At 47.1% G+C, this 65,125-nt stretch overlaps 1 protein-coding gene across 1 annotated transcript; it reads left to right on the forward strand.

Annotated features, from left to right (window-relative positions):
* Positions 1–20,852: 20,852 nt before the first annotated feature.
* On the forward strand, positions 20,853–50,840 carry LOC125758898 (protein Wnt-16-like). The gene is made up of 3 exons (XM_049416670.1): positions 20,853–20,932; positions 28,400–28,614; positions 50,608–50,840. The coding sequence occupies exons 1-3, from the start codon at positions 20,853–20,855 to the stop codon at positions 50,838–50,840; spliced, it is 528 nt and encodes a 175-aa protein (XP_049272627.1).
* The last annotated feature ends 14,285 nt before the right edge of the window (positions 50,841–65,125 follow it).

Genomic DNA, 65,125 nt, shown 5'->3' on the forward strand with positions numbered 1-65,125 from the left:
CACTCTCTTCCAAAAGTTCAAAAGATAAACCGTGGTTTAACAGGCAAATCAGTTCTTTATTACGAAAAATCAGAAGAATCTATCGGCTCAGCAAGACTCAGAAATCGGATAGTCGCTACATACAGTGAGTTGAGTTAAAACGTAGCTTTAGAGAGCTCGCTGGATCAGCCAAACAAACGTACTTCGCTAACTTAGGCCAGAGGCTGGTAGATGATCCGAAGGAATTTTCGAAACGGTAAGAATGACACTTCTGTTCCACCATTGCACTGGTCCGGCTGAATTATTAATGATGATCCAAGTAAGGTCGAAATTTTTGTTAATTACTTTTAATCGGTATTTCAGTCTAATCTTTCAGATACTAGTGCAGTAGAACAGTTGATTTTTCTGTCCAAGTCGACAAAATGTCTGAGGTTGCGTTTAGTGCGACGGGAGTCGAGAGATTATTGCAAGGCTTGAAACACACGAAAGCGAGTGGTCCGGACGATATCCCGGCATCGTTTCTTATTAACTGCTCGGGCACTGTGTGTTTATATTTATGTCGTTTATTTCAACATTCCTTAAATGACAGCATTGTTACTGGGGACTGGAAGCTGGCCCGCGTGGTACCAATTCATAAAACTGGACAGAGGGACAGAGTTGAGAATTACAGGCCAGTGTGTTTAACTACCATTGTATGGGGAATATGTGATTTATAGCAGCATATTGTCTCACCTTGTTGCCAATAACCTTCTTCAACTAGTCAGCATGGGTTCCGGCAGGGTTTTTCTTGTACGACGCAATTGGTAGAATTTACTCATGACTCATGTATAAATTATGTAGCAATTTATTTAGGTGCAGAAGATTGCAGCAGGTTTCTTTGTTGTATAAGCTATGTATAAACCACCTTTACAGTTTTCCTTTATGGCGTGATCTTTACATAAAACAATGTGACAGTTTAAAAAAGTGTATGATATTGTGATGTCCTTCAGCTGCTGCCATTGTTCACAAAGGGGGCGGAGGATCCCTCAAGCCGTCATTACGGCTTTTCCCTCGGCCTCCTGTTAAACTGTACTGTGACGAAGCAAATCAATCAATCAATCAATCAATCAATCAATCAATCAATCAATCAATCAATCAATCAACCTTGTCTCAGCTATCGACAAGCAGCAAAGTGTTGACTGTATATTTCTGGATTTCAGAAAAGCTTTCGACGTTGTTACGCATAGTCTCCTGATCGCTAAACTCCGACATTACAAATTGGATGATAGGACGTTATTGCTTGGATAGCTGAGTATCTTCGCTCAAGGCAGATGCTGTGGCTCTCAACGGTTGTTCCTTTAAATATGTTTCTGTGACCTCTGGTGTACCACAGGGATCAGTCTTAGGTCCGCTTTTATTTTTGTTATTCATAAATGACATCACTTTGGGTATCACATCATCATTTAGAATGTTTGCAGATGACTGTATGGTATATAGGGTCATTAAGAGCGATTTTGACAAACAAGCACTGCAAAACGATTTAGATTTAATTGCCGCATGGTGTGAAAAATAGAAAATGTCGTTGAATGTGAAAAAAAGTGTCCACGTCAGGGGCGTAGCCAAGGGGGGGGGGTTGGGGGGGTTGAACCCCCCCCCCGAAATTTTTCAGTTTTGCTTGCGTATACATACACGCACACATACAAACGCACGCACGAACATACATAAAGTATGGTTGAACCCCCCCCCCCCCCCGAAAAAAATTTCTGGCTACGCCCCTGGTCCACGTCACCTTTACCAGGAAACTCTCGCACTGCAGAAATCATTACACGATTAATAACGCTAATCTTCAACAAGTAACGGAATATAAATATCTAGGTGTGTTTTCACTGCTGATTTCAGGTGTAATAAACACGTCACTTATGTTACGAACAAGGCTGTAGGAACATTGAGTTTTCTGAAACGTAACTTTAGTAGTTTGCCACAGAAACTTAGGGAGCAGCTGTATTTTACGCATGTCCGCAGTATACTGGAGCATGCGTGCGTCTGCTGGGACCCATATAATAAGGAACTTGTAGATAAACTTTAAAAAGTGCAGAATAGAGGAGTTCGATTTGTCCTTGGAAATTATGACAGGATGCTTAGTATGACAGAGAGCAAAAAAACATTAAATTGGCATCTTCTTGAAAACCGTCGTCGAAGCCTCAGATTAAAATTCCTTCATAGCATTTATCATTCGAGAACAGGGATCATCAGGCAATTGTATTTTCAACCACCCAACTATGTTTCTCAAAGACGAGATCACCACTTGAAAATACGTGAGATCCCTTTTAGGGGTGAGGCTTTTCAGTACTCTTTCTTTGTTCGCACTATAAGAGAGTGGAACACTCTGCCACCGGAAATTGTGTGTATTTGTTCAAATGATGATTTTTTCTATGCTTTATGACTATATTTTTGTGTGCTTGATCATATGTACTGTACCCTCCCTTATGTAATGCCTTATGGCGAAGCAGGTACTTAATAAATAAAATAAATAAAATTTCGGTTCCCAGAAGCGCTTTGCGGTCTGCGTTATTCCCCATTCGCCCTCTACGCTTAATTATTCGCGAAAAACTTGCTAATTCCATTCAAAACGCGCTAGCTTCGCGCCGCGGCCGCCAGGGGTGCTCGTTATTATTATTATTATTATGTTACATCGGAAAGGTAACAGCCAATTCGTTTAAAAGGAGCGTCCAGTTGATTTCCCCGGTGAGTAAAACTGTGGCGGAAAAAGTAACCGAGGAGGAGCTATTACTTGAGAATTTCAACTGGAAGAAAGCCGAAGGAAAAATTCCAAGGCGTACTGCCGCGGGTTTTGATGGAGTTCCCGTTAGCCTCATTAACGAACTGGGATATAACACTAAAGAAGCAGTGCTGAAAGCCGTAGAAAAATGCTTACAGGACAGGCAAATAACGAACAGTTGGCGAAAAAGTAGAATGAACTTAATCTATAAAGGCAAGGGAGAAAAGGATAAGATTCGCTCGTATAGACCGCTCGCCAACCTTTACTATACAGGTTGGCGATGCAAGCAGTAAAAATGAAAATAGAAACGTGGGCAGAACATGACGATATTATGGGAAAACTTCAGAATGGATTTCGAGTCGACAGGCGGTTAGACGATAACCTGTTTGTTCTCACTCAGTGTATAGAAATATCTAATATAGAAAATAGGCCCTTGTACGTGGCTTTTCTAGACATCACTGGGGCGTACCACAACGTTAATCAGGAAATTATGTGGGATATATTGAAAGGAACATGGGCATAGGCGACGACTGTATACATCTTTTGAGGGAGATATACAGAGACAATACAGTTTGCGTAGAATGGGACGGAATATGTAGCGAAGAGAACGTTGATATTAGCAAGGGGCTGAGCCAGGGATGTCCTTTGTCCCCGCTGTTATTCATGCCGTACATGGTGAGTATGGAAAAAGCGCTAGAAGATAGCAACATTGGTTTTAATCTGTCACACAAACAGGGCGGCGTGATGACTGAGCGGAAGCTTCCAGGTTTATTTTATGCGGACGATATTGTCTTATTTGCTGACAGTCGAGAGGATATACAGCGGCCGGCGGATATATGCGGAAGGGAAGGTGAAGCTCTAGGACTAGGATTTAGTGTAACAAAATGTGGATTGATGGTATTCAATGATCCCAATGATCAGGCGGTGTCCATACAGGGCCAAGAAATACCGAGGATTAGCGAATACAAGTACCTCGGAGTATGGATAAATAAGGGTGATAGGTACATGGAGGTACAGGAAAGAGCCTCGGCAGCAAAAGGAAAGAGGAATGCTGCAATAATGAAGCACAGAGCATTGTGGGGATACAATAGGTACGAGGTGCTTCGAGTTCTGTGAAAAGGTGTAATGGTTCCGGGGCTTACTTTTGGGAAGTCAGTGGTGTGCATGAGGGCCGAGGTGCAATCGGGAATGGATATAAATCAAAGGACTGCAGGACGCCTCGCGTTGGGCGCTCACGGGAAGACGACAAATGGTGCTCTAGAGGGCGCTATGGGATTGGAAAGTTTTGAGGCGAGGGAAGCTCAGAGCAAAATAAGGTTCGAAGAAAGGCTAAGGAATATGAAGGAGAGTAGATGGGCAGGGAAGGTGTTCGGGTATTTGTATAGGAAGAGCATGAACACACCGTGGAGAAAAAGAACTAGGAGGCTCACTAGTAAATATACAGCTGGTAGTGTAAGCAATATGTCAACAAAGAGCGAAAAGTCAGAGAGGCGGAGAGGATTTACTGGACGGCATGCAGCTATGGAAAAAAAACGGCCCCGAGTAACTACCGAAAGGGCAAAAATGAAATAAGGAGGGAGGCATTTTACGATAATTCAAGGGGAAGCGCTTTACTGTTTGAAGCGAGGTCGGTTTGCCTCAGAACGCGTAGTTATAAAGCGAGATTCAGTAAAGAAGAAGAACAATGCACATGCTGTGGGGAAGGTAAGGAAATGGCGGAGCATGTTCTGATTGAATGTGGAGATATCCACCCAGGTGTACGCTTGAACACGAGCCTATGAAGCCTTGGGTTTTAGGGACAAGATTGGAAAGCTGAACACACCCGCGATTGAAATAAGTAAGAGACGGTTAGAGTATTGGTGGCAGAAAATTAGAGAGAAAGGACAAAAATAAACATTGGAAAAAAATAAGGACATTCTGCCGTAAGGGGCAGAGAAGTGGGTTGAGAATTTACGTTTTCTTCCTGTAAGATAGATTTAGTCGAAGTAGAGGCATTAGGCCAACATTAAAACAAAATAAAAGAAAAAGGAAAAAAATTTTTTTGTCGAGCCTGGTGGCACCCTTGTCACCGCCCCGTTGTAAAGGGGACGCTCATAGCATCCATCCATCCATCCATCCAGAAAAGCTCCATATGGCGTACCAAAAAAGGGGGGGGGGGTGTATTGTTCGAGGAGCTCGTTTTTTTTTTTTTTGTTAGACACAAACAGTCAAGCCAAAGAAAGCATAGGGCGCAGTATTTGTCGTTTTTAACTGTAGTGTAATAATTATGACTTAAATTGAAAGGAATTAAAGTGGACGAAAAAAACGCCAGGCCTGCGCGGAAAGCGCAGCGCAGCACAGCACAGCGAAAGCTGGAAGAGCGGCATTTCTAGAACCAGTCGTAAACTCTCGTGTGGCTACTAATACAAGTACACTTGCAACGTACCCTCTACGCCACAAATCATAATTTTTGTGAAGTTGGGAAGCACCCACCCCGACATTATTCGTTATTCTGCGGAGAAGCGAGGTACCATCTGTAAGGCATTAGGTTCACTTTGTTGAGGCGACGGTTGATGACGGTGAAGAATTATGGCTGAGCCCTTTGTAATGGCTTGGAAGCTTTAAACGACCTGCTAGCTACGTAATTCACATTGTGTGACGCCCGGTCATTATTTAACTCTCCCACTACGCTTTATAACATACATTAACCTGAGAAAGTGAGACAGAGAGAGGGAATTAACTTTATTGAGACCCTGAGGACATGGATCATGGGAGCCTTATGGGCTTCCTTGGCAACCAATAGAAGTGCACTTGGGAGGAACCCACTACGCTATGAATCATCATAATTTTTGTGAAGCAGGGAAGCGGCCACTCTGCAATTTTTCGTCATTCTGCGAAGAACCGTGGTACTCCCTAAACACCTCTAAGGCATTATGTGCACTCTGTTGATGCTGTGGCTGATGACGATGAAGAATTATGGCAGAGGCCTTTGTAATGGGTTGGAAGCATTCAACAACCCATCGTTGCCCAATTCGCATTGTGCGACGCCCGGTTACAGAATTCGCGACGCCCGGTTACGAATACGCCTGCTTGTTATTTTACTCTTCTACTACACTACATTGCATATGTTAATGTGGTTCCTTCCCGACATGAAGCCTGTATAGGGTCTTTGTGCAAAGCAGTTTCAAGCACTGGCATGGCTCTGAGGTAGAATACTGGGCTCCCAAGCAGAGGGCCCAGGTTCGAACTTCGTTCCATCCCGGATATTGTAGCGTTAGCTACATTTGCCTAGCCAGAGCAGGTTTCGCGGGGGTCATCATGAGCCGTGCTGCGCATGCTCGCGCGACTCGCCGCTGCTGCTCTGCGCATTCGAGTGGGGTGACGTCGTAGCCATGGCGCGCGCAGCTATTAGATGCGAAGTATCTTAAGGCGGAGCTCAATCCGGTGGTTACTACCCTTACTGCGCATGCGCACACCCTCTCCACAACCTCCTCTCCACTCCCCCTCACCATTCGCCCCTGTCATCTACCCTCTCCCATTTCCCCTCTCCACTCACTCTCTCCCCTCCCTTCTCCCCTCCCCCTTTATCCTCTCCACTTCCCCTCGCCACTTCCCCTTTCCACTCTTCCTCTGAAACGCGGGCTAGACATGCCGAAATTCTCTCCTGCGCAACGCCGCGATGAGCTCGAGCGCATGCGCGTCCCCTCCCCTTCTCTCTCCTCTCCTACGCTGCCCCCTCTCGCCCGCCTGTCGACCGCGTTCCCCGCTCGCCCTGTGAGAATTAACGGCCAGGCTAGATGGAAGATACGACGCGCGTAGCGTCGCTCTTCGCTTTCCACGACGCTCGCTCGGTAGCATGCCCAACGAACGCCAACGGAACGCGATCGTGCAAGTGCTCCGTCTTCGCAACTACTCATGGTCCCCTTTAGCGGGAGATGGTGTATTCGCCTTCGCTGTGCAGTCGCCGTCTGACAGTGCGCTGGTGCCGCTTGATAGCGCCTCTGACTGGCGTTTGCAGGTGGGTAACGCCATGGAGAAGGAGAGCGCAAATGCTGCTCAACGGCGCAGAAGAGCCGATAAGCTTATGTCATCGGATCCCGAAGTAGTTGCCTGGCAATTAGCGCTTCAGCGTAAGAAGAATGAACTGAGTAACGCTAAACGTGCTGCGGAAAGCTAAACGTGCTGCGGAAATCTGGAAAGCTCAGAATAATCAGCTGAACCTTTGCTAACGCTACGTATATCCTGGCATAGCCGAGCTAAGCCACTGCAAATTTTTTTTCTTATTTAGTTTTTTTTATTTCGCGCGATAGTGGTTACGTACACCGGCGGCGGCGAACAACTGCGGCGCCAAAAACGGCCCTTGTGATCTCATAACAGTTTTCGCTGTAAAAGCACCCTTTCTGTCGGTGGGATCCGAACCCTCAACAGCCGTTGTTGTGCATACTTACGATGTAGCCTTGCTTCTTTTGTGACTTAAATTTGTCGCGTGGGCCTGATCGCGTTCGAGCCTGATCCAGGTCGGCTACACGGGCACTTTCGATCGCGGTCCGCGTATTGTTATCGAGCTATCGAAGGTTGTCGTCTTTACCGTTGTTCCGCTCGATACGAATTGTTTGCACCGTGTAGCAGCCACCATACCTGATCATGATGGAAAAAAATTGATCCAAATCAGGCTAGAATTGCAGAAGGTCGCAGCGTAGATTAGTCGAGCATTCTGAGCACGTACTGTGAGGAGGGTATAGCCGCTTCGTTATCACGCTGTCCAACTGCAGTTTCTGGTAAAGTAGTTGTGCGCCGACTGTTCGTCGGCAGCAGAGAATTATCCACGATGTCGTAACAGCGCCGAGTATACCAACCACTCCCTCCAACGAACGTGCTCAATAAGTGCCTCCAGTCAAACCACAGAATGCATACTTGCACTATACATAAGCACTGTGACGTGGTTTATTGACGCGTCTTCAGCGAATATCAACAGGCGTCTAGAGTAGGGCGTCGGAGAGCAGCGGGCGTCAAGCAGCCAAAATCCGGGCAAGCGCGAGCTGGAGTCCCCTGCTACTCTTGACACTGCGGCTTGCTTGCTTGCTAGCTTGCTCGTGTGTTTCTTCGTCGTCCTCTCTTCACTACATTGGCCCCCGGGGAATAGCGGAGCCATCCTGGCGACTTAAAGGGCCCCTCACCAGGCCACATAGCAAATTTTAGTTAGACACTGGAAGTTGTTGTGTGCCGAATGAAGAGCAGTATGCCGCAAGAATTTTCCAAATCGGTTCATTACGAGCTGAGAAAAACAATAATTTGCAGCGGCGCGAAACCATGATGCGAGGAGGCGAGTTTCAAACCCTTACCACTCGCCCCGTGTAGCCCTAGCAAGCCAAATCCTTTCCCTGCCTTCTTCACTTGACACATACGCATGAACACGTCATGCACATGCATGGCCACGTGCGCATGACGTGCCCGAGCCAGCCCGAGCCAAAGCCACCTATGCCCGAGCACGCGAGCGGCGTTGCACGGCCGCTACCTTTTTTTTTATGTAGCGGCCGTGGGCGTTTTGTCGGCGTTCTCTGTGGTGTACTGCCTGTTTCTGCGGGACGGGCATGAAAGTTGAGACATTTGTACGGGCACGAGAGTGGCGGTATCAAACGCTAGACTGAAAAACGCAGGCAAAGTCACCACACACGTAGCACAAATCGCCGAAGTTACAGGGGAAATAATCGAAAGTGGGGAAGAGGAGACTGTACCCACAAAACGAAGGGCTATAGAAGTAGATCCGGACTGCAGTGAAAAGGGAACACATAGGCCAGAGAGTAAGACAAAAAGACTGCAGGAAGAGCTAGAACTTCGAATGGAAGAAGATAAGAAAGGACTTCCTTTCTTATCTTCTTCCATTCGAAGTTCTAGCTCTTCCTGCAGTCTTTTTGTCTTACTCTCTGGCCTATGTGTTCCCTTTTCACTGCAGTCCGGATCTACTTCTATAGCCCTTCGTTTTGTGGGTACAGTCTCCTCTTCCCCACTTTCGATTATTTCCCCTGTAACTTCGGCGATTTGTGCTACGTGTGTGGTGACTTTGCCTGCGTTTTTCAGTCTAGCGTTTTCTTCTTTAAGAACGTTAATCTCGTCCCTAAGTTTAGCGTTGTCTTTAGTAAGCTGCATAAGCGTTTGCTTAATCTGCGCTAACTCTTTGTTAGTCTCGGTATTGGCGTTGGAGGGAGCAGCCTCGACCTTCGCGCGTCCGCCGGAGACGGTATCTGCCCAGCTCACCTCGAACAGTCCGGGGTGTCCGCTGCCGGCCTGTCCTCCCTCTTTCCGCATCGGTGTGTTGCCAGTCCTGGAGGTCGACTTGCTCCGGGCTCTGGGTCCGGAACTGGCCCTCGGCTGGGATGAGTCACCCTGCTTGCGGGTTCTCGACCGGGAGCGAGTGTGGGAGTGGGAACGCGAGCGAGACCGATGCTCGCGTCCGTCGTTCAACGCTGCGGTGTCGTCGACGCGCTTTTCGTTCTCCGTGTGTCGTTCGCTCGAGGCGTTTTCTTGTAGCTTTCTCTCCCATTGTCGCTTCTTAACCAAGTACGGGGTCTTAAACCTGGCCTTGCATTTCCTGTCGCCAGTCGGATGGTCCCTGCCGCAGAGGAGACAGGCTCACATCGATGATCGGCGGTGGGTTCGGCGCTGCCACATCCACGACACCTTTTCACTTGCGGCTGTGGGCAGACGTCCGATCTGTGTCCTAGTCCTCCGCACGCGTAACACGTTTCATATTGCTTCTTGTACAGTACGCATCGGTACTCACAGCTCCTGTAGTACACGTAGCGCGGTACGTACGTGCCCTGGAACACAATGATCGCGTGATTGGTGCGACCCATTCTCTTGGCGTGTAATATGCCGGGGTTCCTCTCGTTTACGAGGCTCTTCTCAATGTCTTCGGGGGTATCGTAGTCCGGTATCCCTCGGATGATTCCTTTCGATGTATCTTCCGGCGCCGTCATGTACGCGGTGACTTCATATGTTCTGTCTCCCATGCGGAAGTCTTTCATCGCACAGTATTTATCTGCTCTTTCGAGCACGGGCGTACTCACTACAACGATGTTCTGCCTCTCGTTGATGCGAATGGAGTCCTTCACCACTTCTTCAGGCTTCAGCCCAGTTGCTCTCAGTATGCAGTCGCCTATCTGGGCAACGCTGTATCCAGCTGTGTTAAAGCCGTCCTTCGGTCGGATAATGACCTTGATGTCTTCTTTTGGCAAGTGTGGCTTCTTGGGTGCCGCGTTCATCCTCTGTATGTTCCTATACTCCGTTTCACACATCAGGTGCAACGCTGTGGAGGCTAGTGAGACTTCTTGCAGTAGATGCGTTCGCATTAAGAAATAGTTCGATGTTTTTAGCATCCAGAATAGAATTTTCTTTGCGTTTTTACGGTAAGTTGTAGTTGAAGATGTTTTGTGCCTTACAAATAAACAAACGCCGTCATACGTTTGTCGTTATGCCGCTGGATCGCTTCGCGTCTATTTGCTTTCGTGTTTTTGATATTTCATATATTTTATTTGCAGCCCTTCGCGACGCCTCACTCACACGCTCGTGTTCGGCTCGTGCGAGCGTTTACAACGCTGAAAGCCGACCACGAGACGCGCGGAGTTATACATTCTGCTGACCGAACTTCTTGCATAGCTTCCACAGCGTTGCACATGATGTGTGAAACGGAGTATAGACGCTCGTCTTTTAAGGTCATCCGCGTCTGCTGACTTGGCGTCCCCTTGCCTCTCTGGTTTAATGTCCGCGTCGGACGCCCGGTTCTTCTTGTTACGTGCATGTATCGTTTTCCAGCCTTGTTCTTCTTGAATTTCGTTTGCAGAGATGTCTTCTCCTTCCACTTGTTCGACCTCCATCACGTAAAGATGCGAGGCGAGTCAGGGGACGTGCACTCCCCTCGTTGAGGCTTGAGCTCCGGCCACGGTTGCGGCGGGAGTAACGGCGTCGCCTAGTCGTGCGTTGGGGTTAGCACTGCCGTCGGTGTGGCACCAACAAAAAGTAGCTTTAGCGACCAAAAATGGCTCACCTGAATAAACTGTAGGTGTTGGTGAGGTTCGTTGACCTTCCTAGATCGTTGGTGATAATTTCAATCTCCAGAAGTGCGTATTTTCGCCGCTATCATTGAAACTTGGCGGAGCTCATAAGTGCGTCCGCTGTCTTCGAACCCCTAGCGGCGATCCACCCGCGCAAACGAGACAGGGACTAAAAGAAGAGACGACAACACACAGGCTCTGTGTGTTGTCGTCTCTTCTTTTAGTCCCTGTCTCGTTTGCGCGATTCAACCCTTAAGTTCTAGAGCATATTATTTCATCACACCTATACAGTCACCTTGAGTCCAATCATTTTTTTTTCAATAACCAGCATGGTTTTCGCAGAACCTTGTCATGCGAAACTGTCATGAGTAAGGAGAGGACATATGGACGACGAAGACGACGAAGTAGGAGGAGAAGCACGCGGAACAGGCACGAGCGCGTGCAGGGTAGCACACGGCGCGATGCGCGTGACACGAGCCGTAAACGAAGGCAGCAGTTCGATGAGCTGGCATTGTTTGCGTGGCTACTGAAGAAGAAGGTCGCATTGGCAGCTACGTTCTGTCAACGGGAAGGCAGCGAGCGTTCGATTCCGGAGGCCGTGACGCTGGCACTCCGTGGCGTGGCCGTTGACCTCGACGACGCTCGGGCGAGGCTCCTCGGAGGTGCTGCAGCACCTTGCGGAAATTCCGGACGCACCAGCAGCAGTCCCCCTTCAAACTTCGGCCAGCAACAATCCCCGGGACGCCACGTCATCATGTACAGCAGGGGCCGAGCTCGTACTTAGGCCTAAGCGGCAGCGACGCCTAGCCACGTCAGCGACCGGGAAGAGGCTTACGGCAGCGTGGCCAACCGTCACGTATCGGAGCGACAATTGAAGAGGATCGTCGGATACATCGACTGCGGATCCAACCCCACGGAGGCGGGAGTTATGGAGTTTGACGGAACCAAGTAAGCGTGTTCCATCCAGACTACGATTCGACGGCGAGGCCTACGTGGCCAGACACTCTAGTAGCGACGCTAATCGTAGGTTTGAAAGTGCTGATCGAGAGTTGTGTTTGTTGACTTTCGCATATTTCCTTTGTGTTTATAAGATTTTTTCTGTTAGTTGTTTTGAGTGTTTTCTTATAGTTTTTCTTGTGTGCAATTAAATTATGTTTGCTGTGCCTACCTGCGCCTTCTCAATCTATCTACAACGCACACGCCTCCGAGATCGGTGACAAAACAATTGGCGAGCCTGCCAGGATAGAAGATTCCAGGATTCAATCCGGCCCAGTCACCGATTCTCAGGGGGAATAAGTTGGTGCGGAGATGGATTGGGAGCGCTTGACGGCGGTAGCTAAAGATCTAGGTATGACTAAAGAGGAGACTTTGAAGTTTTTTGAAAATGCCCATATAGAACAGGATAAGCAGATAGCACTGAAGGAGAGGGAACGCGAGTATGAACGAGAGAAACAGGAGCGCGAATTTGAACGCGAAAAAGAGCTTCTCGAATTAAAGTTGAGACTAGCGCAACTTAATGGTGTTCCGCAAGACGACCAGAGTGTCACATCAGCATCCTCTGGCTCGCAGTCACCCAAAACTACCCGCATATGTCCGAGGAAGTTAATGGCTCCGTTCGATGAAAGACGGGATGACTTGGATGCCTATTTACACAGATTTGAACGGATCGCCAGGGGTCAAGGTTGGGACAGAAGGGAGTGGGCAACAGCACTCAGCCTTTGTCTGGTAGGAGAAGCCTTAAGTGTTTTTGGCCGAATGCCCGCTGATGACTCCATGGATTATGATAAAGTCAAGAAAACACTGTTGCAAAGATTTAGGTTGACGGCAGAAGGCTTCCGTGAGCGGTTTCGTGGGTGCAAGCCAGAGAATGCAGAGACAGCGAAGCAGTTTGTGTGCCGCTTGTCAAATTATTTTGAAAGATGGATGGAGATTGCGAATGTAGAAAAAAACATATGAAGGCGTACGTGACTGCATGGTCGTGGAGCAATTTTTGAATTGCTGCAATAACAAGTTAAGTGTTTTCCTAAAAGAACGAAAGGTAGCCTCACTTGATGATGTAGCAGAGCATGCCGATCAGTATTTGGAGGCCCAGGGATTTAGAAACCTAGGGAAGGCAAATGGAGGCTGTGACAAAGCAACTACAGATGAGACAAAGGGTAGACCTCAGGGAGTACCGAACACGTCACAGCGACCACTCAGGTGTTTCCTGTGTAACCGCATTGGGCACCGAGCTATGAATTGTCGAACTGGAGATGGTCGTTCACAAGTAGTGGTGTGTCAGTTGTGCAACAGAAGGGGACACCGAGCGAATGAGTGTAGGTCAGGAACTACAGACAAAGTAGCCTGTATAGTAGTGATGCAGAACTATCGGTAAATTGACTATCGATAGTATCGATAGTTGTTTTGAAACTATCGATAGTGTAAACAAACTATCGATAGCACTACTATCGACAAACTATCGATAGTGCAATCAGTGGTACCATCGTTAATATTACTAGCGATATTACTGCCACGTGTGTTTATTGCTTTGTTTTGATGTATTCGGGTTTCAACCACAAAGACTGTTAACGTTTGAAGCAGATCGCGCCGTAATGTTTGAGAAGCTTCACGGTTGTTTGAGATTATTCTGTTAAGATTACGCATCGGACATGAATAGTAAGGTTTATTCGAGAGCTTACGCGAGCACCAGCGACAATGCTGGAACTGCTCCATGATTGATGTATAAAAGACGACGCGTTCCACCGATGACCAGATTACTCGACGGCCGACGACTGTTCTGGCCGCTATCAGTGCGCAGCGTGTATCGCTTGTATTTTGAGTATTGATTTTCTGGGTGCAAGTTGGCCCACATAAAGAGCTCCGTATTTCTCAGTCTCGCTGCAGCATTCTTCACCGTCACAACCACGTGACCATACTATCGATAGTGGTGTGAATAATAATGCTGTTGCTGGCCGGCCATATTGCCAAAATATTTGCGATAGCCTGCTATCAGATTCGCGTAATTTAAAAACAAGCTTTCGGGAAAGAAATATATTATTTCCGCAGTGAAAATGGCGGAATATGTCCATCAATAAATTCACATCTAAAAGCAACCAGTTACACCTTACAATTAACAAACCTAGGCCATATATACTTTTTTAAATTTTGATATCATAAAATGTAAATTTGAAGCCACGCAGTTCCACCACGTGTAACGCCTTCTTTTCCGCTACAGCTGAACAGTTTGGCTTCACGTGTGAGCAAAGCCCTCTGGCGAAGAACATGTCAACTCCCTTGCCCTTCATTCTGCTCCGCTCCTCCGACTCCACTACGTACCGCCCGCGCGGGGAAACATGTTTATTCTGCAATGAGTTCATGCTGTTGATTTTACACTATCGATAGTACCATCGAATTTTTTACTGTCGATAGCACTATCGATAGTATCTTTTACCATCGATAGTTCGATAGTGACTCAGCTATCGATAGTATCGATAGTACCATCGATAGTTCTGCATCACTACTGTATAGTGGACTCCCACGGTGGTAGCACGAAGGAAGTTGGGAGTACAGACAAAGTAGCTTGTATAGTGGACTCGCAGAGGGATAGCGTGGAAGAAGGGCAACAGGCACAGAAAGAAGAGTTAGGAAAGAACGAAATTAAGCTGTACCCGTAAGAAGAATGGTTACCGGTCGTAGATGGAGAGGTTCATGGACGAAGGGTGAACGTTTTGAGAGATACAGGCACAAATATTGTTTTGGTGAAAAGGAGCTTAGTAGACGAATCGAATCTAACAGGGGAGTACGCAACAGTCATTTTGGTGGATAGTTCGGTGAGAAGGCTTCCAGAAGCTCGGACAAAAGTTGCAAGTCCATATTACACATGTTGGGTGAGAGCAAAGTGCTTGGAGAAGCCCATGTATGACCTGATTTTGGGCAATGTGCCGGGAGTCAGGAAAGTAGATGAGCCTGATACGAACTGGGAAAACAACAGGGACGTGGTAGATGAACAGAATGCACCCAGTGGTAGAGAGCGGAACCAAAGGAGAGTGGTAAGAAGGAATCATGCCACGACAGAGTAAGAGAAGTGCAGACGCCAATAGCAGAAGTGGCATTGGCAGCAATTACGAGAGCGGTGGCAAAGAGAGAAGCAGAGGCCACAAGATTGAAGGTGGCGACCATGCAGAGTATAGCTGTAACCCCTACGGAGTTCCGAGAAGAGCAGAAAAAGGATGAATCGTTGAAGGGTTGTTTTCAGAAGGTAGGGGAACCATTCAAGAAACAGCGAAGCAGGAATGTATTTGAGTTCCAAATACATGATGGACTATTGTATAGGAGATGCCAGTTTAGTTCAGGAAGGGAAGTACTACAGCTGATGGTACCCAAAGCTTTCAGGAAAGCGATACTTACCTTGGGACATGACAGTGCCATGGCAGGGCATCAGGGAGTTAAGAACACGCTGACTAGAATTACAGAAGAATTCTTTTGGCCTGGGATTCAGTCAGAAGTTAAAAGGTACGTGAAATCTTGTGATGTGTGTCAGCGCACAGTACCAAAAGGGAGAGTAGGCAGAGCTCCGTTAGGGAAAATGCCCATGGTGGACATGCCATTTCGAAAGGTGGCGATTGATATTGTGGGACCAATATCACCAGCATCAAGTAAGGGCAACCGATATGTGCTGACATTAGTTGATATGGCAACTAGATACCCAGATGCAGTCGCATTGAAAAAGATAGACACCATACATGTAGCAGAAGCACTGCTAGAGATGTTTTCTCGGTATGGGGTGCCTAAGGAACTGGTGAGTGATAGGGGGTCGAATTTCACTTCAGAAATTATGAATGAGCTGAATAGGCTATTGTCAATCGAACATAGGCTCACTACACCATATCATCCTTTGTCTAATGGATTAGTAGAAAGATTTAATGGGACGCTCAAGACTATGGTAAAAAGGATGTGCCAAGAGAAACCTAAGGATTGGGACCGGTATTTACCTGCATTACTTTTCGCGTATCGAGAGGTGCCCCAAGCAAGCGTAGGCTTTTCACCATTCGAAATGATATATGGTAGAACAGTAAGAGGGCCATTGGTGATTTTGAGAGAATTGTGGGCTAATGAGCAAATTGAAACAGAGATGAAAACGACGTATACATATGTACTGGAATTGAGAGAAAGGTTAGAAGAAACGTGTAAGGTAGCGCACGAAAGTCTAAGAGCTGCACAACAGCGATACAAGAAGTATTATGACCGAAAAACAACTGAGCGGAAGCTGATGCCAGGGGATAAAGCTTTGATTCTACTCCCCAGTGATAACAACAAATTACTGATGCAATGGAAGGGTCCATTCATAGTAACGCGAAAGAAAAGTGAAGTCGATTATGAGCTGATGGTACACGACAGTAAGAAAGTATTCCACATAAATATGTTAAAAAAATATGAGGAGAGACACCAGCCAAAAGGATTGGAAGTGGCCTGTATGATAGTTACAGAAGAAAAAGATGACATTCAAGTGGAAACCTGTAACTACCATAAGAGCATGGCGCTAGAGAAGGTCGTTATCAATCCATCTCTGGGGATCAAAGAAGCAGCGGAGCTTCAAGCATTATTAGAGAAATATGGTGAATTGTTATCTGACATGCCAGCGAGAACTAATGTTATCGAATCTGTACCACGGCGACGCCAGTTTATGTCAAGCAATACCCTTTGCCGTTGATGCTACAAGAGTCTGTTGAAAAGGAGGTAGACGAGATGCTCCGCTTAGGGATTATAGAGAGGTCGACATCACCTTACAACGCACCGTTGGTGGTGGTAAAGAAACCAGACGGTTCTAACAGAATTTGCGTAGACTTCCGACAGTTGAACAATATACTCGTGGCGGACTCAGAACCTATACTGAGAGTAGATGTGGTTTTTGCAAAGGTCGGGGGAAAAAAGTTCTTTTCAAAGCTAGATTTGACCAAGGGGTATTGGCAAATACCAATGGAGAAAACATCTAAAGAAAAGACGGCGTTTTCCTGCACACGAGGGCTATTCCAATTCAAGTATATGCCCTTCGGACTTAAGACCGCGGCAGCCGTTTTCACAAAACTGATGAGCAGAGTGCTCCACGGGATTAGAAACGTTGAGCATTATATTGATGATATTCTTGTGGCTACAGACACGTGGCAGGAGCACTTGGAAACATTAGAAATTCTTTTTCAAAGGCTTCAGGAGGCCAGACTAACAATTAAGCCAAATAAGTGTGAATTTGGGTTCCAAGCGGTGACATTTCTTGGACACAAGTTGGGCATGGGTCACATCGCCACAAAAGAAGGAATTCTAGAGAAAATTCAAGCAGCAAAGACACCAAGGACTAAAAAAGAAGTACAATCATTCTTGGGGTTGACCGGATTTTATAGAGAATTCATACCCCGATATGCAGAGATAGCAGATCCCCTAGTTGCATTAACGAAGAAGAGAGCCAGTAATGTTGTGAAGTGGACACCAGTAGAAGAGAAAGCATTTGATGCATTAAAGGAGAGTACGGCCAAACCGCCTGTCCTATTGGCGCCAGGTCTAGAGCAGGAGTTCGTACTCCGGACAGACGCATCAGAGCGAGCGCTGGGTGCAGTCTTGTTGCAAGAAAAAGACGGCAGGTTACATCCTGTATTTTATGCAAGCAGGGGATTAAACTCTGCAGAAAGAAATTATTCGACAGTGGAAAGGGAAGGTTTGGCGTTAGTATGGGCTGTCAAAAGGTTCCACATCTATTTGTTCGGAAAGAAATTCAAAGTGCAGACGGATCATCAACCGTTAGAGTTCATAAACAAGGCGAAGCTGACAAATGGAAGAGTAATGAGATGGAGTCTAGTACTGCAAGAATACTCATTTAGTGTAGAATATATTAAAGGGAGAGAAAATGTGGGGGCCGATTTTATGAGTAGAAGTTGTTGAGCGGCCAAAATAGGTGTAGAGGGTAAAACAGGGAATAGCAAAGCTTGATAGCACTAGGAGGATGAAATTGTGCAACATACATGGTGATGTATTGATGTGTGTGGTGTATAGATAGTGCGATAGGGACGATTGACTTATATAGCAGTGTTGTGAAGTGACCAGCGAAGTGTGTGTGTGACAAGTATGTGGTGAAGTGTCAAGTGGAAAGGCCTGTGAGTTGACAAGAAGATGGGCATTACAACAAAAGAAAGAAGAGTAGAGTTTTTTTTTTGAAAAAAAAACTTTCAAAAAAAGGGGCCTATGTCATGAGTAAGGAGAGGACATATGGACGACGAAGACGACGAAGTAGGAGGAGAAGCACGCGGAACAGGCACGAGCGCGTGCAGGGTAGCACACGGCGCGATGCGCGTGACACGAGCCGTAAACGAAGGCAGCAGTTCGATGAGCTGGCATTGTTTGCGTGGCTACTGAAGAAGAAGGTCGCATTGGCAGCTACGTTCTGTCAACGGGAAGGCAGCGAGCGTTCGATTCCGGAAGCCGTGACGCTGGCACTCCGTGGCGTGGCCGTTGACCTCGACGACGCTCGGGCGAGGCTCCTCGGAGGTGCTGCAGCACCTTGCGGAGATCCCGGACGCACCAGCAGCAGTCCCCCTTCAAACTTCGGCCAGAAACAATCCCCGGGACGCCACGTCATCATGTACAGCAGGGGCCGAGCTCGTACTTAGGCCTAAGCGGCAGCGACGCCTGGCCACGTCAGCGACCAGGAAGAGGCTTACGGCAGCGTGGCCAACCGTCACGTATCGGAGCGACAATTGAAGAGGATCGTCGGGTACATCGACTGCGGATCCAACCCCACGGAGGCGGGACTTATGGAGTTTGACGGAACCAAGTAAGCGTGTTCCATCCAGACTACGATTCGACGGCGAGGCCTACGTGGCCAGACACTCCGACGCTAGTCGTAGGTTTGAAAGTGCTGAGAGTTGTGTTTGTTGACTTTCGCATATTTCGTTTGTCTTTATAAGATTTTTTCTGTTAGTTGTTTTGAGTGTTTTCTTATAGTTTTTCTTGTGTGCAATTAAATTATGTTTGCTGTGCCTACCTGCGCCTTCTCAATCTATCTACAACGCACACGCCTCCGAGATCGGTGACAAAAACACAAATACTTCAACTAACCACCGACCTACATTTTAACATGGATGAAAACCTTCAAACTGACTGCATCTTTCTGGACTACTCTAAAGCATTTGACCGCGTAGCTCATTGTCGTCTTATTGTTAAATTATCAGCACTTGGAATTGACAGTCTAACTTTATCATGGATTAGAAATTTTTTATCTTGCCGCCTTCAATTCACAGTTGCAAATAACTTTTCTTCTTCTCTGACTGACGTAATATCTGGTGTACCGCAGGGTAGCGTCCTGGGCCCATTACTATTTTTAATTTACATTAACGACATTAGCACTAACTTAACTTCCAGTGTAAGGCTCTTTGCCGATGACTGTGTTGTTTATCGGGCTATAAGAAATACTGATGACCATCACATCCTTCATAACGATCTCAACGCTATTAACTGCTGGTGCGATAAGTGGCTAATGACACTTAACTCAACTAAAAGCAAGGTAGTTTCATTCAGTCGTAAGCACGCTACAACTAACTTTCCTTACTCTATAAATAATGCAGCATTGCCTCATACTTCATCATACACTTATTTAGGAATAAATTTAAATTCTACCCTCTCTTGGAAAGAGCACATAACTACAGTTTGTGCCAAGGCATCTAAAACACTGGGATATTTGCACCGTAACTTGCGTCATTCTAACTCTAACTTAAGTAAATTAGCCTATCAAACCTTCATGCGCCCACAGCTGGAATTGGCCTCTGCGGTGTGGTCTCCTCATCACAAGTACCTCATTAACAAGATAGAGTCAGTACAAAATAGGGCAGCTCGATTTATATCATTTAACTACGACCGACGTTCCAGTGTGACTAACCTTAAGCAAGAACTAAGTCTAGAGCCATTAGAAGTCCGTCGCTCTGTTTCACTTTTATGTCTGCTTCATAAATACGTTCATATTCTGCCTCGTCACCAATTACCCATTCACACCCCAACGCGTACATCACGACGTGTACACAACAGCCTAAGCATTAGGCGTATTTTTGGAAGGACTCAAGCTTTTAATTCATCTGCACTACCACGCGAAATTGCACTGTGGAATGATCTTCCCGAAGCCATTGTTATAATCAGTGATCGTAATCGTTTTCGTGAGCAACTAAACAGACACCTTAATTCACTTGCTTGATATTTACTTGTGGGCTAGCTAGACATTTTGATATTGTGTAACGATTTTTCATTTGGACACTGCCTTACTGCTTTTGGCCTGTATTGTGCTTTTGTATACATTGCCTGTGCTTAGTTTTCTTTTGTTACTCATTGCTCTGTACCCCCCTCACTCAATGCTTCTTCGGAAGCTCTGTGATGTATTCTAAATAAATAAATAAATAATAAATAAATAAATAAATAAATAATTAAATAAATAAATAAAACAGCCTTTTTCTTTTTTCAATGTTGCACATTGTCTACCGGTCTCCCTGTTTATTGACACTTTTTGCAAGCGTCGAGTGGACGCCTTCAAAAAGGGGTGGCATCTCGAGCGTAGAGGACCACGTGGCTACCGGCCCGTTTGAAAGGGGACCATCGTGCCACGCTACGTGAAAATGCGCCGTAGGTTTGTTTAAAGCGTTCGACATACATGTTAGCTGTAAATTTTTTTATTTATATTGCACACTGTCGAGATCCGCTTTAAAAAAAATTAAAAAGTAGTGACAGTCCGTGCCTTCAATCAGCTGCCCAACACATTTGGCTCGCCGTTGATTTTGACAACTTTAGCGGGCGGAGATGATTCTATGATTTATTTCTGTTCTTGAGTGCAGCTCAAATAAGCAGGACACGAGGGAACACAAGACGTCTTTTTGTGCCCTGCTTGTTTGCTTTGCAGAAACGCTTAAAAAGAAAATCTGTCCGGCGAATAAATTACTTGCGCCCTAACAAATAAGACGCCCCTCCTCCTGGTCGAAATTGGTCGAACGACCAATGGGCGGGCTCGAAGGCGGAGCCGCGGAAAAAAGCTGGGCCCGGCTGCACCACGCGTTGTTTCGCACTGTGTCGACTCGGCCACGATGGGAGCGCACCTCCCGGCGGCGGCCACGCTGGCTCTGCTGCTGCTTCACCTGCCTCGTCCAGCGTCGTCCAACTGGATGTGAGTTCGATTCGGATGCATTTTGAGCGGGATACTCGCACCGTGATGCCACGCATTTGAGCATGAAAAGTTAAGAAGCGCCTCTGAGGACGAAGCGGATGTTTTGTTTATAACATACTACAGGCCAAAGCATACAATTCGACAAGAAGATGTAAAACATTGCAATTATGCAACAATATGAGAGGAGGAAATAATATATTGGCACATTTATATGCTATGTGGAAGGTAGCAGATAAGTAAAAGAAAGAACACGTTGAACAATTTAATTAGGCGTCATGGATACTAGAAAGGTGTTATGGGTGGCTACCCATCACTGCTGCGAGACGAGAGACGCACTATCCTACAAGGGCGTAAAATAACTAACTGTAGCTGGTGCAAATATCATTCACAGCACTTGGTGGATGCAGTGAGCTAGCGATGAGTAGCCTCGGGAGAAAAAAAAGTTTGCTACATGAACATTATGGGCCACGGGTGAAAGGATAAAGGAAAAGACAACCGCTGAACTTAAATATTCTGTCGCTTAAGTTACTATAGGCACTTTTTTACGCATCACGACAGCGATGAATTCCAGAAGCACCATACAACTCGCAAGTGCAACGACATGACAAAGCAAAAAACGAACAGGAATATTTAATATTGCATATACCCATTGATGGGCAACTGATGCAATCTTCCTTCCTCTCGCATATATCCGCCACCTAGACTCTTCCCTTGCTCCGTTTCTTCCAGCACAGGTACACCGCCGCATTCGCTGCAGGCAAGGTGGCCTTCCAGTGATAGTCGTGCTCTGTGTGCCTCGTGCCGAGGCACCGCCCTGTCCGTCCTTGTGACGCGTCTGAATGCCCCGTATACGGGCGGCGTAAGGGTGCCTGTGCCTCTATTTGCTCTGTGAATTTACTTTTTTGCAAAGTGTGGACAGCCGCAGAGAAAGCAACACCCGCTCCAACCTTTTGACCAAGTTTCCGAATGTCGCGTGAAATGGTGTAAGGCACGACGAGTACTTTTGTGGAGCGAGTATTTCAACTGTGCTTCCGCCCCTGGAGCAAGAAGGGTCCTGAATCACGAAGGCCTGGTTGAAAAAGCTCGTCTCACATCGGTCTATGCACGATATGAGCCGCATTTGATAAATGTGTTGTTCGTTTTAAACGCGAAGCATTTCTTAGCGAACCTATGGCACTTTGAGCGTTTCTATCTATCTATCTATCTATCTATCTATCTATCTATCTATCTAGCCGCCTACGTCAGGGTGCACTCATGATCGCCCCCTTGGTGTAGACCAAAATTGGCATGGGAGGGTAAGAGGATTTGACGAATATGACTGTCTGGTCACGACACGAATAACGTGAAGATCCTGTCACGTACGTCGTCAAACCCTTTCCTCCAGACACGTGTGGCACATACCCATTTACCACGGGCCGTGGTGTACGGGTATGCGCCACACGTGATTTACAGTCTGTATCTACCAGGAACGGCGAAAACAGACATCGGTACTTTAAATTCGAGAGCGTTAAGAAAAACCGACATCGGCAGCGTTGACCCGACGCATGGAAAGAATAAAAATTAGGATCCCAGCAGGAATCGAACCCAAGCATTCTGGGTGGCAATCAGGTATTGTACCACCACACACCCACGCAAGGTCTACAAACTGGTTTGGGAAAACAGCCTATGCACGCGTTTTGCATTTTAGAAGAAAGCAATAAACACTACATATGTATACTCCTACGATACAGGCGTCAATCAGATTAACATCTGTGGTTCTAGTGTTGGCTCCGCTTTTGAAGCAGTCTGATAAACATTACATTTGTATTGCTGTGATTCAGCAAGCTATATTGAAGCATTGCTCGACCCCGGAGGAATAGATTAACTGAAGTTGCATGTGATATTCACATGACTGCGCCATGAAGTGCACTAAGTTTCGATAATACCGACGTACGTACTCTAACGTGAGGGCTGACGTTACGTCACACCATAAGTTACCCTTTATACACCACTGTTATCGACGTGCCTGGTAAGCCCAAGATGTGCAGACAGCTACTACACATACGAAAAACACGTCGATCCACCTCGTAACGCTTTGCTCAAAGCCAAAATATGCAGCATAGGACTACTTGCTGACTGCTTCGCATGAAACCGGTTCCCTCAATGCGTGGTATCTGCCGAATTTTTTGTTTATTCGGGATTCTATGTGTACACCCGTTTCATTCTATAACCTTGCTACCGTTTCACTTTGACACAGGGCCGTAGCCAGAAGGAGAGGGTTAAAAGGGTCCTGCCCCTTCAGCCAAATATATTCGGGCGACATTTTTTGGGGTGATGGTAAGATATTTCCGCGCCAGCAACCACCAGTTGCCGAAATTTTTAGACTAATTTAAAACAACTAACTGAACAGAGTATCTAGTTTACTTATTTGGCGTAAACGCTTGGACTCGCGGTGCATGTCCGAATTCAATAGTCAATTTTGCGCCAAAATGACGACCCCACTAAGATGTGGAGAAAGACAGACAGCGCCCGTTTTGTCTATGTTTATTCGCATCTCAGTGCGGTCGTGATTTTGGCGCGAAATTGACTATTGAATTCGAACGCATAGAGCTGGTGGAATTTAAGCAGGTCAGAAGTAAGCGAGCGCAAATTAGCCACTACGAAACTGAGTTTGCAAATATACTCAATGGTCAAAAAGCCATTTGGAATATATATATATATATATATATATATATATATATATATATATATATATATATATATATATATATATATATATATTATCTGGGGTTTAACGTCACAAAACCACGATATGATTATGAGAGACGCCGTAGTGGAGGGCTCTGGAAATTTCGACCACCTGGGGCTCTTTAACGCGCACCTAAATCAAAGTACACGGGCCTCGGACATTTTCGCCTCCATCGAAAATGTAGCCGCCGCGGCCGGGATTCGATCCCACGACCATCGGGTCAGCAGTCGAGCGCCATAACCACTAGACCACCATGGCGGGCAGCCATTTGGAACACTGTCAACGATCTTTTGCAAACGTAGAATACGAAGACCATTCCCGAGCTTCAAACGGAGGACAGATCTTGTTCCGATGCTTTACTAGCCAATTTTTTAGGGGCGAAGCTCCTTAAGCCGTGGGTCGTGCCACGGCCGGGCTAGACCGCACGCGCGAGCGCGCACGTGCAGTCTAGCCCGGCCGTGGTCGTGCGTCCTCGATGTATGTAGTAGCCACCTCTCGTTTAGTTCGTGGAGTGTCCGCTAGATGGCGGTACTTGTATATGATGAAAACACGGCTCAAGGCCGGCTAGATAACTGAGGACGACGAAGTGGGAAGCTCGAGAAGCAACCGCGATTTCTCTGAGGAATACGACGCTCGGGTCGTCGGTTCTTCGGACTTCAACGCCTGATGCTCACCACCCCTTCACGAAGCGGTTCTGCCTGTCCGATCCCGCAACCCGTTCCTGCAGTGGATACTCCTGTCCACCGCTACAGTCGCCGACTGCGAGGCCTTAGTCCCAAGGCCATCCCTCTGGAACTTCTCCAGCCAAGCCCTACATCAGGAGAAGTGGCCACCGCCGGCGCTTCACAGGTGACTGTTGAGCAGCCGATGCGAGACGCGAGATGTTATAAAACTATACTTGTAGTATGATGAAATATGATGAAAAGATGTGATGTTATGAAAATATGAATGATGTCATATATGGCACCTGCCATTGGACGCCTGCGAGCATAAAAGGCACTCGCTCTTGGTGCGCCCTCGGAGTCGTCGGATGGATAAGCTTCGCCCCACTCATCATCATGATGAAACGGGAAACAGCGCGGTAAACGACGACAAAGAAGGAACACACCAACTAGCCAACAAGTTGACCCCACTCATCATCATTCACCCCATGGATATGCTGTAATTTTTTTAGATCGGGAGATTCCGATACTTCAAGTGGTGCCGTCCAGTCTTATAGATCGTATATCGCAGCATGCGTCCCGGCATCTATTTTCCTAACTCCCACGGATGTATCGGAAGCAGCCCTGCTGATAAAGAACTTAAATAACAGTGCTGCTGTTGGCTTTGACGGCGCTGCACCATTAAAATCAGTTTCAGAGCACATTAGCGCACCATATTTGCAACCTTATGTTGAGCACTGAAACGTTTCCGGACAAACTAAAAATAGCTCAAGTGTCTGCTATTCATCAAGGTGGTGATGAAAATAACATAACTAATTATAGACCGATTTCTGTTTTGCCGACTTTTTCGAAAATTATAGAACGTGTCATACATGTACGAATCGCAAACTTGTGTAGTTCAGAAAAAAATTATAACAGGTCATCAATATGAATTGAAGAAGAGTACTGAAGATGCCTTATTATCTATTAAAGATAATAAATGGATAATTTTGAGCAAAAACGATACACAATCGGAACATTTCTTGATTTCAAGAAAGCGTTCGATTCCATTAGGCATGAAATTCTTCTGCTAGAGCTTAATGAATGCGGAATAAGAGGTTCGTCCCTTAATTTAATGAGAAGTACTACCTCACTAATGGGTTTCAGTATACGGATATGAAGCACTCAGTCTCAAATGGGCAAGATAAATTACGGCGTCCCACAGGTCTCCATACGCAGGCCACTTCTGTTCTTATCCTATATAAATGATACCGTAAACGTATACCTCTAACAACAGATATTGTATTACAGTAGAACCCCAGTAATACGATCGCCGCTCGTACGAATTTCGGGGTGATACGAATTTTTCTGTGGTCCCGGCCAAGGCCCTTTAGCTTGCAATGTAATGGAGTACGGTTGTTACGAACCGATTTTCACCCCGCGACGTTTGATAGGAACGTACGCTACCGCGCAGGTGCGAACAGGTGCTGCCCGCACTGTCGCGGAAGACGCGCTGTTTGGCCATCAGTGGCGCATCGTAGCCTCTGAGATTGTGCGCGAGAATCTTGAAAGCCTTAATGCACGCCTTCGTGTACAGATTACAAATGACGTTGACGTCGCGTTTTTCTTTTTTTTACGCGCTGACGAGTGCTGCTGTGCTCGAGGCAGAGTCGTTGTACTGTGTTTGCACATGCCTGCCACGCCGATGCAAGCCATGTCCTCGCAATCAGACATCCCGTTAAAGCTGGATGAGGACCGAAAGGGGACGGTCGTGGCGAAGGAGCTTGGCCTCGCAACGTCAACATTCACGGTTGTTGAGGGCGTGCGTACCTGCCAACTCTCCAATTTGCACCGGAGACTCCCGATTTTTGAGCAAACCTCCCGATTGTGCGGGCACGGCCCTAAATATCCCGAAAAACATCCCCAACACCAACGCAATAACAAAAGAATCAAAACAAAAGACAGCGGTTGAAAATTTTCTGGCCTTCATATATCGCGTGCAAAGCGCTCCTTAGGTCCCTTTCGTCGCAGTACTTTGTTGTCATGCGAGAAAGCATACTAAGATTAGGAAGGGGCTACTAGCTGTCACGGGCCACATCACACCTGGTTCATCACGCGCGCAAGCAACGTACGTTTACGAGTACGAGTATGATCATTCACATCTTCAAACTTTACTGGAATTTCTTCAGAACGCTTCATGACGTTGTTACGGCCCTGAGAAACAATAAATGAAAACGGATGCCAGCTTTCTTTTGTCGCAGAGTAATTTTGCATGTTTTCTGGTGATACGAATTTCGGATGATACGAATATTTTTGGCGACCCCGCGAGATTCGTATCACCGAGGTTTTACTGTATATGCAGACGACACTAACGTATTTTTTTCCTGTCAAGATATATCTAGTATAGAAAAAACAAGCAAACTTTTGGCTTAACAACGTGTCTCTATGATTGAAAATAAATCAGTTATATTTAAATATTAAGGGAACAAAGTGCAATATTTTTCGACCTCGAAACCGTTCCATTCTCCCTGATACGCAGCTCACACTTGGAGGAGTTTTGATTGAGCGCGTCTAGACTCAAAAGTTCCTATAGGCGCCATTTTCACGAAACTTTGAATTGGTTCACTTCGGACCCAGGTATGACGGTCTGTTGGAGTAATTGGAAAAAATCAGGTGCTTACTGCCCCTTTGGGTGACAACAAAAACAAAGTTGCTATTCACAGACTGCAAAAAAGAATGCTACGTAGAATCGAAAATGTTCCGCGTCGAACGCCTTCTGCTCCACTTTTTAATAAACATGGCATCTTAGAGTTTGAAAATATATTTTATAAAAAAATCAGGCGAAGATTGCACGAAGCCGCGCAAGGCTTGAAACAGCGAAAACTGGGCGATTCTGAAGCCTAATCTTCTAGGCTGTTTCTAAGCCTTAGCCAGGTGATGCCGGTTGTTGCTTCTAGGTCGTAGCTAGGCTTTAGCTAGGTGATGCTAGCTTGTTTCCACGTTGATTCTCAGCGCAGAGAGGTTCGAGTTAAACCACAGACAGTTATATAGAGACACGACACGGATGTCCAACCCCCAGAGACGGGACCTTGCGCTGAAACCGGCGAGCGTTCGCACCTCTCGGAGGCCTTCCATCGCTTCGGGCTCTTCTCGCAGCTTCTCTCCGTGCACGTACTCGGTGTCTTGGGCTCGCCGCCGTCGTTTCGCAGACATGTGTTGGGATAACTGTTGCCTTCTTTCTGTTTAGTGGAAGTTGTGTGGAGTGAGATTTGCCCAGTTTCTGTTTCACATACCCGTTTATGATGATAAGAGTTTTTTTTTGCACGGGGTGAACAAGAAACGATTTGCTGGACAGCTGCGCTGATAAAGTAATCGACGATGAAATGAAATCCAACACACACTCCCGGAAACAACACGATTTAAAAAAACCACCTTTTACAGTGAGAGGATTCGGACGTAGGCAAAGCACACCTTATTCCTTCGTTTCTGAACAGTAGGGCCACCAGGAAAGTCAATCACCAGCAATTAAAAAAACTTATCTGCTCACGCTTCAAACATGATATGTCTGTTCTTGTCCTCGTCTTCTTCTTCTGTGTAAGATTTGCGCATCCCGTGTACTTTTTCGAAAATCCACTGTGCCTTATTAACGTTCAAGCTAGGCATAATCCAGTTCACTTGATTACATTTGTTCACAATCACGGCTATGTTTTTAAAGGGTTTTTTTTGTATGCGTAAAGAATGCATTTATGGGTGTCTAATCATTTTTCTTTTTCACTGCATATCTGTACTTGTATTGCATTTATGTACTTGCACAGGCATACTGAGTGTTGTGCAATATTATAAGGCATTCCGTTGCCTTTTCGCCACCCCTTCCCATTGAACCACTGGATAAGGTATGCATGCTTCAAATGATTATCAGTAAACTTGAAACTTACTTAACATATGGGATAGGTTTGTAGAAAGCTGAGCCAGAGGCATTTTTTCCAGTGAGTCAATTAAAAAAACTTAGTGGCATGCTTTTCTTGGGTGAAATATATCATGCTCGGAATTAATTGCAAGCTTTTCGCCGCTCATGTTACTCCATTTGAAATTGCGCAGGTACCTGGGCACCGTGGGCGGCAGAAGCGTGGACACGGTGTGCGAGTCGGCGCCGCTGCAAGGGCGCGTTCAGCGGCAGCTGTGCCGCCAGCAGCCGGGCACCGTGGCCGCTGTGGCGGTGGGCGCTCGGCTGGCGCTCGCCCACTGCCAGAGGTTGTTCCGCCACGAACCGTGGAACTGCTCGCAACACAGCTTCGGACACACGCTGCGCAGAGGTGAGCATGCACCTTCCACCGCACTTGGACAGTTCACGTGGTGGTCAAATTAATACACAGTATACCCCCGAAATCATGTGTTCGTTTTGGCGCAAGAACCCATAATTTAGTTATAATAGCGTTTGTAAAAGGCGTACGGCAAATGAGTTTATATCGCCAATGAATGACCGCGATTCGAGCCCACGAAGTAATCACAGTGATGCTAAAAGACGACCAGATCCGAGTTTCTGATCTTCGTTTACGAAAATGTCATTTGGCGGAGATACGCCTTAGGACTGTGCAGCGCTCACAAAAAGGGACAAGGGACACAAGAAGTGCACACGACATGCGCCGACTCTCAACTGATTCATTAACTCAAGAGATGCATTCTCATCTAGCAGATCATTGCAGGGAGTGCGGGTGTACCCCGCACTTTACTGAGGCACGATGCAGCTTGCCCGAGAAATTATCGAGCCCATTAGAAGCCATGAAAGATGCGTTAGCCAGCCATCGATAAAGCTATGTGATAGGGAATACGAGTTTTTGGTCAGCACGTGAGGCAATGTGACTTAAAACTCGTTGTGCGCATGTTATGTTAAAAAGAAAAACCTAAGTACGAATCAATACCAACTCGCTCATTTTTCTATTCTAAGGAGATACGCCGCTGAATGAACAGGGCAGGCGTCATAACACCCAGGGACGTTCGCAGATGGTGCTGTGCTCGACTGCGCATATCAGTCAGTGTGGGACCAACTTAGGCTTACCAACGTAATCTCCTACCTCCAAGGCAAAACATGCTCTCACGAGACGGGACAAAGAAAAGTTTCGTCAAACCTACCGTGCTCTCAAGAGAAGAGCTACGGGCTCATTGCCGTCTTATATATTTATTTATTTTTATTTATGTGTTGAATACTGCGGACATGTAGTCCTAAGCAGATGGGTAACAAGTGTTACAAACAGAATACGTTTGGAAAAAAAGATTAAAAAAAGAACAAAGAATATTATTACAGGACACGTGTAACCACTGTATTGCGCACACCGCGCTGGAATGGCGAACAGTAAAGTTTACTCTGGAGCTAACGCTGCCACCAACGATAAGCCTTGAATCTTCAACACAAGTATAAATGCCGACGCGCCTTTGCACTGATGAGGCTATTCGACGACCGTCGAGTGTCTGCGCCAGTATCGTTGCACTTTGAGTGTCGTTCTTTTTTCGGGCATAAGCTCGGCCAACAAAGGGTTACATCTTTACCGGCTGCGATCGCTTTGTTCACCGTCACAACCACGTAACATCTGGTAGAGGTGCCGGTTCTTTTATGTTCCGGGCGCCTACAAAAAGCCGTGAACCAAGCCTAACACGTGAAGAAGAGGACACGAAAGCCCTCCCAGAGCTAAAAGCAGGTGGCGAGGACTGCCACCCTCCGGAAAGGACCAGAAAGACCGCGGCCATGACCATAGGCGTGCGCACTGGGGGGGGGGGGGGGGGGAGGGGGGGGGCTGCTGCCATTCTAGTCACCTAAGAGGGGGGCGCAAAATCTGCCCCATACATTGACCCCCTGGTCACCTAAGCGGGGGGGGGGGGAGGCGCGAAATCTGCCTCGTACATTGGCTTAGTAGGAGGGAGGGTCGCTGCGATGTACCTTCGCCCCCACCCTGATGGGGAACCCTGCGCACGCCTATGGCCACGACCAACACATCAGCTATGATGACGGCGTCTGAGTAGGCTACATAGCCTAGGGAGCCGCCAGCTTTCCGCGCATCACCGCGCGAAGATCCGGAAAGCTGGCTGGAAACATACGACCGAGTCGCCGCTTTTAACAACTGCACTCTAAAAAAAAAGAGTATGTGTGACTCTTTTCGGTAAGTCCTGACTTGCGCGACTCTTTTTGAAGAGACACGTGAACTCTCTTGGTGTCTGAGAGTGGCTGCGCTCTAGTCCTTGACTCTCTTGGAAGGGTGAAAGGACTCTTATCCGAAGGATCACATTACCACTGCTGAGGGAGTCAGACGACTCTTGCCGGTGACTCTCCTAAGTGGGTCAAATGACACACACTGAAGTGTCAAGCGACTCTACAAGTACTTTAAGTTAGTCAACTGACTCATGTTCTAGTGTCGCGCGGCTACTGTGAAGTATTCATCTTAAGCAACTGCAATATTACTTGCCGCTGTGCTCAGCGACTGCAAAACAAACTATAGAAGGTGCTCGTCCACTCCGTCAGAGTGCCTATCGAGTTTCGACGCGAGAACGAGAAGCCGTGAAACAATAAGTCGACGAGACGCTGCGCGACGACATCATATATGACCATCCAAGAGTCCGCGAGCGTCGCCTGCAGCATTAGTGAAAAAGAAGGGTGGGTCCCTGCGGTTGTGCGTCGATTATTGTCGTTCGAACAGTCACAAAGAAGGACGTGTACTCCCTCCCACGAATAGACGACACTTTGGACCGGCTGTGCGACGCAAGGTGTTTCTCGTCGATGGATTTGAAGACCGGCTACTGGCGAATGGAAGTCGACGAAAGGGATCGAGAAAAAACCGCGTTTATCACGCCAGACGGCCTGTTCGGGTTTAAGGTCATGCCATTTGGACTCTTCTCGGAACGTGCGACGTTCCAAAGCGTGATGGACACAGTGCTGGCAGGCTTGAAGTGGCTGTCTACTTGGATGATGTCTTCGTATCAAGCACCTCGGGCGCCTTGTAACAGTCATTCAAACATGTGGAGATAGGTTTGCAAGAAGGCTTACTCTACGAGCGCGACCGGCAAGGGACGCGACGTTCTCCACCGCCACGGCGCGCAGAGACGCTACGGCCAAGTTCGTCGACTCTCCCACACGGCGCGGAAAAGGTACTCGAGGCAGGTTGTCAACAAATACGGGTCTGTTGCAGCGCAGATGCAGCGCAGTGCGACAATCACGGGATTGCGGGCCGTGCAGGATAACTGCGCAAGACCGATCGAGGACGCTTGTCGGCGGCGCTAAGACTGTCACACCAAAAGGTAGCAGTGGAGCGCACGGACGAGAAGCCGCCTACTAAAGCAGCGCGTGAACCTGTTGTGCAGGCCTGAGAGCATCTGCTTGCGGAGAGCAAGCGCCGGGCGCGAGCTCCTATGGGGCCCGGGGGCCGTCACTGGCGACCAATGAGAATGGGCGTGGCCAGCCCGCTTGAAGTCCGCCGGTCTGGAAAAGTTGGCAGGTGGGAACGAGACGTGGCTGCAAGTTGCGTGCAGCAGCCAACCGCCGAAAGTAGCTGGGACGAGGGCTGACAGGAACGGCAGGCCGGAACCACGGGTAGCCAGGAACGGAAGCGACCACTGCGCCTTGTGTTGACTAGCAAACCTGAAGGACCCTTCAGGTGGCCTCGTACGGTGGAGCCTCAGACTTCAGGAATTTGACATCACCGTGGTTTACAAGTCAGGTCGAAAGCATTCTGATGCCGACTGCTTGTCCCGCGCACCTCTTAACCCACCGCCCCATGACGATCTTGACGAAGACACCTTCTTGGGACTCATCAGTGGTGACGACTTCACGGAACAACAACCTGATCCGGACATGAGGACCCTGGCGGAATACTTGGAAGGCAAGACCACCGTTTTACCCAACGCATTTAGGCGAGGACTGACGTCATTTTGCTGCTAAAGACTTCTCGCCGGTCCGAGCCATCTACCTTCTCGTGGTGCCTTCATCAATGCGGCCAGCAGTCCTAGAAAGAGTTACATCATTACCGGCTACAATAGTTTTGTTCACCGTCACAACCACGTGACAATATGTTTGGCAAAACACTACAAAAAAACAAAGATAATAAAGATTACAATGTCGATTCAATTATACAATTCCATTTGGTTATAGTACGATGAAAAAAGAATACTTAAATGTGTTCGTTCTCGCAAAGTAAGGTGTTCGTGCATCTTGTCTACGGGGGCGTGTGGTTTGGGTTAACAGCTGTGATAGATGGGTCTGGGGATAAAATTTTAGTGTAAAGCAGTTTAATGAATCCCATCTCTGCTTCTGTCCTTTTGTCTCTAGTGGCGGAATCGGGTCTTGGAAATTTGTGAAGTATAAATCTGACTGTTTTTGGCTGCACTCTATTCCAATTGGCCCAGTCGCACTTATTTGAAGAATTTGGAGATTACGTTAAAGTATTTACGGACGCATCTGTACGCAGCGACGGCCTCGGCGCTTCTGCAGCTTTCTTTTGTCCTTCGACAGACATCAGACGAGTGTTTAAAATACCTCATCCATCATCATCAGTGACTGCGGAACTAGCAGCGATTGATGTCGCCCTTAAGTACGTGCAAGAAGGATTGCCCACATCGAAAGTCGTCATCCTTACAGACTCTCGTGGTGCCCTTAGCAGAAAGAGGCCGACAGCCCTATTCTATGCAGTATCGTAGAATCAGCCGACAAAATTCTCTCACGTGGGGTGTCCCTAGCTGCCCAGTGGATACCTTCGCACGTGGGCATTGCTGGAAATGAAGAGGCTGATCGCCTGGCTTCATCTTGTAATCATGATGACTGTGACTGCCTGGAAATTTCGTCTATGATGGACAACGCTCGTCTGCTTATACGCCGCCACCTCCTAAAGCAGCACCCAGACCAGCGTGTCGTGAACGGATCGTTTCCTCCCCGTGTTCGTGGTCGTGGCTTGCCTCGTCGTTCCAGAGCACTGTTATATAAACTGAGTCGGCTCAGTATTGGTGCGCGAACGCTTATATCGTCAAGGACGTGTGAACAGTCCGTTGTGTGCAGCTTGTGGCTCCTGTGAAACACTTGAGCATCTTATAATACACTGTACCGCGTTTGCTACGCAGCGGGCTTTGCTGATTAAGGAATATAAATTCCTCGGATTTAAATGCGCGACCATCGACGATTACCTCTTTCCGAGAGGTTGTGCATCTCGACGCGACCAGGCCCATCGAGCTCTGCTGGCCTTTATGGACCAAACAGATCTGGCCACCCGTTTATAAGCGCTTTGTGTGTGTGTGTGTGTGTGCGTGTGCGTGTGTGTGTGCGTGTGTGTGTGTGTGTGTGTGTGTGTGTGTGTGTGTGTGTGTGTGTGTGTGCGTGCGTGCGTGCGCGTGCGCGTGCGTGCGTGCGTGCGTGCGTGCGTGTGTGTGTGTGTGTGTGTGTGTGTGTGTGTGTGTGTGTGTGTGTGTGTGTGTGTGTGTGTGTTTACCTATTTTTGTCCAAGTCTTCGTCAATTTTTTCTTCACCTTCCTATCTCCTTTCCCCCTTTTCTCCTCCTAACTTTCCTCTGTCTCTTCCCTCCTCCCGAAAGAGCAGGCAGGCGTTGTGCCCCTTCTGGTGGCAGTTGCCAGCTTGCTCTCTCCCTGTTTTCTCTGTGTCCTTGTGCTTGTATGTATGCGAATCAAATAATAAGAATAATAATAATCTCAAGGCTATTGATATTAGTTTTAGCGCACGGATCCCAAATTATGCATGCATATTCCAGTGTAGTTCTAATTAAGGTGTTATAACACAGCAATTTTACATCTTTAGGGGCTCTCTTAAGTTGGTGCCCCAAAAGGCATGCTTTTCTGAAGGCTGAGATGAAAGTGTTACTTATATGACTATTCCGAGGTGACTCCTAGATACTTACAGTATAGATACTTCATGTATAGGGGAGAAAACTAAGTTATACGTATAAAGGAAGGTTGATTTTTTATGTGTCATTACTATTAGTATTAGCACGCTTTTATCTGTGTTTAATGCCGTTCATTTACGTTCTGCTGCTTCTTTTGCAAAATGCATTTAACTCTTCGTGAATGGATTGCGCATTCCGTCCTAGCAAGGATTGCATGTCTTTGTGGAGGCAGGAGAAATGCCATCGCAACAATGCTCGGCGCTTCGATCGTCTGCTAAACAGCGCTGCGACTTCGGCGACTAAATGGCCCCGCAGTCGGGAACGTCCAAAAGATGAGGGCAGAGAAAAGGGAGCTCGTGACATGCCCCTTTCTTACTACGCTGCAGGCGAATTTTCGTCGTTGCAACACCATGGCTGCGATATACGATCGGCAAATATAGAAAACATATTGTGACGTCGCAGTTGACACGCCTTTAATAAGCCTTCAAGACTTGGCGAACTGAACACATCCGAGGCACAGAACAATCTCCAGATATATCCCCACAAGCGAAGATGATGAAGAACACCATGTGATGATGATAATGTACAGATGATGAAGAAGTGCCCGATAAATGCCCACACTAATTTCCCCCACGCGCAAGCGGCCATCCTGGCCGCAGCTTAAAGGTACGGAGAACGCCTTGTAAAAGGCTTCATACGAGATACATGCACAATCTCGGTACCGCGACGGCGCCGGTCAGTTGGAGCAATAACAGGTTCGACGCGATAATTAACGGGAGAGGTCTGCTCCAAGACTGTGTATGGGCCAAGAAACCGAAATTGAAATTTGTCGCACAAGCCAGGAGTGCGAACTGGTGTCCGGAGTAGCACCTCGTCGCCGGGGTGGAAGAACACAGCACTGTGAGATGCGTCATGGAGACTCTTGCGGTGCTGTTGTCTTGCCTCAGTGTTGACTCGGGCGAGCTGGCGACAGTGGAGGATGCGGGACACATATTGTTCACAGGAGGATGCAGATGGAGTGACAGGGGCGGACAAGAAAGAGACGTCAAGAAGGGAAGTTGGCGATCGGCCATAGACAAGGTAGAATGGCGAGTAGCCAGTTGTACGTTGTACGGCGGTATTATCTGCGTCCTGGTGCTTTTTACCACACTTGTAGATAATAGTGAAGTGGTATTCTTGCAGACGTATAATCCATCGACCAAGGCGTCCTGATAAGTTCTTGAGTGTTGACAGCCAACATAGAGCATGGTGGTCTGTAACGATGGTAAAATGACGGCCATGTATATAAGGTCGAAACTTCTGCACCGAGACCGACCAAACGACAGCTAGGCACTCCTGTTCAGTGATGGTGTAATTCTTCTCAGCGTTGGTCAGTACGCGGCTTGCATACGCGACGACCCTCTCACGTGATGACTGATCTCGCTGCAGGAGAATACCACCGATGCCGTGACCACTAGCGTCAGTATGCAGCAACGTTTTTAGATAGGTATGCAGGAGTGTGGGTGCGGTTTCATCAAAATGGCGAAGTACTGGTTCGGACGTGAGGGCGTTTTGCAGATGGCTAAACGCCGATTCACATTCGGGAGACCAGTCAAAGGGAACACCAGAACCGAGTAATTTGTGCAAAGGTGCCGCTATTGAAGCGAAGTCTCGTATGAATCGGCGGAAGTAGGAAGTGAGGCCAAGGAAACTGTGTAAATCTTTGCTCCTTTCGGGACGAGGGAAGTGAAGAACCGCCGAAACCTTACCGGGATCAGGACGAATGCCGTCCTTACTCACAATGTGGCCTAAGACCTTAATGGTCTTGCTGGCAAAGTGGCACTTTTTCGTGTTCAGCTGAAGGCCAGCGGTAGCAAGGCACGTCAGCGCTTCCTCCAAACGTTCTAGGTGTTGAGAGAACGTTGACGAGGAAACAACAATATCGTCCAAATAGCACAGGCAAGTCTTCCACTTGAGGCCACGCAGAACGGTGTCGATCATGCGCTCGAATGTTGCGGGAGCATTGCAGAGGCCGAAGGGCATTACATTGAACTCGTAAAGCCCATCTGGGGTCGAAAACGCCGTTTTTTCTTTATCGTCCTCATGCATCGGTATCTGCCAGTATCCCGAACGTAGATCGAGACTCGAGAAGTACTCGGCCCCCTGTAGCGAATCCAATGCGTCGTCTATACGTGGCATAGGGTATACGTCCTTGCGCGTGGTCTTATTTAGCGCCCGGTAATCCACGCAGAATCGTACAGAACCATCTTTTTTTCGAACTAGGACGACGGGAGATGACCAAGGACTAGCCAAGGGGCGTATTATATTCCGTCGCAGCATGTCGTCAACGTTTTCTTCGATAACCTTCCGCTCGGCTAGAGATACGCGGTATGGTCGGCGACGAACGATGGACCTACCATCAGTCTCGATCTGATGCGTGGTGACGCATGTCTGTCCTAATACAGGGGAATGCGCGTCAAACAAAGCTTGATGCTTGGTTAGCAAGGCGATCAACTCTTGTGACTGCGAAGGGGTCAGGTCAGAGCTGATGGTAGCTTCAAGGGTGGAGATGGATATGGATCGTCCAACAGAGTGATCTTCAGGGGAAGCCGCTTGAAGAGGAACAACAGAAAAAGGCTCTGATATAGCGACGCAAGCCAACGTTATGCCCTTAGGAATCAGAATTTTTTCGGATGTCGGGTTTGTTGCACAAACGAATGCGGAGCCATCGTTGAAACGCACCAGCCCTGATGGAAAGGCTATTCCTCTGGTGAGACAGCGTGCAGATGGTTGTACGAGCAGGTCACCATGGTCAATGGCATCAGACGTGATGGCAACAATTCGCTGACTGCGGGGAGGTAGCTCGGTGTCTTCTGCAGCAAGAAAGCGAAATGGTGTGTCATCTGCGTGAAGCGAATAGGCGGTATCAGTCATGTGGAGAACACGTTGCCGGCAGCAGATGGTAGCGGACGCCGTTGACAGAAAATCCCGTCCTAATATGAGCTGCTGGGCACACGAACTAAGCACGGCGAATTGAATATAATGCAGAACTCCATCAATGTAGACACGAACAGTACACATGGCGGAAGGTCGAATGGCGTGCCCTTGAGCAGCGAGCAGCGTAGGTCCATCGTAGGGAGTGGTAACTTTCCGGAGACGCGAACACAAACCACCGTGAATAACTGACAAACTAGCACCAGTGTCTATTAAAGCTTCCACTTCTACGCCTTCTACCAAAACAGAGATCATATTATGGGGACGTGCTGGAGGAATTTCTATCATTTCGCTAGATGCAGCTTTTCCTCCAAAAGCTGCATAATTTAGTTTTCCGGGCGACGGTCGGCGAACTGAGAGGCTGGTCGAAGTGGTGACGTCGAGCGACGAAGAGGTGACGGCGAGCGGCACCTGGCAGGACGATAGCTGGGAGCCGTCTCGAACGTTGCAGGTGGAGAGGGAGAGCGGCCGGGAAGCGTAGCAGAAGGACGGCGCTGGAAAGTGGACCCAGTGGCAAAGTCGTCCCGTTCGTAAGTGTCAAACCCGCGACGCTCGTCTTGCTGACGCTTGCGACAGAAGCGTGCGATGTGTCCACGATAGCCGCAGTAGTAGCAGGTAGGTCGAGTTGGGCGCCATGGTGGATAGTAGGGCTGTTTATGTGCGCTGGGGGATATTGAAGCCAGGTCGGCTGGCGTCGGCTTCGGTGGCATCGATGGAACGGTGGCCGGGGTAACTGCGGCGACTTGCGCGTATGTTGGTTGTGGCCTAGGGATGAGAGGGTCTGTATACGCAGCACCAGTCATAGCCGCCAACTCCTCCTTAACAACGTCACGCAAACTGGCACTGGAGGTAGGAGAAAGGACCGCACCCGTAGAAAAGCCGAGCGACTGCAGTTCTTCTCGTATGATGGCGCGGACCATCGCGCGCAACGAGGGATCGGCAGTAGGGTTGGTATGAGGGGTGTCCGTCTGCAACCGTGCGGATTCGAGCTCGTCCAGGCGCTGGCACGTAGCTACAATATCAGCGACGGTAGCCGGGTCCTTTATTGCCAACACATTGAAGGCGACTGTCGCGATGCCTTTCAGGAGATGACGCACTTTGTCTGACTCTCCCATGGAAGCATTGACGCGACGACAAAGAGAAAGGACATCCTCGATATACAAGGTGTAAGACTCGCCCAGTTCTTGTTTGCGAGTGTCCAATGTTCTCTTCGAAAGGGCGGATCGAACCGCTGGAGTACCAAACACTTGGCAGAGACGCTCTTTGAAAGTGCTCCAGTCGGGAAAGTCGATCTGATGGTTGAAAAACCAAGTCTTCGCCACGCCTGTGAGGTAGAAGGAGACGTGGCGGAGCTTGTGCGGATCGTCCCAATGGTTTGCAGCACTCACGATGTCGTATTGGTCGAGCCAATCCTCCACATCTTCATTGCGAAGTCCACCGAATAAATGGGGATCGCGATGGGGTCCGCTGACGATCCAAGGTGGAGAAGCCGCGGCAGCCGTAGCGGCAGAGGTAGATGAAGAAGTGTCTGAGGGTTCGTCCTGCGGCATGCTGGTGGAGAACTGGCACAAACGGCGGCCTGAACGAAGCTCCAGGGGGTAAAGCGGGCGAGTAGAGGACGGGGAACCGATGAGCACCCTCCACCACTTGTGACGTCGCAGTTGACACGCCTTTAATAAGCCTTCAAGACTGGCGAACTGAACACATCCGAGGACAGAACAATCTCCAGATATATCCCCACAAGTGAAGATGATGAAGAACACCATGTGATGATGATAATGTACAGATGATGAAGAAGTGGCCGATAAATGCCCACAATATATACAAACAAAAACATTCCTAAATAAAGCTTTGTCCGGAAAATCGAACCACCAAAAATTTAGAGTTGGCCATGCATGCGCCAGCGTCTCTCTGCTGCTTCAGCGTCGCAGAGGCTTGCCCACTATCTGCCCGCGAGATGGCGCGAAAACCCAGTTTGAAGTAGAGTCACTGGAAAATTTTCCAGTGACTCTAGTTTGAAGTAGAGTGCCTCGATGCGCGCATCAAGGCACCCTAGTTTGAAGTGAAGTAAAGATATGCTTCCTTTAGGTAGCAGAGTTGCGCGTGTTTTCCAAAACTTCCTTTGCACGCCTACAGGGAAGAGGGGTAGTAGTGGGCTCACTATGCGGCAGCGGCAATGGGATAGCCGAAGACAAAGCGTGCGTGCCGTTTGTACTCTTCTCAGAACGTTCCAACGCGTGATGGAGTGGCAGACGAATCTTGTCTACTTGAATGACGATGCCGTCTTCGAGAAGAAACGCATGCATTGATCGCAGGCGCTACATGGATCTCGACGGTCGCGACACCTGGTGCGCAGCAGGGCCCGTATTCTCAAAAGGCGACAATCGCAAAAGTATCGCCTTTGGGGCGCGCTGATTGGCTATTGAGCAAACCGGAAAAGTTAGGGCGCCATCTGGTAATTCCGCCGACATCAATTTTGCGTCATGGTGCTCGACGGTGCTCTCGACATATTTGCAATAAACGAAGGCACCGTTAACCGTCGGCTCGTGGTGAAGTCTAGCATTTCAGTGACGTAGGCGGTAGCTTCTAGTTTCGATCCTCGGTGGATATACGCAGCATTTTTTACGCTGAAGCTTTCATCGAGCATTACCTTGGGGTGTTATCAGCACTCGTTCTTTGCCAGCGCATGTTTTTTTCGTGGTTTGAACGTCCCAGGAACATGAACCGTGCGTTGATCGCGTGGCTTATCGCGAGCCGGCAACATGTTGAGATCTTGAGACGATGTCGCTGCGGCGGCACGCTACAGCTAACTCTCCGAGTACGCCGTGTTAAACTCTCAACGAAAATACGTTTCACGCAAAGTTGCATTCTTTGAATATTACACTGTGCATTAAATAATCGAACAAAAAAACGTTGAAAGCACTTTCAACACGTCTTATACTTCAAGCAGCCACAGCCAAGCCGGCCAAGCCTGGCCACTGCGTAGAAGCAGCAGCACACGCTCGAAAACGCCACACTCGGGTTGTACGGCGCGCTCACTCCTGTGTTGTGAGACATTCGTAACACCAACGGCCAGTTGCAACAATGACGTCACATGCAAGTGTTTTTTTTACTTATTGAACGCATCAAATTCTACGTCACCAAACGCGATACTATCGCCTTTTGCGATCGTTTGAGAATACGGGCCCAGTGGGGAGATGCGACGCAATGGAACGAAGGGTGCTTACACTGCTGCGCACCAGGTGTCACGACCGTCGAGATCCATGTAGCGCCTGTGACCAAGGCTTGCGCCCAAGGAGGCATCGGCAGCGTCACGCGTTCGACGCCAGTGAATCCTCTACCCCTCTTCTAGTTCACTCTACCACGGCTAACCCAGAAGAACAACTGTTGACGTAAGCATGCGCACGCATGCTTACGTCATGCGGGAGGAAGGCTGAGGCGCGTGACATAGCGCCTTAGCAGGTGAGCCCAGTCGAACACTGTGAACGGCAGGGAGGACAGAAGATGTGACGCCAGATGTTCGCGGTCTTTGAGCGTACTTTAAGGCATATGTCCACCCTAATATACACCTTAACCCATTCCATCCCTTTTATATACGTTTTCGGCGTCCGTATCGTCTCGGTGTAAGTGAACATTGCGTTTCGCGTGCTGTCACGAGAAGCGCGCCTCGGACTGCAACGAGTGCGATCGGATGGGTTTCTTAGACGCTATTTATAGTAATTTCTACTCGCTAAGTAAATCCAATTTTAATTTGTGACATATCTTAATGTCCGCTCTGTACACTTACCTTAACCCATTGCATCCATTTTAAAAATATTTTTTTTTTAACTTCTATCGAGGTTCGCGGACTACTCGCAACTGCGTTTCACAGCGTGGTCTGGAAAGAGTGTCCCTCGGTACTCGTGCCACCAGGGGCGTAGCAAAGGGGGGGGGGGGGCTTCAAACCCTCCCCCCCCCCCCCGAAAGTTTTCAGTTTTGCTTGTGTATATAGGCACGCACACATACATACACACGCACGAACATACATAAAGTATGGTTGAACCCTCCCCGAAAAAAATTTCTGGCTACGCCCCTGCGTGCCACCAATACGTAAAAGACGGCTGGAGGATTTCGTGTCGGAAAAGTTGGGAGAAAAGACAAAGAAAAAAAGGAAGGTTAATCTGCCGTAGTGGGCGGAAGGCTTGGCTGTGTGAATTTACGGGTTTGTCTTTCTTTCTATGGGAAGAGAACTTTTGTAGGACAAAATTAGGTAGTAATAATAATAGTAACACATTTCGGGCTAGGTGGCGCACAGTAGGTCACAGCCCAGTTGTAAAGGGGACATCCATCCATTCAGCCTACAATATATATAGGCTCCGAAAGGAACCACCCACGAAACACAAGAAAAGCTAGAAAACTTCTAGTAAACCTCTAGAAAGGGAAGTCCAAAAGTATATTAGAAGTTTAGTTGAGAAGTTATTTAGACGTAAGCAGCTTGAAAACTTCCTGTAGCTGTGCTAACGCCACGTTATTAGAAGGCTAGAAAACTGCTTGCAAGAATTCTAAAAAACTTCTTGCCAGATCTTTTTTAAGAACATTTTTAGACATTTATTTTTCATGCAAACCAGCTTGTTGAGGAGCTTGCCCTAGTCAATTCGTTGCATCATGCCTGCGTTTTACAATCACGTTTTAGCTGTTCACTGTCAAGCGTAATAGATAAAGGGATACCTGCATAATATGGCGTCAGATTAATTTCTGGAGCTTCTCTAGCCAGCAGAATTGATAATTCAAAAAAGGCAGAAATTCAGGGGAAGATGGAAGCTTGAAGATATGAGAAATTCTTGGACACAGGGTGTCGCTGGAGCCATTTCAACAAGCGAACTTGTCAATTCGCAACCTTGAAGAAGGCAAGTTTGCTTGTCGAAGCACTGATTCCAGCGACACCCCTTGTCCAAGAATTTCTCATCTCTTCAAGCTTGCATCTTCCCCTGAACTTCTGCCTTTTTTGAATTATCAATTTTGCTGGCTAGAGAAGCTCCAGAAATAAACCTGATGCCATATTACGCAGGCATCCCTTTACCTATTACGCTTGACATTTAACAGCTAAAACGTGATTGCAAAATGCTGGCATGATACAACGAATTGACTAGCGCTGTTGCTGGAGCCAACATTTTGACAAACCAACTTGTCGTCAAGTTCCAGCCTTGAAGAAAAGTCCGCTTGTCGAAACGGCTGCAGCGACACCCTGTGTTCAAGAATTTTTCATCTCGGCAAGATTGGTGTTCTTCTGGCCGAAGAATTCGTTAATCCTGTTTATTCTTTATTCAGACATGGCATTGGCTTAATCCATTGTGCTCAAGACAACGCAAGCATTTTAATGTCGGCTCATTTTCATTACTTGTGTTTTATGGAATGCCTTATGCCGCGCTTCCAAAAGTAAATGCGAAATTCCAACAAATGTTGTTGGTCATGCATAACCTTTATTGTAGCAATTCCAAACAATATGTTGGTCACTTGACATAGGCTGGAGCAAAGGAATTGGTGACTTTGTTCAAGAACCTGCACGCAAAAGGCACAGTAAAGTACAAGGTGTATCAATCAAGCAGACATGTATCAGCACAACAAAAATCGGAAGGCTGTCTTGGCAAACACATAAGCACAGCAGCAATATTTTGCTAAATCATCGAACATTTGTAAACGCCAATAGGAGCAGTTCAACGGCTTATTTTGTCTCAAAGAAGTAAATTTAGATATGTTAAAGAATCTTGGGTAGGCAAAATTTAGAGTTCCTGCACAGTGGTGTGTGTCAATAATATTGTGGTTTTGGGAATACCTGGTAGAATTCTAATTTCATCCTGCACACAAAAGGCACGATGAACCAAGAAAATGTTTCAGTCAAGCATGCACTTACACCAGCATAACAAAAAAAAAGAGGCTACTTTGGTTAAACGACAATGAACGCTGAGCACAGGACGACATTGCTTTAGGGAAAAATTCGCCTTAGTTGGTCGTACATGCTAATAATTTTTTCACATAACCAACACAAGAACAAAAATGGAGAGACACGACATGTGCACTAACTTTCACTAGAATGGTTTATTGCACACGAGGCAAACAGTTACACAATGCCGGTGCACTCGCACTGCATCAAGAAGCGATGCACTGAGATTTGTCTTTTTCCGTTTCATTTTTAGATATACATAACACTCATAAGCTCACAGACTACTGCACATTCAAGAAAGTCTATTCGTTATCTGACAAGGACAGGGACAAAGTGCTAACACAAGTGGTACAGATTTTTGCAATTTTTGCAGCTTATAGTATTATCAATCTCGTTAGTTAAGCTCTGTTGGTTGATAAAACCTTTGAGTTCTGCAAAAAAAGGTTCACACCAACACGCTCTACAGCACAATGCAAGCCACCCATCATTGGCTTTATTTACAAGATTACAATACTCTCTTAACCTATCATTCATGCGGCTGCTTGTTTACCCGACATACTGCTTACTGCAGGAAAGAGGTATCTGATGAGCGACAACTTCTCCACATTCCACAAACCACATTCTATGTCATTTCTGGAAAGCAGTTGTCTTCTTCGGTGCTTGACTGCTAATTCTGCAAATAGATTTCAGCTTTCATGGAGCGGAAAAACTATTTGTACATTAGCAAGTGACATCAACCTTATTTTGTAGTGCAAAATTTCGTGCAAGTGTGGGACAACAGCTATTCCTTTTTGAGTGACATCACTGTTGGAACAGCAGACTAGAGCAATGGAGCGGTACTTCCTAATCGGGCCCTCTGCAACTAACACCTTTGTTTGAGCGACGTGTTGTGTGTGAATCTTTCCCATGTGCTGTGTGTCCCGTTGAGTTGTTGCGCTATTCAACTACAGAATAAAGAGGTTGGCATCACGTGCTAATGTGCAAGTAGTTTTTTCAGCTCCATGCAAGCTGAAATCAATTTGCAGAATCGGCAGTCAAGCACCAAAGACAACGACTGCCTGCAAGAAACGATATAGGACGCAGTTTGTGGAATGCAGAGAAGTTGTCATTTATCAGATACCTCTTTCATGCGGTAAGCAGTATGTCGGGAAATGGGCCACTGCAGGAATGATAGGTTAAAAGAGCACTTTAAAAGAGGTGAATGTTGGGTGAGTTGGTGTTTCGATATACTAAATACCTTCGTAAGTAGCGCAACTAGACAGGACAACAGTGTTCGTCTGTTCCTTTCTGTTGTCCCGTCTAGTTGCGCTACATACAATGGCATTTATAAGAGGGCATTGTAATGGCTGATGTTACAGTGTAGAGCATGTGAGTGGGAACCTTTCTTTCAGAACACAAAGGTTTTATCAGCTAACAGAGCTGAACTAACGAGGTTGATAATAGAAGCTGCAAAAATTGCAAAAGTGGGTACCAATTTTGTTAGCACTCCGCGACTGTCCTTCTCGAATAAAGCATTGACTTTCTTGAACATGGAGTAGTTCGCAGGGTGATTAGTGTGCTGTATACTTTGCTAAAATAAAACGGAAGAAGACATATCTCTCTGCATGTCATCTTCGTGAAGCTTGAGGGCACAACCTATTAGTGCCTCCTGTGCAATGAACCATTTTGTTGAAAGTTAGTGCACATATTGTCCCTCCTTTTTCGGCTTCGTGTTGCTTATGTGCTAAAAATTTTTACCAAGTGAGTTGAGGTCACTTATGAGTACAGACAATAAGATACTTATGAAATTTCAACCACAAATACACACAAGCACAACAGCAAAACCTAGTTAACAGTAGAAAACTTCTAACAACCAAAGGAAAGTGCAGTTGAACAATTGATATTGCCCACACAATGCGCTTAAATTTAGGTATGTCTCAGAATCCCGGGTAAGCAATATCAACAAGTTCCTCCACAGAGGTGTGTATCACAATCGTGTCGTGGTTTCGGCAATACTCGGAATTTTATTTTCATCCTGCACGCAAATGGCACAATGAAGTCAGTCAAGCATGTGCGTGCAACAGCTTACCCTATGTCTTTCAGAAATTATTACAAACTGGGACATCTTCAAAGCATATGTCTTGACGCTTTCTGCGATGCCGAAACGGTACCACCTGCACAATACATGATAACTGACACACGCAGTGCCTTTAACAACGTTCACGCATGGGAGGGCGAGCTTGCGAAGCGTTTGTGCGTTTTCAAAATCTTCAGTGCCGACGATAAGTGCAGTCTGCGTTAGCATGTGCTACCTAGCTGTCGGTGGAGGAACACGCGTTTTCACTGTCACACGCTTCGCAACACGGATCGTTAGCATGCACGATATCTAGCGTAAATGCGACTCAAGCGCAGCATCAAAGTCGGCGATGTCTTGTCTTGTCTTGTCATGTCGCCTAGATCTTGGCTCATACCCACAAGGGGGATTGGCCACACTGTACTTTATAATGTAAATGTTTTACACAACGCTTGCTAAAAAAAAAGGAGAGAAATTCGATAAGAACAATAATAACATTCCTTAAAAAAATTTTTTTTTTAAATGTGAAAGGGGCAGAAGATTTCGATACACCATAATATATAAACAAATTAGCAAAAATAAAGAAGGGGGTCAAAGAATTGGATGTATCTGGCGGTACCACTAGCAGCGTATCCTTCCGGTTGCCTGAATGAATTTATGTAGCGCTGACAGAATAACACTGCGGCCCGCACCCAACTGACTGGCTCCAAACGATAAAAGGGTGGATGTATCAACTGCCAATCCGAGCATGCCAATCGGTCTCTCAAGAATTATTCGGCGCAGTGAGGCGAAACGGCGGCATGTGAGAAGAAAGTGGTCTATTGTTTCCGGTTCATTACAAACTGCACATAGGTTAGTTAATGAAAATCCTGATTTGTGGAGATAATAATTTAACCGAGGGACTCTACAGCGAAAGCTTGTGAGGGTCACCTCACATTGACGGGAAAGGCAGTTTGCAGTGTTCCATGTGAATTGCAAGTGCCGAAATTCTTCAGATTGTAGGAGCGATGTTTCGTTGATTTTTAAGATTAACAGGCGTTTGAATCGTTCAGCAGTAATAAAAGAAAACTGTGGAGCTACTAGTACCACCGTGAAATTTAAAGATGCCGAAGCGAGCGAGTCAGCAGTTTCATTTAGTGCAATTCCAGCATGCCCGGGGACCCAAAGAAACCGAACTTCTGATAGACTACGCTGTACAAGAGACCAAAATATCCTGAGAAGAGGAGACTGCTTTGCGGACGTTAAATGTGTACAAACAGATAAAGCATCCGAAATAATAATAGCTTTTGATTGCTGAGAATTTAGTTTCCGAAGAGCCAATGTAATAGCCAGGAATTCTGCAAGATAAATTCGCGTGAAGTCAGGCAATTGGAGCGCAAAAGACCAATTAAGCTGATGAGAAAAAATGCCTACTCCAGCCTTCTGAAGATTTTGCGTTGCATCCGTCGAAATTACCACATAATTAGGAAAATGACTGAGATGGTCTTGAAGGAGGCCCTCCAGAACATGCTTTTTGGAAGTAATTTAGCATTTTTTGGAAAAATGTCATCGAAAATTAAGTCAACTGGCATCGAACATAGGGTTTGGGGAGTTAAATGCTGAAGGGAAACGTGAAGATTAGACAACAGAGACTCGACGAAAATGACTTGGGGTCTTTGATAACGAGGCCACGGGCGCCTAAAGAAAGAATCTGGAGATTTGATGAAAAGTGTCTGTGAACGGGAGAGGGGCCCATCGTAGAGTTTTAAAAATGTTTGCACGGTCAGCTGTCGAAATCTTGCATCAAGCGGATTGATTCGAGCTTCCAAATAAAGCACGCTGTTCGCAACACACCTAGGTAGCCCGAGACACAGCCGCAGAGCTTGCCTTTCTAGCAATATAAGAGGTCTTAATTTGTACTGTGCACTTCCGGAAAACAGAACGCAACCAAACTCCAGAATTGGGCGTACATAAAGTTTGTATATTATAAGTAACGTATCCCTGCGCATCCCTGAATTCTTATTGCAAAACCGGCGTAGCAATCCTAAGGCGCTTTCTGCTTTACGGGTGTTTAATTCTATTTGTTGCTGCCAATTGAACTTTTCCACGTAAAGAATGCCTAGATATTTTAGTGCCGTTACTTGTGGAATCGGTTCATTTCGATAATGCAGTGAAAGAAATACGGGAACGGATAGAAGAAATACAAGCAGAGCACATTTGCTAACATTAAGCGAAAAAGACAGCCCGCCAAGCCATACCTCAAGCTCACTCAAGTACGACTGTAAGATTTGATACAGAGTATTGATATCTCGGGATGACGAGAAAAAAGCAATATCATCAGCGTAGACGTAAAGAGGAACATTTTTATGAACTGGAATTGATGATAATAAGATATTAAATAAAAGAGGTGACAAAACTGATCCTTGCGGAACACCTCTTGTTTGCTTATATAAGGCAGAAGTAATTCCCTCGTGGCAACAAAAGAATTGTCTCTCAAAGAGAAACTCCTGAACCCAAGATATAATGCACTTAGGCACATCACAGTCCACTAATCTTGAGATCAATATACTGTGTTCCACGCTATCGTAGGCTTTTGCAATATCTAATGTGACTAAAGCAGAAATCTCACCAGATACTTTTGCAAGGCGAATTCGGCTTTCCAAATCAACATGAGCCGACCATATAGAGCACCCCTGTCTAAATCCTACTTGCCTTGGCGAAAGGATACCCTGACGAGTGATGAATTCACTGAGCCTGCTATGAAGAATTTTTTCAATTATTTTAACTAAGTTCGAAGTAAGCGAAGTTGGCCGAATGTTATCCAGGACATATCCGAGACATTGATTTTTTCGCAGCAACACAACTTTAGCAATTTTCCATGCACTTGGAATCCATGTGTGCTGTAAGGAGCAGTTAACAATATTCAAAAGCTCAACGGGGTGAACGGGATGTCCTTGCGAACGCGATGGGGCGCCGATCGTTTTCTTTTATCTTACCATGGAAAACCCTTTCGAGCGGCGACAAAAGGTACACTTCTGTTGAGTATCTAGAAGGCCACAGTGATGTTCTGGAGCTTCCACACGGTACAAGGGCCGGGCGAACGAGAAGAAAATGTGTCGCCGTAGTTATTGTAATTTCGCGTTTGCTACGACGTAGTAGGTTTGCCGCCGGATTCCGCAAACCGAAACCGCGACAGCAGGGAGCGTACCCTAGCGGTGTTCGCAACAAACAGCAAAAATGAGAAAAGAAACGAATGAAAAACCACTATGAATTTAGTAAAAATGTAAACGGAATGTCTCGTTAATATTACGTGTAAAAATGAAATAGATGGCGTCCTGATTTATGCGTAAGTAACAAATTTCTCGAAGTAGTTATAGTAACATATCTCTAAGGCAATGCTTCTCATCACTGTTTGGAATGCTTTTCTTACTGCAACCGCCAGATTCCAATTTCGAAGCCAATTATGCATCATTTCCAGCACGTTTTGTACATGACACATTCAAAGCAACATCTCGATCTCAAGTGACAATTTTTTTGCTGTGAAGAAATCATTTTCCTCGTGTTCTTGTCGGGATAAATCTCAAAGGCTATGCTTTTGCAATGCAAACGCCAAACCAGACGAGGTGAATGTCGAATGACTTGCAAAGAAAGTTATCGACGCACATGGCCGCAGCGTTGCTTTTTTTTTTTGGTATCAAGGCATCACAATTCATGTCAACAAGCAACGATCGATCTTCGGCGATCGAGTGAACAGCTGTCAAGTGCGTCGATTTTGCGTCCTAAAGCAACTTATTTTCGCCACTGCGCACGCCGTTAAACCAATCAAAATTTAGCATCAAGGACGTGCAGCGACCGAAACCGTTTAATTTGCGCTAACATCTCTAAATGCTCTAGAAAAAGACGTTTCGTAAACTTTCAGAAAAGGCTTCTTGTACAAAACGTTTTCTCAACGTTTCCTACAAAACTTCTTGTGGAAAACGTTTATTCAACGTCGCACAATATACCAAGACGTGTATATACTTTTCTAGTTGTTTCAAGAAGTTTTTTAGACGTTTTGTGTTTCGTGGGATGCATATACAGTGTTTCGCCAAGGGTGCTGCTTCTTCGCCCAGGGCGCGGCTTAGCGCCGCCTCGCGGGCTTTATCTTGACGGCGATCCTGCAAAGCCACGAGTACAAAGTGCTGTTGCGACGAAGGCTGACAACTTCGTGTACGATGTGTTTTCGCCGCTCACTTTGTGTTTAAGCGAGCGCTAGCACGAATGCCCATAAACCTTTTGCAAGCAATCCCAAAGCACTCCACGGGCGCGGTGCACTATGGGAAAAACATGTACGTCTAGCGAGCCGGCTGTTCGGTCGTCTGCTGCTCGTTGGCGCCGTGGGAGCACGAAAAAAAAAGCACGTCGCCACCTTTCTGCTATTCTATTCCTTTCGCATTTCATGCGTAGATATATCTACGCATGAATCGTCGGGCCCGTGTTTCACTGAATTCCACAGCATCGCCGACATAAATGTAATAACGGGGATTCTTTAATTATATCAGAGTGACGGCGCGTCAGAAGTAACCATTCCATTAAGCTAGCTCTACAGTGCCTTGTCAAACGGTTCTCTATGGAAAGGCTTGGTTTGACGGAGAGAACCAAGTACGTTGACAGTTAAGCATAGCGCATGCGCTATGCCTAACTGTCAAGCAATGGAAATGTGATGTCTGAAAGATAAATCTCAAGGGGGTATGGGTTAGCCTGAACACAAGAGACCCAGTGAATATGCAAGTTGAATGCCGACACTCTCGTGTAATCTCAGGTCCTCACCTTGTGCTCACCGACAGTGTCGGTGGATGTTGATTCCACATAGATCCGCGAAATGCGTCGACCGCTCCCGCACTTCATCTAGGAAACCGAGTTGTATTTTTTATTTATAGTTTATGGCATAGGACATACTGGCGCAAAAAACAACAACAAATAAATAAAACAGTGACGATTGGGAATCGCAGTCGACAGTGGCACGTAGAAACGCTAGATGGATGTACAGAGGCCGTCGCAGCTAAGTTCACGATTGAATTACGCAGTTGCAGCTCGCCAAAATCACTTGATCAAGTGGCGGCGCAAGCGGAAAGCTGAAGCGCAAGGCCTCCTATGGCGTATACACACTTTTTGCCTTGGACGCGTCTGTTGGTGGCGCTCGAGAAAGGTCTGCTGGGACAGTGTTTCAGCAGCGCTGTAATGCATCCCTCAAGGGCATGATGACTGCGTCAGTACACCGTCTCATTCCTACAAGGTAAGGAGCTTGGTTACCTCGGAAACGCTCTACGGCTTCTTTGATTACTATGCGCAGTTGACTGAGCATGCACAGCTTGAAAAGCGTTTATCTCGTGTATAATAAACCAGCTGGACGTTGGCACCTGCCCTGTTCATTGTGTTGTCCGCGTTGCGCCAGAAAGTTTTCTTCAAGTCTTCTAGCTCAAACCGAGATTCTGCTTCGAAGAAGAGACTGTCGACAAAGGCTGGCATGCAGGAAGCCCCGAGACGGCGTTCCTCTACGCCCTGCATAGCGCCGGCGTGGCACACACGGTGGCCCGTGCCTGTGCCACGGGCCAGCTGAAGGAGTGTGCCTGCGGATCCACCGACGTCTCCTCGCACGGTGCCTGGCGCTGGGGAGGCTGCTCCGACGACGTTCAGGTACCACGTCTGATGACGCCAATGGCGGCGTACAATTCAAAACTCACCAGCGCGATTACGCTGGCATGAGGCATGTATAAATAGCACCCTTAGACTTTTACGGCTCTCAATGTACTGGAGTTGATAATTTTGCTGGGCAAAGTTAAACACTCTTCGACTGCTCAGTTCTTCGCCATCAACGTAACAGGATCGATCGTCCCCGAATAAAATAATAATTATTATAGCTTTTTCTGGTCTTTCTTATGCATCCAGGATTTCTGACGGGAGGGGGCGGGGTGTGGACACTTTGCATAATATCCTCTTTCCTTGCTTCAGCTGGAGGAATGCAGCAGCAAACAAAATGTTAAATAGTAATAACATCAATGATTATGTTTATTTCGTCAGCGTTTCACCGAAAGGCCCGGAAAGAACTTGACAGGACCAGAAAGCCATGCACGCAGAAAAATAAAGAGCGGCAAATTGAATAAACAAACTCGCAACATAATTCCCAACGAAGTTGTTCAGCACATGCTTATTCTTGCCAATTTTGTCGATCCGCGCAGTGATGCTGACATGCTGGCCGGTCGGCGGTTGCGCGATGCTGTTAAATAAAAAACTGCAGCTGAGTATATTCTAAATTTCTGAGTATATTCTGACTGCATAGGCGTGCGCACGGGGGGGGGGAGGCAGGGCGGGCTGCCCCCCCCCCCCCTATTCACCTAAGAGGGGGGCGCAAAGTGAGCCCCACACATCGACATAATAGGGAGGGGGCGCAATGTCAGCGCCATACATTGACATAATTGGAAGGGGGGTCGCTGCGACAAACCTTCGCCCCCCCCCCCCACCCTGAAGGGGAACCCTGCGCACGCCTATGATTATGGGAGCAGAATATTGCCACGTATGCGCGCTTCTTTTTGTATTTTTATGCAACCGGTCCGTTCCACGTATAATCGGTGCCTTGTGCAAATCGCGCCCGAGTGTCTGGGAACCTTCCAGATTATTTTAGAATCTTCCGATAAGACTGTGCGCCGCACGCGAACGATAGAGTTTATTCTGGAACTAACTCGGCCCCCAACGATAACTCTGGAAGCTTGTCACAACCGAGCGCGTTAATAAACGCGAACGACGAAAAAACAAGTATCAAAAGACGCCGACGCGCCGCATCCTCCTCGGCCACTAGCAGTCTCAGATCAAACGCCCTGCAAACCCTGGATTTTTCTAGAGGGAACGGATGACGCATCGCCGAGCGACGCCGCCGCGATTCGAACCTACGACAGAGCTCTCGCCCTTTTCCTAGCCTTGGCTGTGAACTTTGTGACCAAATTTGAATCGGTGAGCCTAAAAAAGTTAAAGTGGTGAAGTGGAACTGCTGACTTTTGCTGAACTTCGTTTTGCGACAAAGCGGACGCAGGCGACGCGGAGCCAAACGGAGCCGAAAGAACGAAGTCTAGACAAATCTGTGTACTACCCATGATTCCCATGCTGGCTGCAGCGCCATGCGTTGCAGCTCCCATAGACACTAGCGCCAGAGTTCCCTCTAGTAAGTATTGTAGGAAACTCTATGACACCATACACCTTTATCCTTTTGCCCGTTACTTTCTTTATCGCAATGAGGGGTGGCGTGCGCAGGCTCGAGTTCAAATTTCCATTCGCAGTGGTTCATGCATGCCCATGCATGTATGGGCCAAGTGGCGTGCGGTCCGCTGCTGGGCGACAAAACGTCTTTTAAAGTGCGTCTTCTAGACGTCACGAGCAAGACGTTTTTAAAACGTCAAAATTGGTTTAGGATCGAACAAACGTCTTGAAATATACGTTCCAGACGAAAATGGTCTTAAAAAATACGTTTTCTAGACGTTATCAAAAACGGATATAATACGGATTTTCTGTGACGTTTTTAAAACGTCGAAATTGGTTTAGAATTCCTTTTATCCCATTTATCCCTAAAAAGACGTTTTCTAGACCATGTGGGCTACCTGGGAATTATCCGTTTTGTGCTACTTGGGTCCAGTCCACAATTCTTTGACGGTACTTGAATGCTTCTCTTCAAGGAAACACTCACGCCAACTCCAGCGGTGTCTGTCGTTGCTCCTTCCATCGACGTAACTTGTCACGGCTCACACGAAGTCGTCATCAGATTCTTCCAGATTGACGATCGACTGACCGCACACCATCATAAACACGTCTTCTTTGGCTGACGGAGCCACACTCAGCCTAACTTCACCATCCCCGGGCCGACTGACTTAACTGCACGCCGAAGAACGCTCCCGACGCTTCTAGAACTCGGGGAAGAGGAGATAAAAGCGTGCCACGACGACCAGCGAGCAGTGAGTGAGTGAGTGAGTGAGTGAGTGAGTGAGTGAGCAACGATCCATTGTTTTGTCTGAAAGAAAACCAAAACACAGCAATAAACAAAGCCACAAGAGCGTTCGAAGCCGTAAGTACGAAGATTAGGCAAATCTGTGTACTACCTATCATTCCCATGGTGGCTGAACGATCGCAACGCCAGAGTCCCCCTTTAGTTAATTTTAGGAAACTCTATGTATGGTGTCTACATTGCATCAGCAATAATGAAGACTTCCAAGTTAACCAGTAAACTTTACTTAATTTACTGTAATTTACTCGCAGCGATAACCGTCTAACTTACTCACGAAGGCCTTAGCGCTGACTGTATCCATCCGCGCGGCCGTTGCTTCTGCAATGTCAGTTAAGCTCGCCGATTTCGCATGGGCGGTTGAGCTCACCGGTCATGCACTCTTTTGCTATATTTCGTGCTTGCGTTGTGATTCATGGAGGCTATAAACGCAGCTGTGAAGAAACTATACTTCGCTGCGTGTTAAACTTGTGGACCCGAATGCAAGTATGCCTCTGTGGAGCGACTGTTACGCTGACTGACGGTTAGGCCCAGACCTGTAAGGTACCCCGCGAAAAAATGCACTCATCAGCTTGCGCGCGGGACGCTCTCGCAACTTCCTTTCTTCTATGCTCGAGGGACTGGCGTGGTTACTTTGATCTGCGATTAGCTTTCTCTGGATTTGCGGATACTGTAAACCACGGGCTTCTGTCATTTTTTGAAGGTAAGTTCATTTTTATTGCATTTGCGCTCAGAATTTGAAAACTATGACAAATGAAAAAGCGTGTTCCATTGCATCACGGGCTGCATGTGCGACATGTTTCAGCAGTACGTGATTGCGGAATTTATTCAGCATACATGATAAAGCTGTCGAAACGTAAACGCAGGTCGTGGTTTCCGTTCATGTTCGAACCAACATGAGCGAAAGCCGTATTTATATTTGCCTACCTAATTTCAGAACAATGACTATGTTTTTTCTTGGCCGCTTGATGAGGTAGTTTCAAGATATACATTAGCTTAAGCTACGTGTGCCGCGTAAGAAGCAGTTTTAGAATAGGGTACGCAAAGATATATCGTTCGTTGGGTGCATATGCTCTTTCCGCAAGAGGACGGCGTACGACGCATACGCTGTAGTCAGTTTTACAGTGGGATACGCAAAGATAGCGTTTGTTGCGTAAGTAGCGTATATAACGCATGCGCAATGGCGATGAACGCTAACGCAAAGCTTTGCGCACCCAATTTTAAAGCTGCATTGTTGGAAGTTACGGCATGTGTCATCTGTTTTATTGTGTCACTAAAGTTTGTGTATGAGAGAATCTTTGCAGCGACAGCGTACTGGTTCATGGTTTCTTCCACAGTACTAGCTGCATGTAACGAGAGGCTGGGCACGCTTTTCTGTTAGTTGTGAATTTCTGAGGGCATGAGAGTCAAAGACGCGTTTCACGGGAAGGAGTTCGGCATTTTTTCTCAGTGCTGCCTTGGCTATCTCGATACGCTTTCGTACTTGTGATTTATATTTCCCCTACTCTGTTAACCTCCTCCTTTCTCGGTAAAACCTGCAGCTCTTAGCAGAACCAAAAGGTTCTCTTGCGCGTCTCTTCAGCCTGGTTAAATATAGCAGGCTCGCTCTGTCGCCGTACGGTGTTATCGAGTTTTCAACTTTTCACACCATCCTATAGGTATAATAACAAATAATGAAATGATCTTTTCTCCTATTTATTGCAGGTGGTACTTGCCCTAGATGTTTAGGAACAAAGGCTACACGAACTAAATTATTACTTTCTTCTTTTTGATGGGCTGACTGACAGGTTTTAGTATGAAAAAAGATGGATGTCAAGAGATTGACATTTTTCTCTTTTCCTTGGAAACTCTAAAAAACAAAAGGTCACAGTTTGTAAAGCAGTTAACTTTTTTGAGCGTCTTTGTTTGTCGGCATCTTCAAGAAACCACACTAGGGCTATTGCGCTAAAATATATTTGACGTGGAACGCTGCCCCATGCTGCTAATGGCACAACTTTCGTGTGTATGCTATTTGTAGTGTTCTTTGCAGACTTCCGAATGTGCCTAGTGATTTCCATGAAGTACCTCTCATGAAGCCATGTGTTCAGACTGACTTGCCACACATTGAAATATTTTGACACTGAGCACTGTACTAAGTGCAATACCCTGATCTGCCTCTGACAATCCTGAGTTTACAGCATAAAGGTTAACATTTGACAACGTTCTGTCTGGTTGGGAAGAAAATATCATTGAAAAAGTTACACCAACCAACGAATTATAAAAGTAAAAAAACTTCTTTTACTTTAAAAAACCCGACGTTTCGGGTCCAACTCGGACCCTTCCTCAGGGGTGACTGTGGGGCGCCAGAGAGCAACAGAGTTTGAAAAGGAAGGAAAGAGCCTTCCTCTCTAGGTCGGGGGGTCACGCTTGGTTTGATTGACGTGCCGTAGTCCATTGAAATACACTCTCGGCAGCGCACCTGCAGACCGGTTCACGTTGCCGGGTGTCGCTTGAATGTGCCAGGATTCCACAAAAAGTCGTTTGAGGTAATTTGCCTCGAAGTCCACGACGCGGGAGTTGTCAAAGGCGAAGCGGTGGTCGTTCACCTCGCTATGCTCAGCGAGGTGTCTGTCGAACTTGCGGACGTTGTTTCTGTGTTGTCGCAGGCCTATCTGGGAAGTTCTTCGTTTTTAAGATACGGATAGTTTTTTGCGGTATGTCAACGACTGTTTCTGTATCCTAAAAACTCCTGCCGTAGACGCCTTCACAGCCCATCTGAACTCTATTGAGCCGGTCATCCAGTTCACCGTGGAACGGGAAAAAAACAACTGCTTGCCATTCCTCGATGTCCTCCTGAAAAAGATGGGTGGTTTGCTGCAAATCTCGGTGTACCGAAAGCCAACCCACACCGGTCGCTACCTCGACGCTGGCTCCAACCACCCTTTCCACCATAAACCAGCGGTGGTATCGTCACTACTCACACGTGCACGGAGGGTTTGTTCGTCGGATGATAAGCGGACGGATGAAGAACAGAAGATCAGATGCGACCTTCTAAAGAACGGCTACTCCAAAGCTTTCATTGAGAGGGTTGCACGCTGTTACGTTTGGCCTTAAATTTCATCGAGGCAGACGCCATTGAGCGTGCAGCTGTCTGCCAGAATGCTGTCTTCCCCCCGTATCGGCGCTTAGACGGAGGCAGGAACGCCGATTCTTCCTGGAGGAGCTTTTGCCGAGCGAGCGGACATGTCGCCGTGGATGGATTTCCCAGAAAAAGGACGTCGGAATTCGGAGACCCCTTTTTTGGCTCGTTGTTCTCTGCGTGAGATAGCACCGCGGAAGGGATTCTCAGCCAGCCACTTCTGCCTTCTACCCTACCGCAGCAGGGACTACCCTACCGCAGCAGTTTGTTTTCAGTGAGCGTAGAGAATACGCACAGATATCTTGTGTAGATTTTAGGCAGTCTTCATGTGAAAGTTGTGTTGGTTGTTTTTCGTGTACTTAGATATGAGAGGGTAACGCTACATAGCAGTGCGGATGGTAGGAGCAGACTTGTTTTAAAATTGGTTGTTTCAGGGATCTAGAGCCAGATTATATCTGCTTTTGGTGTTGTTTTGCTGGGACGGCCAAAATGATCTATCTTGTAGGCATCTCCTCATCCATGAGTGTTGTAGCTTTGGCGGCACGAAATTCTGCCAAAATTTTAGAGTAGCGGGTTTTTCATTTATTTGTATGTCTTGAGAAGCCTGGGGAGTTTTTAGCGAGTCCAAGGCGCTTGATCACGGCATGGCATTGTGTTGTATGGTTCGCTTTGCTGCTGTCGATCATTGTGAGGTGGTTTGGGAGTTTGTTGCGAGTTTGCAGTTGCGGTTCCAAGACAGGACGTCGTCCTCGTCACCAGCCTTTCTCTTCGTGCCCAGCGGTTGTGAGCGCTGGCCAGCCGAGATTTTCCGGGCGGCGGAGGAGCTGTTACGTTTGGCCTTAAATTTCATCGAGGCAGACGCCATTGAGCGTGCAGCTGTCTGCCAGAATGCTGTCTTCCCCCCGTATCGGCGCTTAGACGGAGGCAGGAACGCCGATTCTTCCTGGAGGAGCTTTTGCCGAGCGAGCGGACATGTCGCCGTGGATGGATTGCCCAGAAAAAGGACGTCGGAATTCGGAGACCCCTTTTTGGCTCGTTGTTCTCTGCGTGAGATAGCACCGCGGAAGGGATTCTCAGCCAGCCACTTCTGCCTTCTACCCTACCGCAGCAGGGAAAATTAACCCGTGCCGGAGGGAGCGGTCTGCGTGTTTTCCGGAATTCCGACACATCCGCTTTATCGTGCGTTTTGGTCAGCGTGGGACTGCGCCGTTGAAGACGCTCCCATCAACCCAGGTGGGGCCTTCACCCGAGGCAGCCATCATTCAACGCTTCTTCCAAGTATTACTGGCAGTGGAAGCGGAGGTCATCGGCCCTTTCCCCTTTGGACTGAAACTCCTCGCCGACCTTCTCACCCACGAGTCTTCGGGGCGTGGCGAGTGTATTGTGTGACTCTTTGCCTCCTTTCGGGAGGCCGGACGCCAAGACGACAGGTTACCGGATTGGCGGGAGACGCTGACACCGGTTTGCCTGTGCTTCTGCAGTGACGTTCTCGGGGCTATAAAAGCCGAAGACTTTTGACGTTATTTCTCTGCTCTCTCTTTTCACTCCAATACCCTACTCATGTAAATAAATCTACGTTCCTTCTTGAAAGAACGCGCCTCCTCACTGGAAATCATCGGCTATGGGGACGGACGGCGGGAGCCAGCTACCGTAACGAGACCCGCCGAACCCCGACTCCTTACAACGCCGCCACGCCCGCCCCCGCAGACCCCTTCAAGAGGACGTCGCTTCCCAGGCCTGTCCGCGTCTGCATTTATTACGTTAAGGGCACCAGCGAAGCGCTCACACGCGTTCTGTCGGAGCAGGGCATAAAAGTTGCCCACAAGCCAACTTCCACACTCGGCCGCTTTCCTTGTGCGGATTGTACGTGGGGGAAACGAAGAACTTCCCAGAGAGGCTGCGATAACACAGAAACGACGTCCGCAAGTTCGACAGACAAAGGAGTGCACTAGCTGAGCATAGCGAGGTGAACGACCACCGCATCGCCTTTGACAACTCCCGCGTCGTCGACTTCGAGGCAAATTACCTCAAACGACTTTTTCTGGAATCCTGGCACACTCAGGCCACACCCTGCAACGTGAACCGGTCTGCAGGTGCGCTGCCGTGTGGTGTATTTCAATGGACTACGGCACGTCAATCAAACCAAGCGTGACCCCCCGACATAGAGAGAGGAAGGCTCTTTCCTTCAGAGGCGTAGCCAAGGGGGGGGGGGGGTTTGAAACCCCCCCGAAATTTTTGAGTTTTGCTTGCGTATATATACACGCACACATACAAACGCACGCACGAACATACATAAAGTATGGTTGAAACCCCCCCCCCCCCCGAAAAAAATTTCTGGCTACGCCGCTGCTTTCCTTCCTTTTTAAACTCTGTTGCTCTCTGGCGCCCCACAGTCATCCCTGAGGAAGGGTCCGAGTTGGACCCTAAACGTCGGTTTTTTAAAGCAAAACAAGTTTTTTACTTTTATAATTCGTTGGTTGGTGTAACTTTTTCAATGAAATGAGTTTACAGCAATGTGCTTATTGAGTAAAACATGGGGAAGAGTCCCAGTTTCTTTAGCTGATGTTTCTTATCATTATATTACTTTGTTCTTTTAGGCTGATATTTTCTAATACTGGGCATCATAAAAGAAAGATGTTTTTTTTATCAGGCTGGTATTTTCATATTCCTAATTTTTTTTATTCATTTTAGTAAGTGGCTCATTCACTGTAATTTTTGTGGTCGTTTCGATTAGTTTTCTGTTCATACATTTTGTTTTCGCGCTACAGTTGGTTTAGTTGTACTTGTTATATGTCGCTGTAATTTACAGTGTTCATATTTTCTGCTACCCATGGCACATTTAAAGTTAACTGTGTGCTCTCTAGGGATGTCAGGCCATAATTCCCGGGATAAGCTTTGTACACTGCATTTCGAAGCCTGAAACCGTTACTTCTTTAGTGGGCGCAGTTTGAAACATGGATTTGCCGTCAAAAGCATGAACAACCTCGGAGGCAGTTTCGATACCGCTATATATAAACAGCATCTAGCGCTCTTGATTAAATTTTTAAAGTGCGTGAGCATTTCTATGTGGACTCAACGAGAACAACGTGCCTGTCTGTCCGCCCTTCTGTCACGTAAAACGAATCGCTGTAAAAAAAAAAGTCCACGCGGAGTCTCCTTTTGCAGTTGTGTAAGTGATGCGTAAGCGTACTTGCAGCCGAAAACTGACAGCCTGGTGAGTTGGTCTTGCATCATCTCGATGGGTTGAAGCATCCGGCAGGCGCGAAGACAAAGGTAAAGAAGGCCACGTTGTCCCTATGTTAACAAGCCTGTGCCCGGATGGAAATTCAGTTGTTTTCAGGGCTCCCAACAAGCTGGGTTTGGACGCGTGTGAAGCACACGCCAGAAGGCGAATGGAAATCGACTGTGCAGCCAGCCAAGAACAGGAGCTCGTTCACTACTTGTGCAACGCAATGTCGCGTACAAGATCGCCCTATCATGCGGCAATAATTATATCGGACAAGAGTCACGAACAAGCGGTAAACCGATAGCGGTATCTTTTGTGATTCCTCTTTTTGCGTGTCAGTCGATTTCCCTCGCGCATGCGTGTACCGTTCGCGTCTTATTACGCAATAAACCCCCGTTGAGAGTCCGCGCTGTGTGCTTCTGTGTCGTCCGTGGTGTATTTCGCACTGTACGAGACCATACGAGACGACCTACGCCCACCGCGGCATTACTACTTCGATATTTCGTACGTCGCCTCAGAACCGCGAGGCCACCGAAACGCCGCTTTGGCATCCAATTTTCGCAAGTATTTCGCAGCGAAAAGAAAGTGTTCTACTTGTTTTTCACCGCGGGCATGCATTCGCACGGTTAAGAAGATATTACTCGTGTTCTGCAAGCTCAGGTGTGTATATCCCAGTGACGGTCGCCTTCGGAGCGTGGCACCTGGGTTCAGCACCGGCAAGAAAATTAATGTTTCATTTATTGTTTATGGCGATGGGCACGACAGAGGGACAATTTTCTCGTTTAGTCGGCAAAGAAATGCTTACGCATTTAAAAGTCGGCAGCAAACGCTAACGCAAAGCTTTGTGTTAGCATGTCGCCACTGCGCATGCGTCATACGCTATACTCTTGGTACCCACGTTATTGGGCGCGAGGCCCACCACTGGAAAAGCGGACGCCACCATCGGCGTGACGTGCTAGACAGGATTAGCGGTGCTTCGGCAGTGCACCGACGCGCGCTGAAAACGAAATTTTAGAATGCCCACCTGCTCTGTAATTTTGATTAAATGGGCAGGTTTTCCCGCTTCGGCTGTTCGCTTGAACACTTGAAAGCTCTGCAATATGCAGTCGCTGTCTTTGATGGCATCTTATGGAAGGCCAGTACTCGGTGCCGCAGTGCAGGACGTTCGCAACGGAGCCCGGTGTCACCCGTCCAAGCAGGGGGAAAAGACTGCAACTTGGAAATGGTCAACAGCCATCGGCTATACAACGTGCAGCCAGCACTTCCACGAGCAAGTTTTCTGCTTCGGCGAGATGCCAACCTTATGTATTTGTTTTTTTACGGAGCCGTATGTATTCTTGCCCGAAGAGTGCCGCGCCTTCTGCGTTGACGATTTTGCCACCAAAATAGCCGGAGGAGGACTTAACGAAGAACGTTGCGCATTAAAACTTTCCGTTGCGGTCTCTACACCTCGTTTTTATCACGCTTTGTTTTTCACTGCGATTCTTATGCGGGTCCTGACTGCCGTCGTTTCGAGAACGTTGTTGTGCTATTTGTTCGCCCATATGTTTCGTCTCGTAGACTACTTCTAACAGCAGTCGCGAAACGGTCCCTAAGATATGCACGTTTTGACGCTGTAGATGCTCACTGGAATGGAAAGGGAATAAAAAAAAGGCACGTCATATGATCATGTTTGCCCAACTATGAATGTAATGAATTAACACGGGAAATTTCTCTGCCGATAAAGGCCCAACCCCCAAATGCGCGAAAATTCAGATTTTGGTTTTTTCAGATTTGAATCCGTCGCTCGTCGCCCGGAAGTGCTGTGCTCAAGCAGCCAATAGCAATACACCGGAACAAGATGCATCAGTGACGTACTGCTGGTTGCCGCCACTTTCTTATTGACGCGCATCAACAACGTTCATCAACATGGCCAACGCCGACGAGCGCAACGTTGACGATGTTGAACGCGAACGTGTATTACGGGACCCCAGGGACGGGAACATACACGTCCCGCGACGTCTCTGACGCGGCTTGGCGTTACGTAGCAGCAGTGATGGGATCGAAAAAAATCACGTCTATCCACGAAGTGAATGATGATTGAGGAGCTGGCTCGGAGATAATCGGGTAAATCGTGAATGCTCCGTACAATTCTTCTACTGTCATATAAAGACGGTCACACGTTGTTATAGTAGCGATTGTGGTCAGGTTGTTGTCGAAGCACAAGCGGTCGCAGGCCTTGCAGCTGTGGCCGAACGCGTGGTCGAGGAAAATCGCGCTTGAAGCGCGCGTCGGCCGCCACCAACTTCAGGTAGCGACCGCTTTCGGCGCTTGGCCGCTGCATCCCGCGCCCGTACCTCTTCGAGGTTCTCTTGCCGCCGATTCGCGCTGCTTCGACTTCGCGGGCTTGTATCTCGGGGTCCGCACGACGCTGACGTCTCTCTGCGGCCCTCGCGAGCTCTCACCGCAGGGTCTTGGCGGCGACCCCACGCTGCTGCTGCCTTGCGAGCCCTACGCTCCGCCGCCTTGTCTTCTTTGTTCATGTTATTATTATCGATGCGCATTGACTGACTACTGTCGAAAGAGAGAGGAAGCGCGCAGTTGTAGCCCTCTAGCGGTCTCCTATCAAACTAGAGCACGCGCCGGAGTGGAGCGAGCGCCGCATTCTACAGTTGGCTATGCTATATGTGGTTTTGCCTGCGTTATTATCATCATCGAGGCGCTCGAAGAACAAGAGGAAGAAGACTTCTCTTTCGCGCGAGCGTGCGCGTGCTACAGTTGGCTATGCTATATGTGGTTTTGCATGCGTTAATATCATAATCAAGGCGCTCGAAGAACAAGAGGAAGAGGACCTCTTTCGCGCGATGTGCGCCTGTAGGCGGTCGCCTCTGAACTATAAGGTTACGGTTATGGTGCGAGACTTCGCCCCAGCTTAAGAACCTGGCGAGCCAGCTCCTAAAAAAATGCTGCAAGACAATGATAAACATATTTATGTACCATTATGCAACAAACATCGTACCGCTAACAACGGGCCGATTTGGTACGAGGTAAACGCCCTCATGCCAGCAACAGTGGAGATCGCTCGCCGAAGCCGTCGCGTGAATGGGGTTTGCCCATCCAAGCGACCGCTTGCGCGAAGACGATCTACGTCGCGTCGCTCGTCGTTGTCGCGTGCATTTTCGCGTATATGGGATTTGTCCTTAAAGGGACACTAAAGGCAAATATTATGTCGACGTTGATTGTTGAAATAGCGGTCCAGAAATCTCGTAGTGTTACTCTTATGCCAAGGAAGTGCCTATTTTGAAATAAAATCACGTTTTAGTGGTCCGCATCGCGTTAGCGCACTTTAAATCCCCCGCCTGAAATCAGACTTTCATACGTCACTGCTGCCGTGCCCAACGTTGTCCGCCTTTACTGCGCTGCCGCCGACACTAGTAGCAGCAGAGCGAAAGTAGCGGGACCCACAGCAGCAACAACCGCCATCGAAGCCATCGAAGCTTGCCGCAATGGATGTGGACGGAGAACTTGACAACGAGACATTGGCTCGCGACGCTGGGCTCCAATTCAGCGACTTGATCCCCGATGAACGTGGTATGCTGCTGAGGGCCCTTACAAAAATGGCTAGTAACATTGAGTAGACCACCTAGTAACCATCTATTGACATTGGTGACCGTCTAGTAACATTTGCGATCTAGTAACATTTGTCAATAGACCGTCTAAAGACCTCATTCTTACTTTTGTATAAAGACTATTTTATGTAGACCGTCTAAAGACCTGCTTCTTACTTTTGTATAATGACTATTTTATGTAGACCGTCTAAAGACCTCCTTCTTACTTTTGTATAAAGACTATTTTATGTAGACCGTCTGAAGGCCTGCTTCTTACTTTTGTATAAAGACTATTTTATGTAGACCGTCTAAAGACCTCCTTCTTACTTTTGTATAAAGACTATTTTATGTAGACCGTCTGAAGGCCTGCTTCTTACTTTTGTATAAAGACTATTTTATGTAGACCGTCTAAAGACCTCCTTCTTACTTTTGTGTAAAGACTATTTTATGTAGACCGTCTGAAGGCCTCCTTCTTACTCCCGCAAAATTCGCTAATTAAAAAAAGTCGTTGTATGTTAGGCGGATTTTTAGTAAAAGATAGGTGTGCCTCAGTGGTATCTATAAGCCCACCGCAAATTTACACGTACGCCATGAATGTTTGTTGCTTAATTACACGGAAAAGAAGTGTCCTATCTGAGCTACATTGGAGGTCAAGATGTGGTGCCTATATATACTCGGTGACCAAAGTTTGTTTGTGAAGAGCGGGTGGCGAGCGGTTGTCAGTGTGAGTGTTCAAAGTCAAAGTCATTTTCAAAGTCAAAGTCATTTTATTATTCTATTACACACAAAAATGAGGATACAGAGAAATATACAGACGAGGGTCCCATAGTCGAAGACTGCAGCGGGACCCTCGGTTAATAATAGTTAACAAGATGTGAAAAACAGTGAGCAGGTGAACACCAACAACAAAAAAAGGAAACGCAATAAACACAGATAATATCCCATAAAGTGCATATATTGAAACACAGTGGCAAAGTACAATAACTGAAAAAGAACTAACAAAAGTAAATATAATACAAATGAACCATTGTGATGATCAAAAAGAAGCAGCTATACAAGTAGCGATATGCTGAATTGGTTAAATTTACATTTGCAAGTAAAAAAGTTTAATGGCATATTTGAATTCATGAAAAGATGAAGTTTTGACAGTCAGGGGTAAATCGTTCCACAATTTTATGGCGGTGAATGTCGAGGTCATTTGCCGTAGTTAGTATGTACAATAGGCAAAAGAAAGTTTGAGCTATGCGCAAACCTGGTAATATTTGTATTAGTAAGATGTCTGGAATCAATAAAATCGTATGAGAGCTGTTTATTAAGTAGTTTATGAAACATAATAGTGAGATGATACCTAAACAAGCCTGTTATATGTAATATGTTGTGGTCACGAAGAATGGAGACGCATTGGTGAAGAAGTTGCTGTTAGTGATGATGCGAATGGCTTGGTTTTGTAAGTGCTGAATAGACGATAAATGGCAGTGATGATAGTATTGCCCCATGAGACAATGCCGTAGATGATGGACTGTGAATGAAAGCAAATATAATGATAATAACGCATCTTTAGAGAAATATGATTTTGACTTAATTAGTGCTCTTATACCGAATATACATTTATGTTTATGAAAGCAATGTGATCAGAAAACTTTAGGTTACAATCTAGTTTAATAACCCAAGAAAGAACCACAGTTAGAGTCCGGGATGATATGATCATCTAAAATTAAATCAGGTCTGTATGGTAGTATTTTGTGCACATTTCTGAAGATCATAAACGTAGTTTTGTTAGGATTGATGATTAATTGGTTTGAAACACACCACTCAACAATTCGTTCAAGTTCACTGTTTAGTTTAGAAACTAAAGTGGGTAGAGATTTAGTACACAGTGAGATGGTAGTGTCATCCGCTAAGCACACACTGTGCAGAGTTAAGACGTGATGGTAGATCGTTAATATAAATGGAAAAAAGTAAGGGACCCAGTATAGATCCCCTGCGGTACACCTTGATTAATGATTTTGTTATTAGAATAGACAGCACCAGTAAATACTGGTTGCTCTCTTTTAAGCAGTTAACAGTTTATAA

The sequence above is a fragment of the Rhipicephalus sanguineus genome, chromosome 6 (genome assembly GCF_013339695.2).
Source record: "Rhipicephalus sanguineus isolate Rsan-2018 chromosome 6, BIME_Rsan_1.4, whole genome shotgun sequence".
NCBI classification, from domain to species: Eukaryota; Metazoa; Arthropoda; class Arachnida; order Ixodida; family Ixodidae; genus Rhipicephalus; species Rhipicephalus sanguineus.

What these genes read in the sequence shown, in the direction of transcription:
- LOC125758898 (XM_049416670.1), top strand. Translation starts at nt 20,853, where the DNA reads ATGGGAGCGCACCTCCCGGCGGCGGCCACGCTGGCTCTGCTGCTGCTT. An exon ending in CCAGCGTCGTCCAACTGGAT is followed by an intron (nt 20,933 to 28,399) that starts GTGAGTTCGATT and finishes GAAATTGCGCAG; the next exon opens with GTACCTGGGCACCGTGGGCG. An exon ending in CGGACACACGCTGCGCAGAG is followed by an intron (nt 28,615 to 50,607) that starts GTGAGCATGCAC and finishes GCTGGCATGCAG; the next exon opens with GAAGCCCCGAGACGGCGTTC.